We start from the raw sequence: 57,280 nt of genomic DNA, 5'->3' as shown, positions 1-57,280 counted from the left end.
TTGTCTCATTGGCAATCATACCACATCTTCTTTTTTATATAAGCCGCTATAATAACGCATTAGCTTTAGTCAGAAATGCTGTGAACATACCTGTACCATCAAACTAAATTTAATCATCAAGATAGCAGAATACACTGACAAACAGATACCATACAGTACAGCTGCAGCAATGTTACACTCATCTGAACTTCAACTGAACTGGGAAGATTTAGATATAGAACCAATACTTTTGGATTGTAGAGACAAGAACAACGGAAAGATAGACGTTCAGATTGTTAATGTTTCCACAAGGACTACTAGTATTAACATCCAACCAAAGCTGTTTTATGTGCAATAAAATCAGTCAATATTGAACAACAACCAAAAGATACTTCATCATCATCATCAGTACTTGATCAAGTGGAAATTACAGAAAGTGACTTAACCGAAGATCAACTAGAATGAGGGACAAAATTCATCAAACCATTTGAAGATATGTTTGCCAAGAATGATGAAGGTCTTGGAAACACAGAAGTTAGAAACCACATTGATTTGATTGATGACAGGCCATTTATACAACAATAAAGACGAACTCCTCCTGCTATGTACGATAAAGTCAAATCACAGATTCGACAACTATTGTCAAATGGTACCATCAGACCATCACACCGTCCATACGCATCTTACGTGGTACTTGTACGTACGAAGATTGGGAAACTGAGACTGTGTGGATTATCGCTAGTTGAACAACTTGACAATAAAAGATAGCTATGCCTTGCCGATATTAGAAGATCTACTTGATTCACTAGCTAGAAGTATATTTTTTTTTACCTGCGTTGACATTAAAAGTGGATATCATCAGGTGGAGATCCTGGAAGAGCACAAAGAAAGGACTGCATTTTCAGTTAGTCCTCTATGATTCTTTGAATACAACCGGATGCCATTTGGGTTGACCAATTCACCTGCAACGTAATAGAGGATGATGGCAGAATGCTTATCTGATTTACAACTAAAGATCTGCCGTATCTTCATCGATGATGTCATTATATTTGGCAAGACCATTGAAGAACAACTGGAAAATCTTGAACTTCCAGTTGTTCTTCGAAGGTCTTGTCCTAGTTTTTAACAGGATACGTCAGCACAACATGAAGTTAGCACCAGACAAATGTTCCTTCTCCAAGAGGAAAGTCAAGTACGTCGGTCATAATTTTTCAGCAGCTGGTGTTGAGATTGATCCAGCAAAAACAGAGAAAGTAGTCAGTTGGGCTCTACCAACCCGGAAAGATGTTACAAGATTTCTAGGATTTGTTGGCTACTATCGACGATTCATCAAACAGTTTAGCCAAATTAGCAAACCACTTACAGATTTAATATCAAATCCAACTATCAAGAAATCATCAAAGAAACACCAACAGAAACCATGGCAATGGGGAGAAGAACAGGAGTCAGCATTTTATAGGTTAAAGGAATTGCTTATATCAGCACTAATACGCCAACAGTGAATTATTCTATGAACTGCACACAGACGACTCGGTTACAGCACTAGGGGTCGTACTATACCCGTGAATTAAGAGGGTAATCAGCTACGTCAGTAGATGTCTTAAAAATTTTAGTCGGAAAAGAGATATCCACCTCATAAACTGGGGTTTCTAGCACTGATGTGGGCGGTAAACGACAAGTTCAGATTATCTCTATGGAAGCAACTTCACAGTACTTACAGTCTACAGATAACAACCCAATGAACTTTGTGCATACTTACAGCAGCAATTACCAAAGCTTGATGCCACGGGACACAGATGGTGGGCCACTTTAGCCGCATTCATCTTCGACATAGTTTACAGTTCAGGAAAGAAAAGTGGTGATGTAGGTAGACTCAGTCGTATACCACAACCAACTGTTAATGAATCATAAGAGAGAGACTATCTCCACAAAATCTGTAAAGACCATCTGTAATTATATTCATCCAGGAGCATTGACAGTCTTGCTGTTAACCCAGCTGTAATACCATCACAAGAAGAAGATATAATGGATACTGAAACAGTTCATTGGGCAATTACACAAGCCATGAATACTACCATCAAGTCTCTTGTAAAGTACGTTATCGAAGGAAGGAAACCGACAACTGCAAATATTGGACCAACACCACTTCTGCGACAGTTCCAATATCACAAAATGAAAGATGGTGTACTTTACAGAGAAGTATACTTTTCGGTGAGGACAAGAAATCTACAGGTTTTTTTTATGTATATAGATATATTGATTTTATAGTAATTAATTATTACTACTGATTAAATTGTATAAGAATTATATGTGTTTTTATTTCAGGATCATTTTTCACTTAGAATATTTACATCAATTCTAATAGAATTCAAGAACCAAAGACCTATACAACGTGTTTGGGTTTTATTCAAATACAAGGGAAACACGACTACAAATGCAAATTTATTTACAGGAATGTGAATATTATATACACTAAGCACTCTTCGTACGTTGGCCAATATGTATATTTGATATTAAAAGCAATGTCACTCTAGCTAAATAATAAAGTCATCATAGCCAGCATAGATACCAGGACTAAATTTATTATATACGCCAGACGCGCGTTTCGTCTACAGTGACTCATCAGTGACGCTCGAATCCAAAAAAGTTAAAAAGGCCAAATAAAGTACGAAGTTGAAGAGCATTGAGAACCAAAATTCCTAAAAGTTTTGCCAAATACAGCTAAGGTTATCTATGCCTGATGTAGAAAAGCCTTAGTATTTCAAAAAAAACAAAAATTTCTAAACAATTTCTACATATAACCATATCAATGACAATTCATGTCAGCACAAAAAGTGCTGACTACTGGGCTTGTGACACCCTCGGGGAAATAAATCTCCACCAGTAACTAGTGGCATCGACCCAGAGGTTGTAAATAAACTCATCATAGAAACCAGGACTAAATTTCACAGGCACTTGTTTCTGTCAATATGGGGTTTACTATCAATACCAGTATAAAAAAACACGTGGTTTTTTTTATACTGGTATTGATAGTAAACCCCATATTGACAGAAACAAGTGCCTGTGCTAAATTTACTATTATATACGCCTATGAAATGTCGGCACTAATTTAAAGTAGTATCTCCTCCATGACAGTTTTGAACATTAAACTCAATATCAAATAAAAGACCTCGGCTTTCTCAGTGTTTGGTACAGTTTGCAATTGGCTGTCGCTGCTCGACATAGAACTCTATCGGGGGAAAACAGATAACCTTGTAAACTTTATAAAATATCTAGTTTAGCGTAAAAGTTATGAATAGATATCGAATTAACTGAATTAGATATTGTATAAAGTTGAATTAATGGTGAATGAGATATATTTATTATGGCGAATGGTCGGTGCACTGCGTTAGGTTAATGTCCACATTAGTGGGAATGATTACTCTAGTCTAATCCGGAATCATTCATACAGTTTCGGTCATTGTTCGGATATTAACACTACTTGTTGACATTTTTACGATATGAGTAACTTCCGGATTACCTGGCCGATGTAACAGACTGAATATATACTTTCGAGTACATTTACCGTAAAAAACTAGTAACGAAGAGGGATATTTTGCTCATGATTAACAAATAGATGTACAATGATGCAATGTTTTAAAGCAAAATATAAAAATATACCTGGATAACTTCAATCAAATTTAAAATGGCGGTCGTATTGTTTACCTGTATACTCGCAGCGATTTGCTTTCGATTTGGTTCTTCTCAAATTTTTACACCACCGCCACCAGGTGAAAAACCCGTAATTTCTAATGGGATAGTGTATAATCTGAGGCACATCCCTGTCGAATGCCAAGAACCACGTGTTCTAGAAGTTAGACAAATAAACTATGGCATGGTTTTACCTGAAAACAAGAAATGGGCAATAATGAAGATTTATAGTCCATATAAAATCCAAGGAAACATAGAGATACCCCCAAATACATGTTTGTATATAGAACCAGGTGTGACCATGTATTTTGGACCAGGATTTGGAATGATTGTTAATGGAACATTAATAGCCAGGGTAAATTGTTTGTGTTTTTAACAGTTTGAGTTAGAATCTCATATGTTTATTGTTACTTCACTTCCTTAAACATAACTAACCGAACTGATGCAAATGGTCTGCGAAAAGCTCTACAGAGCACATTATTATAAAGTTTCATGTAAACAGAACTAAATGGGCATTGACCGTCAAATTTATGTTCACTGTCTGAAGTGTCTCAAATTCTCATATACACTACAACATACTCAGACATATGTCCAAATTATAAAAAGTCTTAAATAAACAATTTACAAGACACAGGCTCAATAATATGTATCATCCTTTCATGTCTATTTTAGCTTAAAAGCTAAGTCATGCCATCTAAATAACTAAAAAAAAATGATGATCAATATTGTTTTCTGTCTCGCCTTGACATAGTACAATTCATCAATTGTCCCTTGTAAGACAAGGGAAATGAATATTTTATTCCACTGCCTGTGCTTTGTTTACTACCTGAAAATAAAATAATAGTTTGCATACATTTTTTTTCTTTCTATTCTGCTTGTATTCATGGTATTCATAACTAAACACGACATACATGTACACATTAATAAATAGTAAGGTTCAAAAGTTAATCATTAGTCTTACTGTGTTAATGTCTGAAATAAATTTGAACACGAAAATGATGTTTGCTATCACTATTTAAAACAAGTAAAGGTTATGTACATTAACAAGGTGTAACGTCGAACGATGTAGTCCCAACATTTAAGAGGGGAATATGTAGATTTGTTCAATGACATGTGGGATAGTCTCAACCAATCAAATACAGATTAAATTATCAATATTTTTGAACAGTGATATAAGATATAAACAAACGTATATATTTTATAGCGGTTGTCAACATGCATTCTTCTGATTTTCTTTGATTGTAGAAACAGGCCAAGCTCAAAATTGCCCTGAGTTATTGATAAGTTGGAGTAATGCCAAGTTTTCAGAAAGCAAATGCATGAATTTGGCCTAAATTGTAAAGATGATAGAGGAAAAAATACTAATTAAAAGGAAAATGCTGGCCTATAAGCATGAACATTTGTAAAATGCATGCTAATTGTGTGAGTTGTCAGCCTTGAAGTTGTGAGTTTAAGTCTTAAACTTTAAGAAATAGTCTGATGCTATTAATAATCTTATTTTTTTTTAACTTTGCTCAACAATGCCTTGCCCTTCAAATGTTCATTCCCAGAATTGCCTTATATAAGATTATGAAATTTACTAAATTTGTTTATGCAGCTACATGTGTTGACTGTTACATACACCATTGTACAGTTGTGTGATTTTACATTTTTTTAAAATTAATAATGAGTTTTATTTTTTATTCATTTTAAGGGAAGCGAGGAAAATGGTGGAAGAATAACAATGACAAAAATTCCAGAAACTAGTCAAAGTGGTGTTGTTACAAGTAATCCATTTCCAACTGATGCTCGCCTTATGGATGGCAATACAACCAGGGATGGAAAATTAGAATTGTTTTACCAAGGACGTTGGAGAGGAGTTTGTAATAACTATATCAAGTATGATTTCAAATTGTATATGTTCTATTGAAAATTGCTAGCATCTTGAATTTTCTCCAACCAAGCTTATCCAGAAACATTTTGCTACATGAAAATGAGAGCAGTAAATAGTTAATACCACTCAGAATATTTCTTTTTTTTGTACATTGTAATATTTCACTTTAGCTTGAAATTTTAACAAATGAGAGTACACAATATGTCTAAATTGCACATGCAGCTTTCCATAATAGGTGTAATACCACCATTGATTTTCTCCTATAAGTCTTTGTGCAGAATTTATCTTTGTTTCACGTAAAGAAATACTTGTCATGAGTAAATTTTAGCATGATCAAATTTTATCCCGTCCAGTTCTATAGACAAGATTTCACATTACATTTAATTGCATATACAAAAATAATCATTTCTGGAAGTCAAGCAATCTAATTTCACCCTTTTTTTCCCTGTTTACAAGCTTTTGTAATCATGTAACCTAAAATTTCCAAAATATATAGAAACATCAAATAAAAAAATAATGGTGCTTCGAAACACTTAAGATATGTTTATGACCAAGATTTTTCTTACTGCAATGAAATGTAGGATTAATTTCATACAACTGAACATAAAATAATTTTGATTTAGTGATATTACACTTTTATGTTCTGTATATTTCACTTGAATAAATGGCAAACAGAAGCAAATTTAAATATGTATGGTTTCTTTTTCAGTTACACAAAAATTGATGCTAATGTAACCTGTCAACACTTAGGATTTGTTTGGGGAAACTTTACATATCATTCTTTTTCCCGAAATAAGACAGATTATATGTTATTTGAAAGGCCACAATGCACAGGAAGTGAAAAGAGTTTATTTGAATGCCCTGGTGCCAGGAACCAAAAAATTACACTTGGAAAGCACATATGTGGTATGAAAAAAATATTATTTGTTTCATGGATTCCTCTAGATCTTAAAGCATAAAATGTCTTTAAAGTAAATGCAATAAAAAAAATTTAATTTGTTTTATTTCGAATTTCATACTAGATGCTGACATTTAGCTATTTGTTGTGTGTTTGTGCTGTTTTTTTAGCATACAAATCAGTCCTGATTAAACTTATTTCAATAATGAAAGTAACTAACGAATTCAACCGATAATGAAGACATGTTTTTTTTCCAGATGGTCAACAACTTATTGGATTTCAGTGTGCTGGTCTAAGAGATGATTTAGCAACGTCTAATTGGAGAGGTTTAGAATTCTATAATGTGACAGTACAACCACAAAAGTTTGGCAATCTGTACTACAACAAAACTCTAACATGGCTGGAATTCTTAGACATCTCTTATGCTGGAAGGGACGTCTACAGAGGGGATGGATTTAATCATGGCAGGGCATCTATTAGTGCTAGTCCCTATGTACCACTGATGAACAACATAACAGTGACACATGGAGCATATGATGGCATCAACATGACTGAAATCATTGGTCCAATACATATTGCTAACAGCACAGTTTCACATAACAGAGGTATATACTTTTACACATACTACACATTTCTTGTTATGACAAATCACCTAGTCAAGTTGATCTTATTAGAAAAGCAAAACTACAAACTTAAGGCATATCATTTGAAAACCAAATGTTCTTGATAGTTCTTTTCAAGTTGAAACAGAAGTTATAAAACAAATGGTATTTGATGAAATCAGAATAACCTATGGTATATAATTATCTTAATTCAATGCAATGTAAGAAATACCTGATTTCAGTGTGTCAGTTATTAAACAATTAAAAAAGGATTGACAACTTTGATAGGAGTTTTGACAACCTTGATAGAAGTGTATCGGTTAACAGATTAGTTGGTGTCTTCTCTAATACATAATCTGAACTTTCTGTGTAGCAATGTCAAAACAATGAAATCTAGAACTCTATTAGCAGTAGCTTTCCTTATTAACCAATAATCTACAAAAATGACAGTTACAAAAAATGTCAGTGATAGTTTTTTTGTAGATTTAAGTGTTTTTTTATAATTTAAACTTTGAAATTGTTTTATTCTACTGATTGTTATAATAACAGAGACATAAATCTAGAGTTGACATAAATCTAGAGTTAATATGAGATCTGCTTATTTTGCAGAGACGGGTATTAACATGAAATCCTTTTCCTTTGTAGGTTATGGTATATACATAGAGACAGCTATTGGCAGAGTACTGATCAATGAAACAGATGCAAACAATAACTGGGGAGATGGTGTCAAGATGTATATGAAAAATTATACCATTTACGACTGGGAGCTCAAGTATCCCTCATCTGGTTCTTTTTGTAGAGCAGCTGTACCATCAGCACCTAACTACCCATTCTTTGTGTATGAAAACATCATAGATACAAGTGGAAATAAACCATTTGATAGCTATGACTGTACAAGGGTAAGTTTACAAAACTCAAAGGCATATTTATAAAAGACTTCATAATTGTATAATTGTACAAGGGCCGGTTTCAAAAACTCAAAGACATGGTTTTCAAAACTCAAAGACATATTTATAAAAGACATCAAAGTTGTATGATTGTACAAGGGCAGGTCATGGTTGCCAAAACTCAAATACATATTTATAAAAGACATCATAGTTGTATAATTGTACAAGGGCCGGTTTCAAAAACTGGAAGACGTGGTTTTCAAAACTCAAAAGACATCAAAGTTGTATGATTGTACAAGGGCAGGTCAGGTTGCCAAAACTCAAATACATATTTATAAAAGACATCATAGTTGTATAATTGTACAAGGGCAGTTTTCCAAAACTCAAAGACATGGTTTCCCAAACTCAAAGGCATATTTATAAAAACTTCATAGTTGTATGATTGTACAAGGGCATGTTTCCAAAACTCAGACATATTTATTAAAGACTTCATAATTGTATAAGGGTAGGTTTTCAAAACTGAAAGACATTAACAAAAACTGGACAAATTCTTAACAATTCAATTTAAGGAAATTATAAAGGAAATTCTTTTTCCTGGCCAGTTTTGTTTTGCTGTTATAATCAATTTGGATGGTTTGTGAGAGTGCAGAAAAATAAAATGTGCAGTGCATAAGATTTTTAAGATATAAAGTATAAGCAATTGGCAATTATATTTGGTGTATGAAATGATTTTAAAGTGTACATGTTTGTCTGGCAGGGCAAATCTGACATTGACATCATCTATTAGGATTGATAGGGTTAAGTTTATGTGAAACTTGGTGTAAAATGTTTATCTTAAAGACTTTCAACATAAATTCAATCATGATCAGATTAGTAAAGCAGGGGATATATGCTAGTGTTTGCATTTTTATACGACCGCAAATTTTGAAAAAATTTTCGTCGTATATTGCTATCACGTTGGCGTCGTCGTCGTCCGAATACTTTTAGTTTTCGCACTCTAACTTTAGTAAAAGTGAATAGAAATCTATGAAATTTTAACACAAGGTTTATGATCATAAAAGGAAGGCTGGTATTGATTTTGGGAGTTTTGGTCCCAACATTTTAGGAATTAGGGGCCAAAAAGGGCCCAAATAAGCATTTTCTTGGTTTTCGCACTATAACTTTAGTTTAAGTAAATAGAAATCTATGAAATTTTGACACAAGGTTTATAACCACAAAATAAAGGTTGGGATTGATTTTAGGAGTTTTATTTTCAACAGTTTAGGAATTAGGGGCCAAAAAAGGGCCCAAATAAGCATTATTCTTGGTTTTCGCACAATAACTTTAGTTAAAGTAAATAGAAATCAATGAAATTTAAACCCAATGTTTATGACCACAAAAGGAAGGTTGGTATTGATTTTGGGAGTTTCGGTCCCAACAGTTTAGGAATTATGGGCCAAAAAGGGACCCAAATAAGCATTTTTCTTGGTTTTTGCACCATAGCGTTAGTATAAGTAAATAGAAATCTATGAAATTTAAACACAAGGTTTATGACTATAAAAGGAAGGTTGGTATTGATTTTGGAAGTTTTGGTCCCAACAGTTAAGGAAAAAGGGGCCCAAAGGGTCCAAAATTAAACTTTGTTTGATTTCATCAAAATTGAATGATTGGGGTTCTTTAATATGCCGAATCTAACTGTGTATGTAGATTCTTAATTTTTGGTCCCGTTTTCAAATTGGTCTACATTAAGGTCCAAAGGGTCCAAAATTAAACTTAGTTTGATTTTAACAAAAATTGAAACCTTGGGGTTCTGTGATATGCTGAATCTAAAAATGTACTTAGATTCTTGATTATTGGCCCAGTTTTCAAGTTGGCCCAAATCGGGGTCCAAAATTAAACATTGTTTGATTTCATCAAAAATTGAATAATTGGGGTTCTTTGATATGCCAAATCTAACTGTGTATGTAGATTCTTAATTTTTGGTCCAGTTGTAAAATTGGTCTAAATTAAAGTGCAAAGGGTCCAAAATTAAACTAAGTTTGATTTTAACAAAAATTGAATTCTTGGGCCTCTTTGATATGCTGAATCTAAACATGTACTTAGATTTTTGATTATGGGCCCAGTTTTCAAGTTGGTCCAAATCAGGATCTAAAATTATTATATTAAGTATTGTGCAATAGCAAGTCTTTTCAATTGCACAGTATTGTGCAATGGCAAGAAATATCTAATTTCACAATATTGTGAAATAGCAAATTTTTTTTTAATTAAGAGTTATCTTTCTTTGTCCAGTATAGTAAGCAAGAAATATCTGCAAGAATTTTTTTTAATTGGAGTTATCTTTCTTTGTCCAGAATCAACTTAAATCTTTGTTATATACAATATACAATGTATATTCACTTTTTACTACCAACTGATAAATTTAAATAATCTTTACCATTCAGTGATAACAAGCAGTTTTTTTACATCTTAATATTTTATGATGTATTTAAATGAGTAGTAATTGTTGCAAACTCCATTAGAATATTTTAATTGAAATTAGTTTTGGAATAAGGGAAAGGGGGATGTGAATAAAAAATTGGGTTAAATTTTTCTCATTTGAAATTTCATAAATAAAAAGAAAATTTCTTCAAACATTTTTTTGAGAGGATTAATATTCAACAGCATAGTGAATTGCTTTAAGAGAAAACAAAAATTTTAAGTTCATTTGAATACATTCATTCTGTGTCAGAAACCTATGCTGTGTCAACTATTTAATCACAATCCAAATTTAGAGCGGAATCCAGCTTGAATGTTGTGTCCATAGTTGCCCCAACTGTTCAGGGTTCAACCTCTGCGGTCGTATAAAGCTACGCCCTGCGGAGCATCTGGTTCAATTTATATTTTACAGGAATATAATACAGTACCTAATCAAAGAGTAACTGTCCACTTTTTATTGATGGAGCGGGACCCTACAGTTTCAGCCACCATGAAAGTGTATGATAACTATAAATCAGACAAAAATCTTATAGCAACATTTAAAGTGACCAATGGAAGCTTTCCACAATCCATCACATCTAAGTCTAACAGGATTGTGGTAAATATGCAATACCAACTACCACCAAAACCATTGAATAGTAGGGAACAAAGATGTAAAACATTCCCGTATTGTCTCAGATTTCTGCTGCAGTTTTGGTCTGACGAAGGTAAGTTGTTAATGCATATTGAAAGTATGGACCCATAAAGTCAAATTTATCGTTTTCAGCCTTTTTGGGTTGGTTATGGTGACAGGGCAAATGTTATTTCTACACTTTTGAACAAAAAGTTGATGACTAAGTACTGTGTATTCAACATTATTCAATTTTCATACACATTTGTAAAAATCTGTAAAGACTTGTATGCTGACTATGGTAATCCACAAAATCAAATGTCCATGATATGGAAATTTTCTACAATCTACGACAAATGGTACACAAGAAAGTAAAAGAATACTCAGTAATTCATCCTATAAATCATTTACCTGCAAAAGCTTTTTTTGATTGAAAATGAAGCATATTTAGTCCCCCTGAGATGTACAAAATTTGAATTAAGGTGGTACCCAAAACCTTCACTTAATTTTCATAAAAATTTGACAAAGTATTTACTCTGACCCTTTGAAAAAAACATAAAAATTTCAAAAAATTTGAATCAACCAATTAATCAGAAAAATTACATTGTTGATATAGAGTTTGCCAAACACCAATTTTAATCATTGAGAAGCCTAATATTCCCTAAAACAACCCAACGTAATTAAAACGTTTAGGTGATTTTACAGAGTTATCTCCCTGTAATGTTAGGTACCACCTTAACTGTATAAATATTTATCTTTACAATTATTTACAATAATGAGAATTTTTTGATTGTTTATTCAATAGGACTTGATGAAGAATTAAGATTTATAAACTCTAGCGCCAGTAACAACACAGGATATGGATTAAATGTTCAAGATATGAGATGTAAAGTAGCCGTCAACTCCTCAGTCGTGTCTGGTAATCAATATGGGGCTGGTATTAGGATCTACCAAGGAGCTGGAGAAATCGCAATCAATAATACAATGATAGAGAACAATGCTAGGTGTGGTGTAAATATATCTTATGCAGGGGGATACCAGCTGGTTAATAATTCTAAAATATTATCAAATGACGGTTATGGATTAATAACGGAATATATAATGTTGAATAACACAAGATTTGAGCATTTCCTAAAACTTGAAATAGCTAGATCAGAGTTTACAGAAAATGAATGGACTGCTGTTAGAGTGGGAAATTATTGTCGTGGTGGTGAATTTCTTATAAATACTACTTCTTTCTTTTACAATAAAGATGAGGGAGTGGAGTATTTATCCTGTAATGTGACAATTGAAGGAAACAGACCAGAAACTAATTTCACACTAGCCTTCAATAATTTCACTGGAAATGCAAGACATGGGATACTGATGTCACCAGTTATAAATACAGTTGGTCTGATCACAAACAATACCTTCTCTAAGCATTCATTAGGAGCGGTTAGAATTGACAATACTTACGATCTATTGATTAGTAAATGGTATTCTAAATATAGGGTAGACTATAAAATATATGAAAATACTTTTACCGATAATGACGGAAGATATGCTATCAATATGAGACTAACACAGAATAGTCCATATCAAAGGATAGACTTTAAGTTCAACAAAGTGTTTGGCAACTATATTAAAGATACATCTATTTATTTGAACCCAAGAAATAGAGCGAATGCTCCAATAATTGTCTCTTCAAGTAATATTTTTGTTCAAAGAAATTATATTTACAATCCCAATTCCATCCGAGATATAGCCACTCATTTGGTTGATCCATCTATCACCTTAGATGGTAATTACAACTGGTGGGGTCCCCTTACAGATGACAAAGTCCATGAATTTGTACATTCACGTATATTTGATAAAGATGATAGGTACAATTTAGCTAATATAGAATATTTTCCCGTCCTGCGTGAACAATGGTTGTATACACAACAAACCACACATGACATTCCTAAATACCGCTGGGTGTTTAATCGAGGTAATAAGATTGGAGGGGTACTAGATACACCTGGATTTACTGCTCAGCCAAACACACGCTATCATGTGGATAAGGATATATTTATAATACCAGGAGCAACTCTTGAACTTAAGCCAAACACAATACTTGAATTTGAGAATTCCATTGGCATGGTCGTTCATGGTAGATTAAAAGCAGATGGAATCCAAGCTATTACCCCTGTAAAATTCACATTGTGGAAGGATCCAGATGAAGTTGCCATAGAAAACAGGACAGCAACTGTACGATTAGTAGATGGGAAAGATGAATATGAAGGTCGACTTGAAGTGGAAATGTTCAATAATACATGGGGAACTGTGTGCAACAGGGTATGTATTTAATTTCTGTTTTTATCCTCGTTTTAATTCTTCACAGGTAAGTGATAAGATTTACATTACACTGCTGTACAAATGAAATTGAACTCCAGTGATTGTGAGTCATAATTAGTTTGCTTGCTTCAACTTTTGTTAAAAAAAAAAGTCCCTCAGATGCTTATACCATTCAATGTTTTAAGAACTTGTTGAATGTTAAATACTTTTAAATATATTTTGATTTTGAACTTCCATTTAATTACTTACGTATTCACAGGGATGGACAGAGGAGAATTCAGCTGTTGTATGTTTACAACTGGGTTTGACCTATGACCCAGCACATGGTGAAGCTAAACAGAAAGTATCATCTAGTGATACAGTCATGATGAGTAGAGTGCAGTGCAATTTTCTTGATACAGATTTAACCAAGTGTGAATCAGAGAAATATGGAGAATTCAACTACTGTAATGTGGAAGAAATTGTTTACCTGAGATGTCAGCCACCTACTTGGACTGGTATGAATAATATTTCTTGCAGGACAAATTAAGTTTGCTTCACAAAATGGTCACATTGTTGTTGAAAAAAACCCAACACCAAACATAAGAAAATCATTGGAAAATGTTTGTCATTTTATGTCGTTTACACATTAATTAGTTGTTTCTATTAACCATTGTAAACCCTAGGAGAAACAATTTCTTGCTCATTAAATAGAAGGCTGTTAGCTCCTGAGTAATTTTTTGTGACAAATCTATCAATTTTGGAAAGTAAGTAATGGTATTTTTGGAAATAGGGAGATTTCCAAACTGATTTTCAACAGTTTCAAGTGAGAAAAAAACATTTTAAAAAAAGCCAGAAAGTTAAAATAACTTTATTTCTTCCTTCTTTTTTTCATATATCAGTAATTAATAAATAAAAACGGCCTGTTTGAAGTTGTATAGGAAATAAAGTATAGATTTACACATAATTTATTTTAGCTGACCTTTTTTTCCATGTTTTGTAGGTGTCACTTTACCAGCTGTCCCTAAAGGAAGTATGCCAGAACCTACACAAATACGTCATGTAATTATAGAACATGCAGGGTTGTTAGATGCAGATGACATGAAGTACACGCCAGGGCTAACAATTGACTATAATTATCTAAAGATAACTGGACTTATCGTGAGACACTCTGTATCTGATGGTGTCAATGTAAAGTATAGTCATCCCCATACAGAGAACTTGTTTGAACACTGTATGTTTGACAATAATCTAGGCCATGGATTTTTGACAAGATCACCCTTTCTTGATATTAAATATGCTACAATGAACAATAATGAGAAAAGTGGATTTGTTTACGATCCATTTTTTACTGAGTATCAAGCCCTTAGTGTAAGAAACTTCATTGAACCAAGTCTTACAGTAGATTTAGGAGGGACTCCAAATTACAGTTTAGGAGATGATTCTATGGCTTTTATTGTTACTAAACCAGGACTCCAGACTGTTGATTATACATACATGATGCAGATCTATGTTTCTGATCGTTACAGAACAACTCTACAGCTACTAGACTACAATCCAATGACAGCTGTAGAAAAGGTGACAATATATGACTCAAATAAAGCTGGGATAACAACCAACACTAAACGTTGGGAGATAGAAAAAGACCTTGTAGACTTTCCTTTGATCTCCACATCAAATTATCTGACCATTGCTGTCAAGGTGAGAGGAGTATTGTCAGGAAGATTAGCATTTGCAGCACATTCAGGTAAGGATTGTTTGGTTATTATTATTTATTTCACTATTTGATATCATACATTGTACAATTATTTAATATGCTTTGGAAAAACACATTCATGACATTTATGCTTTAAACTCTTATGTTAAAGAAATGAAATTGCATTTTAAAAATTAAATGAAAATTCTAGCACTTTACTATTCAATACACTATATTAAGCATTCTATTATAAAAAAAAAATATAATCTACCTATTTAATCTGAAATCACCATGGTGAAAAATGTTCTAACATGATACACACCATGGTGTTGAACTGCTCTTTATTTGCTCTTTGGATAAAATTGCGTTATACATGTTTACATTGTAAAAAAATAATGTTTTGATTCAAGAAAAACACTTTAATTAAGAGAATAAAAGGATTATCAGTTTCAAGATATATCATGTATATACATAATTAAAAAAAAACAACCATCTGCTTGATAAAATACGAACCTTTCAAGACCATTTACAGCAAATACTCACCAAAAAATATCTGCACAGCTCTGCAAATATTGAACGAATATTTATTCAAGAGCTGAGTAGATGATACATGGATAAATGTTTCGAGTAAATGATGATGACTTTATATTGAAAACATACATGTAACAACATCATATTAAACAAATATATTACTGTCACAAATATGACATCTAAAATGTAATTTACTAAATTTTGACTATCTGTGGATAGCATTGTATTTATATATTTAAATACTGTAAGCATAACTCTTATATTTTTTTCAGTACGGTACCCATTTAATCCACCATACTCACAGATCCATTTGTACAACTGTACAATAAAGGAAAATAAACAAGGAATTCTTACCAAGCATTATAATAATCCATCAAATGAAAAATTAGAAATTTTCCATCGTATTAAGGAAGAAGAGCTACGATTTGAAATGGTCAATGTTTATGACAATGTAGAGGAAGCCATGTATATACCCAGCTTAACTAAATATCATGATCGGCTGATACCTACACCTGAGGAGATGACAACTCCAGAGAGACTAGGTGTTATAAAGTACAAAATGGAGAGGTGTAAATTTCACAGAAATGGAAAAGGAATTATTGCCGATCACAATCATGTTGATTTTGCAAATAATGTCTGGCAGTGGATGTTTGATGACTCTGAGATCAGGTGGAATAGATATGGAGGATTTGACATTGAGTTGCCGAGAGTGAACGATATAGTTGAAAGAAAATATCACTCTGTATTTGTTAAAGATTGCCGCTTTCAAAACAATCAACAATCGGTTTTCACAGTCAATGGATATTATGCTAATGTTACCATTATGAATTCAAGGTTCGAAAATAATGCATGTCTCCGCGGACTGGTTTACATTGGTGGTATGGAAAAAGATCTAACTGTTTACAATAATATTTTCCATCGAAACATAGGAAAATATGTTGTAGAATTAGATATGACTAGTCATTCTGAATATTTCGATTTAGGAGTTGGAAAATTTTATGTGAATAGCATTGCAGATAATCAACCTAGTTCTGACTACACATGTGTGTCGTCCAGTAACCCAGTGACCTATGCTGTAGCCATCAGAGGAGTTCAGAATATCACTTTCAACAGAAATATTTTTACAAATCCTTTACTTCAGTTTGAAATGGTAGCTGGAATTTACTCACTTTTAGTTGAAAACACATTGAATGTAAAAGAGAACTGGTGGGGAACAGGGGTACAGTACAGTATCAGGAATAAGATATTTGACTTTGACGACTGGAATAATTACGTGATTGCAGATTACTTCCCTCATCTTACTGCTGCAGATATTATCAATGACAATGCTATTGCTTCTGGGAGTCAAGAGAATCCAGATTTAGATTATCAAAGGTTAGGTGGCCGAATCAGTAATAGAGATTTATCACTGCCTTCACAATCCACACCAATTAGAGTTGTATCAGATCTCACAATCATGCCTGATTCAAAACTTATTATTCCACCTGGAACTGAGTTACATTTTGAACCAAACGTTGGAATACTAGTATTAGGACAACTGATTGCCAGAGGTTCTGTTTACTCCAGGATTAAGTTTAAGCCTGCCACGAAAACCAGTATCGGTACTGGCAATAATTGTAGAGGCAAGCGATCTACACCACACACAACATCTAGCAGTGACACGAGGTTAATAAGAGATAGTAATGGGACTATTCCAGCCAATCAGGGGTTCTTACAACTTAAAAATACTACAACAGGCTCATGGACACTTATGTGTGATAGTAAATTCAACAAGAAAACAGCTGAAGTGGTTTGTCGTGAACTTGGACTTGAAACTGTAAATGTTGACGTTAGATTTACTCATCTTTATGACTATTTTGTGTATGGTAAACCAATGTATTTCATTAAGGAGTTTTGGACATATTCATATTACTGTCGTGGAGATGAACCTTCACTGAGTCATTGCATGAAAAGAATAAATTATGACATACAGAAGTGTATACAAGCCTCAAATTACACTTTCATAAGATGTGGAGAGAGGACGTTAGACAATACACAGGAGTATTGGGGGAACATAAGGTTTGCACCAAAAAATTACGAAATCACAGAAGTTCAAGTAGTACCAGAAGATCAGAGGTCAAAGTTAGAGTATGTAGACATTGATGGAGCAGGAATGTTACATGGTGAAAAGGTAGGGGCCATTCAGTCTACATATGTCACTCCTGTCCTGGAGAATATCAACATTACCCGCTGTGTGTGGAATGGTATTGACCTTGTCTCACCAAGATATGAACTAGAAGTGACGAACGTTAATGCTTCTGGAAATCTGGGGACTGGAATCAATGTGCTGATGTTAAATGGAGAATCTAGTGATGACGAAACATCTTCATTTACTCCATTGATAATCAATACTGTTCCTTATTACATGAATGGACTGATAGATATCTGTCGTATGGAAAAAGAAATACACCTAGAGAACAGAGTTATAGTCTATTATAAATATTCTCAGTATGAACACAGTTGTGTCAAGGTCATAGAAAGCAGTAAAAGTGTACGCTTAGTATCATTTCGACTTTTACAATTTAATTTGTATCAAGATGACTTTTATCGAAATGTTATTGAGATATTTGATGGTAAAGCAGTGACAACAGATTCATTGATAACAGAATTGACAGCTAATAGTACAGAGGCTGATATATCCAAAAGATATCTGGCCACATCAAACTCAATATCTGTCCATATACATGCATCATCAGCTCATGAACACTATGGCTTTGTAGCAGAGATTGTTACATCACCATTGAAACAGATAAATTATCCAGGTAAGTCTTTGACCATAGTGATAATTTGTTTTAGTCATTATAAGTTACCATATAGAATGTTTCCTAATGGGCTATTTAGACAAAATCAATTTTTTCCTTGCACTTAGACATGTACATTCCAACATTGGTATTATGTTCAGATTTATCAATAGTTTCATCTCTTAGTAAGAAACGTCTTGATAAAAAAAACAAGAAACAATATATACAGACAAAAATTTACTAGAAACCAGTTTGCTGCAGAAATTTTATATTACTGTAATTATAAATTTAACAGTTCAAATTGGAAGCCATATATTATCTTGATCATTAAAAATGGTTTAGATTGACTGAGAAATTTAGAGTACATTTTTTTTCTACCGATTGATACCAAAACTTTTTAGATAGTGATTTTAGAAATAAATGTATAGTCTTTAAGAATTTAACATTTCCCCTTAAAAAATCAAACCCAACATGGAGTACTTTAAAATAATAATAATTGTATTCATTTCAAATTATTTGCCTTAATAAGCATGTGATATATGCTGCTGGTATATTCTGAAACCTTTGGCAATGTTACAAATTGTAAATCTGTGATAGTTATGATAAAAAAAAAAATTCTATTAATTTTATTTCTATAAGGTGTCAATGTACTAAAGATATATATTCAAGAGAAAGGACAATCAATATTCACTTTTTCTCTATTTCAGACAGTACAACATCTCACAGATTTGAGGACATAGTGTTGAAGAATAATGAGGATGGTGCCATTCATTATCAGAATATAGGAGAAGTTAACCCTTCAATTTACTTTGACCGTTGTTGGATTGAAGGAAATGGTCTCGCCATTTTAAATCTGACCTCACCACCTGTTATTGACTTCAATATTCAAAACACAATTACACTGAACTTCCAGCATAGTCTTGTAAATAAAAACAAAGGTGGTATGTATATACATGCCAACGCACACAGTTATGCCAGTCATCTTCAGGCTAATATCACCAACAATGTGTTTTCCTATGGTACGAATGGTGAGGCTCTGAACATAAGTGGACATCATTTCCAGCAGTTCTATATATATGAAAATCATATCTTTAACTATTCAGCTGGTGACTTCCGTGATGTTGTTCACATACAGAATGTTGGAACAAACTTTACTTTTAACATCATTGAAAGTAACGTTGGTCATTATATACTGAGAATATTCAACAAAGCTGACACGGATGCTCTACAGAGGTTTTATGCTAATATGCTATCCAACAACAACGTCACAGCTCTAAAAAGATCAGCAATTAAAGTTGGAAGTGGACATCCAATGATAAACACAAACTACCTTAAAAATCCTCAGTGTGACTTTGAACTGGAGACTAATCCTATTATACAGTAAGTAATCATCCTTATCAAGTAAGATTCTCATGAGTGCCGCAAATACTTTAATTTTTTATGTTTTTTGATAAGATAAAAGTTTTGGTCCATCAGCTCAGAGACATCATTTTATGATGTGACTGTGATGTCTTCAAAGTTTTTTTCATGATTTAATCTTTAAAAATGGAGTAATTAAATTACAGGGGATGATTGCACAAAAACATACACAAGTACTATTGGAACAACACTTAATAAAACTATGTAAATGAATTCTCAAAGTTACTGAATAATCAAGCTCAAGGCTCTTCATCTTCTGATGTAGAAATCTTAAATACAATAGAGAAATGTATTATTTCAAACAGTAAATCAGTTGTCATAAATTTACATGAATTAAAATCTTTTTTGTAACACAACCAGATTAATCATTTGTAATATTAGAAGAAATATTGAAGTGAATGCTGTGTCCTTTATTAAACATATCGTTACAAAAATGTTTCAAACAAAAAACACCTTCTATAAGTTGACTTATGGGCTTTGCTCATTGTTGAAGGCGATACGGTGACCTATAGTTGTTAATGTTTGTGTCATTTTGGTCTTTTGTGGATAGTTGTCTCATTGGCAATCATACCACATCTTTTTTATATATTGTTAAACATTGTGTATTTTTAACTGAAATACAGCAAGGTTTTGTATGTTAAAATACAGAAAATTATATGAATTGTTACAGATTCATCAATGGTATTCCTGTTCAGAGTAAACCAATCGATGCCAGAGAAAACTGGTGGGGATCAGAGAGACCAAACTTTGTGTTGGGTAGAATATGGGATAACCGTGACAATCAGTCTTTGATTACTGTCAACTATCTGCCAATAAAAGTCACTAATGTATCCCTTATTGATGGTAAGATTCATTCTATTTCATTACTTGAAATAAATGTTGTTAAAATTAAAAAAAACTTAAATTTCCATCTTTCTATCATGCATTAACTTTATTGAGTGATGATCGAAGTTATGCATGTATTCCTTTCACAAATAATTACTGTACAAAGAATGGTTTTATTCTTCAAAAAAATAAACAACTTAATTGAAAATAATAGATTAGGCATTTTAATACTTGAAAGGGATAGAAATGAAAGTCTGACGGAAAACGACAGAAAAAGTACAAGTACACAAAAATTTAATAAACCTGTAAATAGTTTGAAACAATTAATAAAAAAACACAAGTTAGTTGATATATGGAGAGAAATTAACCCAAACAAAAGACAGTTCACCTGGAGAAGGAAAATAACTTTAACAAAGCAAGCAGAATAGATTATTTTCTTATTAGCTCCGATATAAGACCACATATTACAGCAGCAGATATTAGACCCGCTGCTATTTCTTACACTGATCATCAGGCAATTTCATTAAAAGCACACAGCAGAGGCCGAGGTTTCTTTAAAATTAATAACAGTACATTGAACGACACAAAATATCAAAATATCATTAATAACTTAATTCAAACTTACAAACAAAAAATACTTACTACGGCTGTAGATCCTCGAGTTAAGTGGGACGTTTTTAAAGCTGAAGTAAGAGACATAACCATTAAATACTGTAGGCAAAAACAAGCTGAAAATAAAAATGAAATAATTGAATTAGAACTGTCATTAAAAAAATTGAACGAAAATGTAGAAAACTTACAGGATAATAATGTTCAATATAGAATAAACAATGCTGAGAAAAAACTAGAGAACCTTTACATAAAGGAAGCTCAGGTAGATCACGTGTAAAATGGACAGAAGAAGGAGAAAAAACACAAAAATTTTTATAGGCCTTGAAAAATCCAGACAAACTCATAAAAATATTTCTGCACTTACGAATGAAAAAGGAGAAATTATAACAGATTCATCTGAAATTTTAAAGTTAGAAAAAAACTTCTATAAAAATTTATATAAAAGTACAAATCCTAATGAAAATGAAAAAAAAAAATATATAACAGAAACAAAAATAGATAAAACTCTTTCTCATGAGGAAACTCAAAATCTAGAAGGGGAGCTTACCATAAAAGAATGTACAGAAGCTATTAAATTTATGAAATTAAATAAATCACCGGGCATCGACGGGATCAGTGTAGAATTTTATAGAAACTTCTGGACAAATTTAAAAGAAATTGTTGTTAAAGTTTTTAACACATGCTATCAAAAGGAAGAAATGAGCACACTACAAAAAATAGGAGTAGTCTCTTTATTATATAAAAAGGGAAACCCATTTCTTTTAGACAACTATAGACCAATTACTTTACTCAATGTTGATACAAAGCTTATGGCATATTCCTTAGCACAACATCTTAAACCAATTCTAACTAAAATCATCAATAGTGACCAAAATGGTTACATAAAAAATAGGTATATAGGTTTCAACATTCATCAAATTCAAGACATAATAGACCATGCAGAATACTTTAATATTGAAGGAGCATTGCTCTTCATAGATTTTTCCAAGGCCTTTGACTCATTGGAATGGCCATTTATGTATGAAGCACTCAAGAAATTCGGCCTTCCAAATCCTTTTATCAAATGGGTTAAAACTCTGTACAAAGACATAACCGGTTGTATGTTAAACAATGGGTGGGTCTCATCACCATATAACATTAAACACGGTATTAGACAAGACTGTCCGTTAAGTTCCCTGATTTTTGTTATTGCTGTAGAAATTTTGTCCTGCAGAATAAGACAAGACAACAACATCAAAGGTTTTCAAATTAAGCTAGATACTAAAACACACAGTTTAAAGATTTCTCAATTAGCTGACGACACAACACTTTTTCTAAAATCAAAAGATGAAGTATGTCACACTCTTAATATTATTGAAATCTTTGGAATGCTATCAGGTTTAAAATTAAATAGATCAAAAACTGAGGGCATTTGGTTAGGAAAATTAAAACATTGTAAAGATAAGTTTGAAAATATAGCATGGAATAAAGGACCAATAAAAAGTCTAGGAGTTTATTTTGGAACAGATCGAGCTGAATGTGACAAGCTGAATACTGAAAAAATAATACAGAAATGTGACAAATTAATAAGTAATTGGAAAAAAAGAAATCTTACAATGATAGGTAAAATAACAGTTGTAAAATCTCTTCTTATACCTAACCTTACATATTTAGCTTCAGTCACAAACCTACCACATGAATTTATTCAACAGTTTAAAACTTTTATCTACAATTTTATATGGGATGGTAAACGAGAAAAGGTCAAACGAACCACCCTTAGCAAAAATACTACTGAGGGAGGGCTTAAGATGACAGATATAGACAATTATATAACTGCACTACAAATAGCATGGATAAAAAGACTTACTGCAGATGATTTTGCTAACTGGAAAGTAATTCCGACATTTTACTTTAATAAATTTGGTGCTAATTTCATGCTACTTTACATGAATCTAGACAACATTTACTCAATAAAAAACCTACATAAAACTTTACCAAAATTCTACTTAGAAATTGTAAAGTCTTGGTTCAAAGTACAAAATTTAAATAATACCAAACTCAATATGAATTTTAAAAACATTAGACAACAAATCTTATGGGGAAACAAACTGATAAAATTTCAAGGAAAGTGTTTAGTTTTTATAAATTGGATAAAAGAAGGTATTATATATGTTAACGATATAATAGACCAAAATGGTAATATCTCTCAAGAAATAATATCTAATAAAATATCCTCAAAATCCAATTTAATGTTTGAAATTTCAAAACTTAAATATGCTATACCAAATGAATGGCTCAAGGTACTTAAATCAGAAAAATCAATAAAATCAAAAGTAAAAAATAAACTTAACCTTTGCATTAATACAAAAGAAAAAAATAAGATAATAATTTTACAAGTAATGGAAACAAAACAGATATACACACACATTAATAGTGGAAATGAAGACACGCCTCCAGGTTTCTTTAAATTGAAACATGTCCTAAATTTAGATTCGTTAATCCCAATTAAATCAATGCTAAACTTTATATTTACTTATTTAAAAGATAACAGATTAAAAATATTTAAATGGAAATTGCTGCATCATATCCTTCCTTGCAAACAACTGCTTTTTCAATGGAAGATAAAAGAAGACAGTAAATGCGACTTGTGTAATGTAACAGAAGATTATAAACATTTTTTCCTAGAATGTCGTTTCTTTAAAACTTTTTGGGAAAAGATCAAAATACTATCAAATAAAGTTAAAATAGGTCATCATATCCTTAACTACAGAAATCTCATTATAGGATATAAAATCTGTGATATCAATTATTATGATATAAATCTGTTGGTGACACTCATTACATTTTCTATCCACAAGTGCACTCACAGTTCAAATTATAAAACTACAAATTTTGATGTGTATGCCCTGTTCAAAAAAGATTTAATATTTCGACACTTTCAGGTGGTAAGCATGGTAAAATTTTGAAAGAAATAAGCTTGTACATATAATTATTATTCTGGCATATATGCTATATGCTAATTTATTCAGCAATACATGTGTCTCTATATTATTTAATCTTAAAAGCACGTGTTGTGGACTTCGTCATGATCATGATCAGTGATAAAGATTAAACCCCTACTATCCTTGACGCATCCTTCATTTAATATATCACATACTCATAAATAAATATACTTATATAATGTACTTCAATTCGCAAACAAGTATGTTCACCTACATAATTAATATATAACAAACTCCATCGTGTAATCCTTGATCAATAGGTCATGACCAGGTCAACTAGCATATATACAGAGTCAAAGCGGTTCACGAATGTATTTTCTTCCGGAAAATAATATCTGTAGTAATCTGTATAATCTGTATACACAATATTGTAACATGTAAATCTAACCATTTATTATTATTATTAATTTACTGAACAATCTCCCTGTTTGTTCAGTAAAACTAACGCTTCAGGGATGCCCTGTCAAATGCTGTAGACATGGTATTAATTATAACAGCAATAAATCAGATTTTAGATAAAAAAAAAAAAAAGAATGGTTTTATTATATCCAAAAGATACAATAATAAACGTAAAATTGAGAATGGAAATGGGGAATGTGTCAAAGAGACAACAACCAAAGACAGCCAAAAGCCACCAATGGGATCTTCAATTCAAGGAGAAAATCCCAAATTTTCCTTTGTCTTCAGAGGTTCTTAATTGGTTAAAAGTCTTTCAGGTATTTCAAATGGTGTTCATTGTACTTCTTTAAGGATTTGTCAGTTCTTATTGTGTATTAAGGAAGACAATATCTGATCACATAAATCGAAATGAACAATCAACATGCTGTTTAGAACAATAAGCATGTTGGGTACTGTAGATTCATTTATTTTCGTGGGTACCAATTTTCGTGGATTAAGTAAAACTTGTATGTTCATGGATATTTAGTTTTGTGGTTTTGACAAAGGTCTGCATAAACGCCTATAGAAAATTTGTTATTCGCTGAACATTTAATTTCGGGGTTAACCTGTACCCACAAAATCCACGAAAATTGGTATCCAACGAATAATAATGAATCCACAGTAATATATTCAAAACTTAACACCAAAATCTTGTGTTTTGTTAACACTGTCAAAAAACTTTAAATGACTAAAACTAATTTTATTTGGTGTAGGAACAGTAAAGATTGTGAATAAGCAAGTTACTCCTTGCAATCACAGATTTTTTTATCAAATGGTAAATCTTTAAGTCAGGAGAAATATTTCTTTAACAGTGGTATTTATTGCTCATCAAATAGACATTCAAATTTAAAAATAATAATTTTATATGTACATGCTAAATCTATATAAGCAGAAATTTTCTTGTAGGATTTAAGTTCGTTTATTTTGTGGAAAGAATATATGTATAAAATCAAAATCCTTACGAAAATTTAACCTACATTTAATATCACTCCATTTAAAAAAAAAACATGAAATAAAATCCCCATGAAATCTTATATAGAGACAGAAACACAAAATTTTAACCCCACGGAAAATAAATGTTTCTACAGTATATCTATAAGTTGTATGATATATTTTTAGGTAAATGTCCACCTGGATGGAGATTAAATGACCAGAGATGTTACAGATACATGGGAGCATCCTTGCCTTACTATGATGCCATTATATTCTGTAAAGTAAGTTACAATGTTCATTTCCCAAAACAATCTCTCCTCTTTATAACAGTACATATTTTTTACACTTAAAATGTGGTGCTAGTTTAGTTAGTTGCCTCTTTTAAGGAAATTAGTCATAATAGTAAGATTGTTTGTAATATATTATACACATTGTCTAGTTCTGTCTGTAGAAAAGTCTAAGCAAGTATTCATAATTTAACAGACACTTTACTGTTTAATTTCATATATACCCATATCAATTATTTTAACACACAATTCACATGATTTTGTAATGCTTCATTTTAAGGCCAAATGACACCTTTAGCACACCTCATTCTCTATTGAAAAAGAAAACTGAGCATTTGAAGCTACATACAAAAATAGTTTTGCCTACAGAAATTGCAAATAAAATATAACACATGAATTCTGTTTAAAGGTTATTTTCTAGCATATTTTAATGTATAGTAAGTCATGTATCTTTGCAATGATATTAACTATTTGCTAGCACTTTAATGTAAATCAAACTTTTTTTACAGGCAGCTGGAGGCTATCTTGCAGATTCAAAAGATAAAGAGAACTTTCTCCAATATTTACTGAGATTGAGTGAGAATGTGTATGTTGATGACCTAACAGTATGGGTATATTCTGAGGTTTCTAAAGGATACTGCAGCTCATTGCAGGACACTTATATCGTTGCACAGCAAGATTGTCACAGGAAGCTACTCCCATTCATTTGTGAAAGAGGTATTATTTATTTACAGTGGTATAACTTAAATATTGTCAAAGGTCAATGAAAGGAAGCGATACTTTAAGTCACATTTTGTACTTCACACTTTATTTGAAAAAAGAAGATGTGGTATGATTGCCAATGAGACAACTATCCACAAAAGACCAAAATGACACAGACATTAACAACTATAGGTCACTGTACGGCCTTCAACAACTAGCAAAGCCCATACCGCATAGTCAGCTATAAAAGGCCCTGATAAGACAATGTAAAACAATTCAAACGAGAAAACTAACGGCCTTATTTATGTAAAAAAATGAAAGAAAAATCAAATATGTAACACATAAACAAACGACAACCACTGAATTACAGGCTCCTGACTTGGGACAGGCACATACATTAATAATGTATTGTCTGGATTTTTAAGGTTCCAAATTAGGCTACTGCAAGTCAGAGAGAAAATTTGTCAATGTGTTCATATAGAATATATACAAGGATCCTAGAAAAATATTGGCACCTTGACCACCATTTTACACAGGAATGGTTTTTCCTTTGTGTATTAAAAGTAAGCTTATAGTTATAGTAATGAGCTTTATACTGTCAATACACAAAGGAAACACACATTTAGTTACTGCAAACAATCTCAAAGCATTTAACCTGATATGAAATCACCTTAGTTTACACTCTATTTGTCAACCAAGCAAGGGCTTTATAGCTAGCCTTATTCTACACTCCTTTTGTCAACCCAGCAAGGGCTTTATAGCTAGCCTTATTCTACACTCCTTTTGTCAACCCAGCAAGGGCTTTATAGCTAGCCTTATTCTACACTCCTTTTGGCAACCCAGCAAGGGCTTTATAGCTAGCCTTATTCTACACTTCTTTTGGCAACCCAGCAAGGGCTTTATAGCTAGCCTTATTCTACACTCCTTTTGGCAACCCAGCAAGGGTTTTATAGCTAATCAAGGTTGATAAAAATACCCTTAAGAGATACTAAATTCTAATATCAGTGTCTTTACTTCACTGTTTTCACTGATTTCATACTTCTTTATATTATTTCACTCATTGCTGCAATTATTTCATTAACAATATACTTTATCTGGCTTTTGACATTGACAAACATAATGGACAGCGTTTTGATATATTTGAGAGTAAATTAAAATAAAACATATCACAACGAGTTAAGGCCTAACCATAACTATTATATTTTATTAATTTATTCTGTTTATACTAACATACATGAGCATATTTGTTTTTCAAATTTCATTAATAAATTTATTTGGTGTCATTCTTGATTTCATTTTGTCTAGAAATATCAACTCTGCACATATGCATTTTATAATTGTGTACATTTTTGAATATTTGCAGATCCCTACATAGTTGCTCCTGGTTCAGATATCCTAGCAATGGCTATTGGAATATCAGCTGGTGTCTTTGGTACTGGTCTCATTATTGTCATCATCCTAATCATCATGTGGTATATCAAGTCTAGACGTAGGAAGGATGAAAGATTTGAACGAGCTGCTTCAATAAGATCATCATACAGTAAATCATCACTTCACAACAGTAGGATGACCTTACGAACAAGGTCAAATATTAGTATGTTGACAGATGGATCTCCAAGGAAACGTGCACAACACTATGATGATAGATCATCATCCGGTAAATACTCTAGTTCTATGGGATCATCAAAGCATAAAATTTACGATTCGGATGAATCTGTTACACTTGGTGGTATTGGTATAGATGAGAGGAAAGATGAAATGCACAGAAATATTCATAGATCTCGTGAATATCTGGAAGATGTTATTGACAACCGTGACAAAATGAGAAATGACCATACATTTACTGGATCAAGAGATAGGCTTGATATCCCTAGTGGTGTTTCAAGATCGAGAGAACGTCTGGATGACAGATATGGTTCTAAAGATAGCCTCGGTCATTCACCAAGACTTGGCGGACCAACAAGGGCTGGACTTGGTAGACGCTTACCTAACAAAATGGAAAACCCTAGGCTAGCAGAGCTGTCAGATAGGAAGAATGCATACTTGAAAAAACCATTGGATTCTCCTGGATCCTCGCTTGACAGGAAGTTGTTAAAACATGGCAATGATCATCTTGACACCATGACTGATGACACATTTGACGGCTACTCCACCAATGAGTTTGATGACGTTACATCAGAAACTGAAGCTGAAACAGTCAAATTTCATCCAACAAAGTTTTCACAGATTAATAATGAAATCAACTGTATGCAAAAATTGCCTTCTATGGATAATGTATATGCAAATGAACACACACCAAGCATTGATAGGTCTAAATCATTGACAAGTTTTCTTCAGCCTGATAATCCTCCTACTCCTCCACCTCCATTAGATGGTCACACATATAAATCTTCTCCAGATGTATCACCAAAGAAACCCAGACCAGTCCCACGCCCAAGATCAACAAGAAACAGTATTGTCAGCGGTGTTAGTGACTATACAGGATCAAAAGATGATAGAAACGTCCCTGCTCCTCTTCATTTAAGCCGTGAAAATCTTAATTTTGCTCACAAGAAACCTGATTGGTTGGCAGATAAGTTACGAGAAACCAGTGCTAGTGAAGATAGTGATGATGATAGTATCAATAATTCTTCATATGAATCTGGTCATAATAATCAAGCATACATTGGAAGTCATGAAGATCTGTCCAAAAAACCTTATCAGAAACAACTTAATATTCAAATACCCATGAATGACTTGTCAAAGCCAACAACTTCTAATCCACCATCTCTAGCCAGTGATAACCTACAGAATATGGATTACATGAAGGATAGTTACTCAAGTATTGACTATGGTAGTCATCATCATAGTAGGGATAACTTGCCTTCCCCTGGATACTATCATGGTGGCAGTCGAGAAGATCTGGCTACTCCAACTAATATCAACAGAAGCAGGGAAAATATACCAGATCAGGGTTATCCATACAGTGGAAGGAGAGAAAATACTGCTGATCCAAGATATCGGTATGGAAGTAGGGAAGATCTTGCAACACCAAGTAAGAGTCTAAATAGGAGTAGAGAAAATATTACAGATAAGGGATATCCATACTCAGGAAGTAGGGAAAACATTTCTGCACCATCATACCAATACACTGGCAGTAGGGAGAATTTAGCCAGTCCAGCAACTCAATTCGGTAGAAGTAGGGAAAATATTGCAGAAACACCAAGAAATAGGGAAGATAGGTATGGAAGTAAAGGAAATCTTCCATATGGAAGCAGGGATAACATAAGTGGTTACCATGGAAGCAGGGAAAATCTTGATCACTACCATGACAACAATGGTCCACCAAGCTATAATGAAAGCCAAGATCTCCCACGTTACCATGGTAGCAGAGAAGACCTGCAGGAATATAGAGGTAGTAGAGATCATTTGCACCATGGTGGCAGAGGTGCACCAAGATATAATGGTAGCCAGGACAACATACATGATGGTGTACTTCATCTTCAGAACCAACCCCAGCAGCAACATCAGTCTGTAGAGACAGAAATTTAAAGGAGGTTGTGTTTCATCTTGTTATAAATGAGTTTTTGAATTGAATTATATTGGAAAAAAATCTAAAATAGACATTTCTATATTGATTGCACAAATAAAATAATAGACATTAAGTTGCCTGTACTTAGATTGACATTTTATTTTTGCTCAAAGTAATTGTTAGTGCTTTTTGTTATTTATTTCGAGACATTAAGATATAGTAACATGACAATTTCTACTTGTAAATTGGATTTTGTGAATGTGTTAGATACCACACTGTGGTGACTCAGCACATTGAATGCTTTGTACAAGGTTAATAACAGTTTAATTAGAAATTAGTTTTAAAGCAAAATGAGACTTTGATGGTGTTTTTATATGATAGGGTTTTCAAGTAGGGCAAGTGTGCAAATACTGTGCTTTCAAATAATATGTGAAGGGAATATTATACTTAACTAACCATTATATTTTTACATATAAATTGATTTAGATGAATTGTTTATATACTTTATTAATTATTTTTTTCATTTGGTGTTATATTAAGAATTACACATTTAATCAGAATTTTCAAATTTTACTGGAGATTTTGAAGTATTTTCCTGCTTCTTCATATTCAGAAGAACGTATTCTCTTTTCTAAAAGTATTTGAACCCAAGATTATTTTTTTTTGTCTGCTTAAATTTGTTCATGACTTATTGATTCTTAGTTAATCAATATATTGTGTGTTTAAAGCTTAGTAGATCTATGCAGACATATTTTTATATTCACTAATGCCATTTTATCTGTTTTTATATTAAGAAATAGTTGACAAAACTTGTTGTATTCCATTTTGATTTAGCATTTTATATATTACATATACGTGTATTTGTAATGAATTATGAATTTGCTTTTTACACTAGGATGAATTATCAGGGAATGCAATGATCATAATATACATTTGAAATTATATAATTAATGGTTGTGAATTCCAGGATCCTCTTGTCTTTTTTTGAATTACACTATAAACAAACAAATTTAAGATAATATTTTGTAAAAAAAAGGAAATAATTTATAATCAGAAGAGTAGGAGGGGGCAACTGACATTTCATTTGAAACTTGACTGTTTTTGTTATTTTTTTGGTTGCTTTATCAACAAGCAAATTTTATATTAAAATTTATTTTTAGGTATAATATCATATCTTCCTTCAAAATAATAATACTAAATTAACTAGCTTAACCATTGCTAAGAAATATTATCTTAGAACTAAAAGAAAGGATGTTTCTGGAGAAAAAAAAGTTGTTTAATTTACATATAAGCTATATTCCTGTATTTACTTTTGTAAATTTTATATTTTGATAGTAATATAAAATCACTGAACATATCAACAATAATAATTGCATAACATATCAATTCCATAAAAAGAACTCCATATCATTTTCTTAGGTACATTCTTAAATGAATCCTATTGACTATTGTACATACAGGTTGTGAAAAAGTAAATATCATAAATATTAAACATTTTACTTATGTATTTTCCATTAGTGCCATAATGTTTTAATTTGATTTTTAATTACTGTTTGAAATTCTGTATAGTTTTTTATACAGATTATAGATTTGTGGATAGAATATGATGATAAATTTTGATAATTACAACAACAAAAAAACGTTGTGTTTCCTATCTTGCCTAGCAAGCACTACGGTAACACATGTTACGGACATACTGTAAGTCTAAAGATTTATTTTTATTGAGGCCAAAACATTTCCCTTTAAAGTCATTGAAAATAAAATTACTTCACCCTTCTACCAAATATATTTCATTCTGCCAGGAGGCATGAAGAGTATATGTTTTTTTCCCTTTCTGTTTGTTTTGATTCAGTAATTATTGAAAGTAGAGTAGTCTATTTTGTGTTGAGACGCCTCATTTCAAGTATTATAGAAGGTTGTCTATAGATTTTCATTTATACTATTTCTTTTTAAAATATAATTTCTTGCATAAATGATCCATTCATTAGTCTAGTTTAAACATATTTATTTAGAGTGGATTGGGAAACAAGTTTTGCATTTATATTAATCCCTTTCCACTTTGCGGGTGCGAGTGCTGCCTTGTAGCGGCATTAGCCTACTCTTTTTCGAAATCTACAAGGGTGTCTTTAACGTGCAAGAGATATGGCTCTCTCTTAACACAGGTCAGCCAATTATCTATTCATTACTTTTTAAATGAGATTACAAAGCTAAAAGATAAATGATTATATGATAATTATATTTTATCACATATATTTGATCAAACTACAAAAGTGCGGACTATACATGACCAAATACCGTATGTATGGATTATTATCTATATACTGGTACTGATTAGTTGCTGTGTTATGGTGCATTATGGAAATATCATGTTTTATTGCAAATGATTACGAAAATCAAAGAATAGCTTTTTGTTTTGTTATTTTTTAAATTAGAATTTTATAATATACATTAAGTTTTACTATGTTGTAATGTACATATCAATCAAATGTGTAATTTATGTCAGATAAAAGACATGTATATATTTCTACTTTATTGCTAACATAATCTATACAGACCTATTCAATTATAAAAAGTAACAATAGTTCTAAACTGGGGTTTTCAGGTAATACAAGTCAATTTCTTACTATCATATCATTCTTTATTAAAAAGTTATACTTGTGTGTAGTAAATTATTGAAAATCGTCATTTTTAAAGGGAGAAACAGTGTTAATTGTAAGTGCTTTCAATTGAAAATAGGTCATTTATGATAGGTCATTTAAGATGCATAAACGTAACTATTTTTACTGCTTCATAGGAAAAATATTTTGAATAATGGTTAGTAGTATAGTTAGTAATCAATTATTGATTCCTGCAAAATTTCATATTCACAACTGAATTAAAATTGCTTAAAATGTAAATATTTTCTAGTACATTCCTATCAAACTTTTTGTAAACCATTGTAAATATTCTATATACTACATTCCTAACTTTTAAAGGCAGTGATTTTTTTACTGTGAATTTATATACATAATCATTCCATTTTACACCCTTATATTATCACATATATATTTTGTGATTCAACTCATCTTGTACTATACTAATGATTTAGAACTTATTTTTATAAAAAATATGACTTTTTAATTTAGTGAAATCATTTTTATATTGAAAAAAATAAAATATCATTTACAATGAATTTTACTAGCGTTATGGGTTTTCATTTTCATCAAAGTTTAATTGTGCCTTTTTATCAACTTGCCTATGAAGAAAGTGGTAGTTGGAAAGTGACAATTTGAATATACATCAATATCTTAAATCAACCTTTCACCTAGAATACCAAATTACACTCCAGACTGTTAATGATAAAATCTTTTCAGCCAGTCATTGTCACCTGACCTATATTTTATTCTTATTCTCTATTTGTCTACCGTTAATTGTTTCCAGGATAAGATCTGATCCTAATCATAGGCGGATCCAGGGGGCCCTGGGGGAGCCTGCCCCCCCCTTTCCTGGGAAAAAAATTGATTGATTATATAGGGAATCACTGAAACATGACTGGAGCAGGCCCACCCTTAGGTCAGTCAGCGGGCCCCCCTTTAGGAAAAGTTCTGGATCCGCCACTGCTAATAACTTTACTATTAGGTCAACATTGTGTAGAATTTTAATAAGTTCTGAGTAGTATCAGAGGCAGAGTTTGGGGAGGCACAGGGCCTGGGCCTCCTTTTTGTGGGATAACGTTGGTTGATTATATAAGGAATTACTGAAGCATGACTGGAGCAGGCCCCCTCTTAAACAGAAAATGTTGCCCCTCTTATGAACAATTTGGATCCTCCACTGTTATGCATCTAGGAAGATGTGGTATGATTGACAATGTGACAACTCTTCACTAGTGACCAACTGATACAGAAATTAACAAGTGTAGGTCACCATAGGGCCTTCAAATATAGAGCGAAGCCCCTACCGCTTAGTCAGCTATTACAGGCCCTGAAAAGGCAAAGGTAAAACAATTCAAACGAGAAAACTAACGACTGAATTTAAGTACAAAATAATGAATGAAAAATATGTAACACATCAACAAAAGACAACCACTGATTTACCAGGTCCTTACATGGGACAGGCACATACAAAGTGACTGGGTTAAACATGTCAGGGCACGCCCAACCCTCCCCTAACCTGGGACTGATTTATTAGTCTCTGTATATTGTTAGACTGACTTGAATTAGGTTTCTGTAGAAACACATATATTGGCTCTGCTTTCTAGGCTGTGTGCTATCTTCTGTTTCCTATTACAAGTATTTGGTAATATAAGTCTCTACGTTTTACCATTTTGAGCAACATGTGGTCTAGATGAGCACGGAAGACGCTTTAGGTAAAACTGGTTTAGACGCACCACATTTGCTGCATGTGTCAGCCTACCTAGGCTATGTGTTGTTCATTGTTGCTTGTCTGTGCATCTATGTTCTTCCAAAGGGGCAGAGGTTTTGGTGGTTGGCGTGAAACATGTATATTGAAAATATGTTAGTGTGTATTAAAATGTACTTTGGATATGTACATCTGGCAAGATCTATTTGCCATTACCATTTTTATTAGCTCACCTGGCCCAAAGGGCCAAGTGAGCTTTTCTCATCACTTGGCGTCCAGCGTCCGTCGTCCGGCCTCCGGCGTCGTCCGGCGTTAGCTTTTACAAAAATCTTCTCCTCTGAAACTACTGGGCCAAATCAAACCAAACTTGGCCACAATCATCATTGAGGTATCTAGTTTAAAAAATGTGTGGCGTGACCCGGTCATCCAACCCAAGATGGCCGCCACGGCTAAAAATAGAACATAGGGGTAAAATGCAGTTTTTGGCTTATAACTCAAAAACCAAAGCATTTAGAGGAAATCTGACATGAGGTAAAAATGTTTATCAGGTCAAGATCTATCTGCCCTGAAATTTTCAGATGAATCGGTTAACCTGTTGTTGGGTTGCTGCCCCTGAATTGGTAATTTTGAGGAAATTTTACTGTTTTTGGTTATTATCTTGAATATTATTATAGATAGAGATAAACTGTAAACAGTAATATGTTCAGCAAAGTTAGATTTACAAATAGGTCAACATGACCGAAATGGTCAGTTGACCCCTTTAGGAGTTATTGCCCTTTATAGTCAATTTTTAACCATTTTTCATAAATCTAAGTAATCTTTTACAAAAATCTTCTCCTCTGAAACTACTGAGCCAAATTAATCCAAACTTGGCCACAATCATCATTGGGGTATCTAGTTTAAAAAATGTGTGGCGTGACCCGGTCAACCAACCAAGATGGCTGCCACTGCTAAAATTGGAACATAGGGGTAAAATGCAGTTTTTGGCTTATAACTCAAAAACCAAAGCATTTTGAGGATTTTTGACAGGGATAAAAATGTTTATCAGGTCAATATCTATCTGCCCTGAAATTTTCAGATGAATTGGACAATCGGTTGTTGGCTTGCTGCCCTCCAATTGGTAATTTTTAAAGAAATTTTGCCGTTTTTGGTTATTATCTTGAATACTATTATAGATAGAGATAAACTGTAAACAGCAATAATGTTCAGCAAAGTAAGATCTACAAATAAGTCAACATGACCTAAATGGTCAATTGACCCCTTAAGGAGTTTTTGCCCTTTATAGTCATTTTTTAACAATTTTCATTAATTCGGTAAATTTATGTAAATGTTTACCAAATATTTTTCTCTGTTACTAATGGGCAAGGTTCATTATAGATATAATTGTAAGAAGCAAGAACGTTAAGTAAAGTAAGAACTTCAAACACATCACCATCACCAAAATACAATTTTGTCATGAATCCATTTGTGTCCTTTGTTTAATATGCACATAGACCAAGGTGAGCGACACAGGCTCTTTAGAGCCTCTAGTTTTATTTCCTTTTAAAATAATTTGAAGATTGTAGACAAAACATGCTATTGTATTATCTCTTGTTAAAATTACACTGTATTATTCATTGTATAGACATTAAATGATAGACCTTCACTCAACTAAGAAACACAGACAAATCACTTAGCTTGCATATACATCTTTTGTAGACACAACTTTTGATATGATAAGGTCTCCAAACAAAAAACCAAGGGATGACTATGGGGTATAGAAATATGGTCATGTGATTGTATTGATGTTCTTTTGACCTTTTAATAGCCAATGCCTTGCCAAAGTGGTGTGTCAGTAAGGTTGTGTGAGATGTTTAAATTCCCAGTTTCATCTAGTCAGGTGACAACCCAGTACCTTAAATATGATGCCCAGTATTAAGAGTTGCATGCCTTCTACTTGTTTCGTTCTGAACTTGTATGAACTATTTAGCATTGAACGAATGCAAACAATCAATCAATCACATTACCAATATCATGTTACAGTTCATTGGCTTTTATTTCGTTTTTAGGCTTCATCATGCATAAAAGGTTCCGTCTAATTCAGTTTTCGTATACCAAATGAGCTAAAATCATATAGTTTGTTGCAAGCATATATAAGTGAGTATTGAAGCTTTAGAAAAGGTTAGGTTGACTCTTTTTTACACTTCACTTTTTCTAATTCCTTCTTTACACTTGACTTTTTAAGTTCAAATTTGAGATACTTGGTGACTTATTCGTATAACTATTGTAAGGTGCATCCAGGGAGTGTGGCAGTATCCCCCAAAAAGATTGCATTACTTACACTACAACTATATAATCGTACATAACCACTAGGGAATACATTATTGGCCTGTTTATTTTCTTTTTACAATATTAAATTTAATATGTTAACAAAATGTTCATAATCATTCAAATACGCAAACTAAATAAATGCCTTGTCACAAGTTGTGCTTATATATTTTGTAGGCATTTATTTCAACACCCAAGAAAAACCACTTTTTTAGTCTCAATTTCCGGCTGCTCTTGCTAAACATTATTCTAGAATAGTTTGATTAGGTCTCTTCTGGGAACAGTATATCTATCAGTAATTAATATGTTCCTGACCTCTTAGAAAAAAAAAAAAAAAGGAATACTAAATCTATTGGAGGTGTACTGATTGAAATTTTAGTATGGGAGAACATGGTTTACTATAGGTATTTTTATTTTTAAATTGGGCTTTAAACTGCATTTAGTAAGTTTACTAACTGTCTACTCTTAGATCGATGTTATTTGTTTTAGTGGTTTTCTTTGGTCGCTGACTTCCATATGTATTTTAGTTCATTATTGTAGTATACACCAGGCAAATGAATTCCTCCTTTGACTCCTTTCTCATTTTGTCATATCGGACGTTCCTGTTTTTGTGTCATTTTATATACATTGATGGTTTGACTTATTGACGAAGTTCGTATACGGTGATCTGCCATTGTTCACATCTCTGTCCTTGTGTCTGTATGGATAGTTGTTTCATTGGCAATCATCCTTATGTTTTATTAGTATTGCAAACCTATCAAATTCTTCTTGTTTACGATGTACTAGTCTTGCAGACGTCAGTACTTTTGATATTCGTCTTGCATAATTGCTTCAACGAAAAAAAATAGGCAAAATGTCATTCGAGCTCTCCTTGTGTTTCGATATATGCAAGACTTACAAGTGTCCAAAACAAAACACTTCATGCCATCTAAAATATGCTGATGCAAGTAATATATGTGTTAGACATTGTTATTTGTTTGTGTCTTATTTTCCCCAATTCTTTATTGTTTTATTTGGTAATGTCCTTTTGAAATATGTGTGAAATATTTGTCACTGGACGTTAAGCAAACATCGCTTGAATTATGTTAATTAATTTTTAAGAGTTTACCCTGACTATACTTCTTATCCTGTAACTTCCATCGTTGTATTATAAATAAGAAATATTGTTTGTCAAATTATCAGGATATCCAGAAGTTTTGTACTTAGAATAGGAAGGTGACGACCTGCTCGACCTGTACTGGATCTGTGAATTGGTGAATCAATGAGTTTCAAGCTGAAGACGTCTATTTACATATTTGATAGAAATGAAATCTATAATTTGTTTTATCAGAAGTTTGATCAAAATTATAGTCTACATTGTAAGTATATTTTTGACTGTAAGACAATGAAAAACGTTTCAAATCATTAACTCATAAAGAAAATGTAACAAATAGTAGGCGAAACTATTGTAAACCGACACTGTCTCTATTTTGAACTAATAGGGTGTGAAATGTGATTTCAAGACAGGAGAAACGAGAATTTGGAAAAAGTAAGTTTTAACATTGTATAATCTTTATCACTAAAAATACTAATATGTAATTTAGAAGCACAAAATGGCATATAGACCAAAAATTAAAGACAATGATATCCAAATTTACTTTCGTACAATAACACACTTACGGGATGTTTAAGTACAGAGCCTCGTCGTATATGTAAGAAAAGAAACATAAAAAATCATATAGACGAAATTGGAAATGAATGGACATATCAGAATTGCAAGGTGCACAAAGACAAAAGACACTATACACCAAATTGTGTTTACAGCTTTCAAAAACAATGTTAATGAAAGTAACCATATCATACCATATAAAATTGTTGCAAAATTCCCCCCTGCCATGAGTTCAATCTGATCAAATCATTTAATGATGGTCTCCAAAATTACTGTCAATTTATTTAGAGCATTTTATATAAGTACATCATACAAATTCCATGTTCATAAGATTTTTCAGGCTTTTGTTTCAAAGAGATCCGACTTTTAAAATACGCTTCTCAAGGCAAAATGGGACACATATCAATACATCTTTAATTTTGAGAACGTATTAACTCCGGGGTCGAGGCAGTCTATAAAATACTATCTCAATACAAATATATTACTCAAGAATTAAAACAATATCTCATTTCTTCTGCTCGGGTTGTTCAAATATAATGTTTATTGGATTAAATAAAAAAGACACGTTGAATCGATTTACCTTTTACACATTGATACGTAATAAAATGTTGGCATTTGGAAGTTTTTATTTCGAATCTCCTAATTTTAGTTTACACATCCCTTCTAGACTATTCCTATATAAAACGTAAACGAAGACACTACCAACAATAAAAAGGATGTACGTCTCGTAAAAAATACATTTAGACACGTGACATCGAAAATCAGTCAAAGCAGAACAAATATAGCAGGTCAATTCAAGAAAACTTTTTTTTTGTTAGATACAAGTGTGGACACAGATGAGTGTGGATAGTATGTTTGGATGTTTGACAGTGTCTTATGACAAAAGGAGTTCTACTATGTTTTTCCTTTAAGCCTTTTTTAACTGATTTTTATAGTTTGTTCTTATGTTGTACTGTTATACCACTGCCCCAGGTTAGGGGGAGGATTGGGATCCCACTAACATGTTTAACCCTGCCACATTATTTTTGTATGTGCCTGTCCCAAGTCAGGAGCCTGTAATTCAGTGGTTGTCGTTTGTTTATGTGTTTACATATTTGTTTTTCGTTCATTTTTTTACATAAATGAGGCCATTAGTTTTCTCGCTTGAATTGTTTTACATTGTCTTATCTGGGCCTTTTATAGTTGACTATATATGCGGTATGGGCTTTGCTCATTGTTGAAGGCCGTACGGTGACCTATAATTGTTAATGTTTGTGTCATTTTGGTCTTTTGTGGATAGTTGTCTCATTTGCAATCATACCACACCATCTTTTTTATATTATTAACTGTGTTGCACGGTGAAAACCAACCTGAGCATTAGTCTAAGAACTGTTATTTATTTAATATTTTTTTTTATGTTCAAGACAGAGCATAGAGGAGACAGTAATAACACTAGTTACCAAATGATTATGATAGAATATGTTCTACATCTTTGATTTTGGATACATTTTGTATCTAGGGGAGCAACACATATTAGATTATTTTTTTCACACGTTTTTTTTCTATATGGGAGATGATATCTAGATTTGAGAACATGATATAAGGAGCCTGTAACTCGATGATTGTCGTTTATTTATGTGTTACATATAAGTTTTTTGTTTATTTTTTTTTAACATAAATAAGGCCATTAGTTTTCTCGTTTGAATTGTTTTATATTGTCATTTCGGTGCCTTTTATAGCTGATTATGCGGTATTGGCTTTGCTTATTGTTTATGTCCTATAGTTGTTAACTTCTGTGTCATTTTGTCTCTTGTGGAGAACTGTCTCATTGGAAAGCATACCACATCTTTTTCATATGTATTTGCTTCCTTATGGTATGGTTCACTAGATTTAGTTAAAACAAACTTAAGTTAAGACTAAATAATTCTTCAATGTTTCCATTTGTAAAAGGGCATAACCCTAGAATGATAATCAAAGTGCTTGTAATCACTGAATGGTTAAACTACTATTCTGGACAGAGAAAGACAACTCTAATTTTCAAAATAGATTTCATAAAGCATTGGTTTTAGGTAATTCAACAACCATTCTGGACAATTTGTGGTCTCGACTCTACAAACATGCTTGTTTTTGGCCCTCAATTCCTCGACTGTTTGCCCCAATAACCCTTAAAATATATCCCTACCTTCTACTTATGGTATTAAACATTATGGTACAATTTCAGAGCAATTGAAATACTTGTACATGTTGTACACAACTTTTTGTACTGACACTAAATTAATGCTTGTTTTGGGCACCTTTGGAACCTAAACCTTATGGACTATAACCCCCAAAATCAATCCCAAGCTTCCTTTTGTGGTTAAAAACATTGTGTTATAATTTTATTTATTTCTTTTGGCTTATAGTTAAGTTATTATATGGAAACCATCTGTCTTCAGACGACGACGACAGGATACCTATTTAGGACCGCAAAAATTTCTGTGGTTGTATAAAAATTTCAAGCATGAACAATGAAACATAGTTTAAGAAATCGATAAGCCTAGATAGAACTTATCATTTTTTTAACATAATTGAACAAACATAATATGTTTGGTTCAAATTAAAATAGAATGCTTTTATCTCCCTAATACTTACATTGTACATAAGAGGTGATACTACTTTGACAAATCCTTGTACATGAGAGTTGTCTGTCAAATCTTTATTTTACAAAGAAAGAATTGCATAACAATGAACTGAGCTCAAAGCAAAGTAATTTAATAATACACTTAGATAAAGAGCTAAATCCAGTGATATACTTTGTACTACAGGTCCTTCGTGATCATCCATCGACCAAAACCATATCTCAAGAACATTCCATACTACATGGTTGGATTCAGAAGTCCTGAAAAAGACATGATTTTTTTATCGTATTTTAAGTATATATATGCACAGGTTAAAACTTTCTTGTGGTATAATCATTCAGTATCTAGCAACTATCAATTTGCTTCATGCACATATTGATATAGGTTTAGTGTCCTTCTGTTGGAAATAAGAACACACACCTCCATCTAGTTTTAGTCAACTGACAAAATATTCATAACTATAAAATGTTATCTACTGTAAGACCATAGGTGGATCCAGGGCCCCCCCCCTTTTTTATGGGAAAAATTTGGTTGATTATATAGGGAATCAATCACTGAAGCATGACTGCCCCCCCCCCCCCCCCCCCTGAAAAGTTCTGGATCCACCATTGAAGACTTGTCAGTGTCTATTTATCATTGCCACTATATCAGTGATATATGTACACAAACATATATGTAATTATATACATGTAATACTAAAGAACATATATAAGACTAAAACTGGCATTCAGCCTTTACTACATCTTCATTCCCAAATATAAAAAAGAAGATGTGGTATGATTGCCAATGAGACAACTATCCACAAAAGACCAAAATGACACAAACATTAACAATTATAGGTCAACCTACGGCCTTCAACAATGAGCAAAACCCATACCACATATATAGTCAGCTATAAAAGGCCCCGATAAGACAATGTAAAACAATTCAAGCTAGAAAACTAACCGCCTTATATATGTAAAAAAAATATGTAACACATAAACAAACGACAACCACTGAATTACAGGCTTCTGACTTGGGACAGGCACATACATAAATAATGTGGCGGGGTTAAACATGTTAGCGGGATCCCAACCGTCCCCCAAAGTCATTTTCAAATTGGACTTCATGATAAAATAAGATTCTATATCTACTTCCAATGAAAATGAAATATCCCTCTAATAGACTAGCATTTAAATCACTGTTTTCTAAACTGGTAGCTACATGTAGGTCACCATGGATCTAAAATATTTCAAATGCATGTACATTTAATAATATAAATTCTCCAAAATTCACTATATTTTCCCTTTTTTGTCTTCTGTTTGATATAACATTTTTTGAGTCTATATATTGTCTATATATATATATTGTCCTTTATATTGAGGTCATTTTTCGCAAAATGAACCCACTTAATCTGAACTTTAAATGCAAAAGACCCCTAAATGGCTAACAGATATTGCTATAAAGAATTATAGTCCATGATTTATATACATGTGATTTAAGAATTCATGAAATTTACACTGATGCACAATACTTTTTTATGAGACCTGTTTTAACTTAAGGACGACACCAAAAGTTCAATGAAGGATAAAAAACTTAATTCACATAGTTTTTTCACTGACCCCCCTACCCCCTTCTAAACTTAATTTGGGAAAAACTGATTGACCCATATGGATATGTATAAAAATCAATGTCAGATAACCAAATTTTGCAGCAGTTCAACCCCCAAACTATTTGAATTAAGTTTTTTATCTTACATTGATCTTTTGATGTCGTCCCTTACCGTAAAAACTTTAAACTTCAATTTTAATTTCGAAAAAAGTGGATCATACTATATTAAGGAGCCTCGAGGGTGCAAAATTTTCAGAAAAAAAATAAACATTTGTTTTTCATTACAAATTTTATTTGTTACCTTTTGTAGTTGTTACTTTATCATATGGTACAAAAATCATTCAAAACAATAAATTTGTGTTGGCCCCAGATGACTTTTAGGCCAAAAAAAATATATGTCTGTTTCCTGCTTTTTTGCACTTCCTGTCAGATTTGTCGGTTATATGTCATGTTTGGTTATCATTTCCATATGTAAGCTTTACTTAAACTAAATTATTGTGAAAATTTGAGCGATTTCTGTAATAAATTTCTTTTTTTATTTCAATGTATTTCGATATTAACTTTATTTCTCCTATTACTTCAACAGAAAAAAAAACACTTTTACATAAATGTATGCTTCTTTGGAAGACTGATTATGAGCGCAAATGAAGGGTGACCCCACTTTTTTTATTTTATTTTTCTATTAACTATAATATAAAGTTCATTTATAGAAAAATATAGAGAAATCCTATAAAAATGATTTAGACCCGCCACCCCCTTAAAGTTTCTTGATGATCGCTTTCTTAAGTTTTTACTCCCTCAGCTCTCTACTAAAAAAACTCTATTTTTAGCCACATGACCCAAACAGGGAGTTGTACATTTGACTGTCTTTCCCAGATTGGATTAAATAGCAATAAGGTGTATTTTTCATATTTTCCGGGATTGTTGAAAACTTGCATATTCATCACTATCTGATTTTGTGGTTTTAACAATCCAGACAGACAAATGGTTCGAGACCACAATTGTCGTCCCTTGATTTTCGTTGTTCACGAATAAAGTCCCTAGTGTTAATAGTGGGTTACTTGCCATTAATTTTAATACCCCTTCCAAATTAATTTATCCATGTTTAATGCCTCAAATTGTAAGTAGGGGGGTGAAATTACACTGTAAAGAAATTTGGGTCCCGAATTTAAAAGGAAAGTAGTGATTTAGTCCAGGTGAAAAAGGTTGAAATATAGGACTTTGGAAGCTGTCAAAAGATTTCAAGACGCCCTAAAGATAAAATTGTTCATATTTTGAGTTAGAGACAATGAAGTTTTCTTTAATTTTGATATAATTTGTCCCAAAAGTAGTACAACACACTGTAAAAGTTTCATTGAGGAAGCGCGGGTGGGATTTTTTTAATTTTCATATATGTTCTAAAAGAAATGCACTACAAATTAATTGTGTTCTCAATTAAACCAAATAGCAATAAGGTGTTTAGGAAAACATGACCTAAAAAGTTAACATCCTTCATATAAGACAAAAAACGTGGGAACTCATATTGAATGGTCAAATATGTTCAATATGAGAATTGCAGTTAAGATGGTAAAATCACAAATAGGCCATTAATGTAAATGGACTAAAAGTATGACTTTTGCGCTAATTTAAAGGGAAATGACGGGGAAGGGGCAAATTAGTGTTCAAGGGGAGCAAATGCTGTTTAAATTAGTTTGCGGTTTTAAATACAGAGGGAAAGTGGAGTTATCTTTTTAGACTTAAGTTAAATATAACTGATGTAGACTTACCTTCTAATTCTATGAAGAAGAAAAAAACAACTCAGAACTATTACTAATTCACTTGGACTATACTGATATGCAGACCTAAAAACAAAAAGAAATATATCATAAAATAGTGATTGAAAGATTCATAACACTTTGAAAGGATAATTCAGACACGTGTTACACGGGGAGCATGTTTGTTTACAAATAATAATGTCACGTGATCGCGCACTGACCTCGCATGTTGCATCGCCCTTACAATTCACTAATACATAACCATTTTCATGCAAACATGCAACGTGAATGTGATTGGTTATCAAGTAATACAAAAATAATGCATGAACCGTTGAAGAAGAAATTATTTCATCAAATAGATGCGATTTTCACTTTCGACACGAATAGGTCGAGTTGACATTTCTGTCATCGGAGATAGTATTGAGATAAATGGGATATAAGATCTTTGATAAATGCAAAAGTCTGGTAATATGTTAATGAAAAAGTGTGTATAAATTTTCGTAAACGAAGTTACCTGTATACTTCACCAAGAATTACATTTGAGCGCTAAGATCTGTATGTGTGATTTGGCTTATGTAACATAGTCAGTCGGAACTACTCGGCTATTCACTTCGTGCAACCAGAAAGGCCGAGTAGTTCCGACTGGTAACAAAGTACAACATGATTAATGGATTTTTTTGCGTTGCTATTAAACCACTGAGGCCACGTGATTGAGGCCATCTATTTTGATTGCGGGTTCCACATATTTAAATCGGAATTATAGAAAAAATGGAATGTTGTGAGCAGAATCAAAACAGAAATGATGAACACTGCAACATTTCCAGCGAAATAAGTATAGTAATCAGATTCGACATTCAAAGCAGACTAGGGCATAAACAACAAAAAATATTATTTCGAAAATTGATTCAACAGGAAGATATAGCGAAATGATTAGGATTTATTTTTTTTCTTATTGCCTTTTTTTTAGCCAAAGTCTGCCTGAAGATATCGCATTACTAAATGTATGAATATTTGCCACTGGACGTTCAGCAATCAGTATCATTAGAACTAACCCGCGACATCGCGGGCAATCAGAGCGTAGTTTTAGTATGTAAAGTGTTGTTTGGAGAATTTTGTAAAATATTGAATGACTGGAGAATTTCAGCAAAAGTATCATAAGTCATAGATTATTGGGTATAGGAAAATTATTTTTCCCCTCCTCCTTCATTTCCAAAATTCCTAATTTTTGGTTTTCTATCAATTTCAATATGAACATTCATTTAGTATGTTATGAACATTAAAGTAAGGGGCCTGTAATTCGGTGGTTGTCGTTTGTTTACGTGTTACATATTGGTTTTCGTTCATTTTTTGTACATAAATAAGGCCGCTAGTTTTCTTTTTTGAATTGATTAACATCGTCATTTCGAGACCTTTTAAAGCTGAGTATGGGCTTTGCTCGTTGTTGAAAGCCGTAAGGTGACCTATAGTTGTTAATTTCTCACGGTGTCATTTTGGTCTTCTGTGGAGAGTTGTCTCAACATTGGTAATCATACCACATCTTTTTTTTTTATCAATGAATTTTGTAAACGATATAAGCATTTATAGTTCGATCGGCTCCTTTCGGTGTAATGGATATCTCTTTTATTTTCAGTTTTAAATCATTTATTTACAGATATGTCGGAACAGTACTTCTGTGCTTGTTGTGACGATAAAGTTGAAGCAGAACATTGGTGTTCAGATTGTACCGAATCATTATGTGATGACTGTGCAACAATCCACTGTAAAACTACTTTAACAAAAAGACACAAAGTAGTCCGATTACAGAAAGTCGAAGGTGTCAGTTCTTCCATATTAAGGATATCCGACACGTGTAAAGTGCACGAACGTCAGAAATTGACGTTTTTCTGTAAAATGCATGACCAGTTGCTATGCGCTGCTTGCTTACCAGAGAGCCATAAAGACTGTGTTGACGTTATAACTATTGACAAAGCGTCAAGTGGGGTCAAACATGGTTCTGCTCTGGGCGACCTGGAGGCAAAGATAAAGGAGCTACGAGAGATCATCACAGAAATTCTCAGAACTAAGGATGCAAATACTATTACCTTAAACGAACAAAAAGAACTGATTTCGAACGAAATCAAACGAATGCGATTAAAAATAAACACACACCTTAACAGAATAGAAGAAGAACTGAAGAGTACTTTAGAAGCAAAACACATGGAAAGTATAACCAAGGTTCAACACGGCCGAGGAGATCTAGCGCATGCCAACAAAACTCTAGAAACATGGGAGAATGACTTAGAGAACTTGAAAGATAGTGCCACAGATGTACATATGTTCACCGTTGTCAAAACTTTAGAACCAAAATATACGAATGAAGAGAACAAGATACGAGATGTCCAGTGGGATAACATCAAACTCGACTTGGAATTCCAACCGACCGATATTGCTGACGACATAAAGGCTATATTGCCCGAACTTGGCAAGTTATTTGTGAGAGAAACCAATGCAACCGGACTATTCAAGCTTAGGAGACTTCGTCAACGCTTGCAGGAGTTACAGCCGCCACTTAATGTTCCAACCCATAAGTTTGATACATCACGATTAGGACCTGGCATAGAAGTCAAAAGGGGATGTTTCCTTCCCGACAACAAGATCATGCTTTGTAGTTACAATGACGAAAACTTACTTATTTGTAATACTGATGGACGCGAGCTACGTAAATTAAAAATGCAGTATATTCCATTGGATGTTGCTGTATTCGACGACAAATGTGCGGTAGTTGCTGCAAACGAGCGTGGTGTACAACCAATTGATCTCGCACTTTATAAAAGAGAACCGTATATTTCAGTACCTAATGAAAAATGTGTTGCGGTTGCCTGTTTTGAAAAGAAGATAGCAGTTGCTCACGACATTAAAGCTATAACCGTCATTGACAAAGAAGGCAAAAAGTTGATGAGAGTTGTATTGAGATTCTTGCCTCGATATTTAACATACAACCATTCAGGTCGATTGTTCTGGACTAACACGAATAATCATGAGATCAATTGCATTGACCCAGAAGGAGCCCAAAGGTTGTACTGCAGTAGTCCATACATAAACGACCCAAGAGGAGTAGCCCTTGATGAAAATGATAACTTGTTCATCGCTGGGTCCAAGAACGTACACAAGATTTCAAAAGATGGCAAGGCACAAGAAATAATTCTGACGGAAGATGACGGTATCAGAGAACCACAGGACTTGTCCATTAGTATCAATCATTACGGACTTTCACATGCCCTGTTAGTTATTAACAACCATTTACGATCTATTGAAACTTTTAGACTCGAGTGAATTTTCATTTACTCATTTATGTGTTCTCTTATTGGCACATGTGTAACTGTTTTATTGTTATATTGTAACATTTATTGTTTACTCGAAATGAGATTATATTAATCAATTTCTCACCAGGGCATTTACCTTTTTATTTTTATTTATGAGTCAAAACAGAAATGTGTAATGCGTCATAGAGACACCAACTAACCAATGCACACGGAAAACAAATAAAAAAGAAGCACAATTGTGCATAAAGAAGTACCCAAATGTATCCCAAACCCTGTAACATCAACAGATCTTTCTGTTGCTATCATTTTTGCTACCATGTCCATTCTTTTCTGAACAATGTCGTATATGCATGGCTATCATGTGACCTGTATGCAGATGTTACTCTAAAAGTCTGCCTCCGTTAAATCTGACCTAAACATCTACAAAACGTATCGATTGGTTCAAACCATTGGGATGTGGAGGTGAAAGTAAAACATAACATGCATAAGTTGCGGAAAACGTCTTACTTCGTAAAGAAGACTGAGCAATGTTTCTCGTAGTATTTATTCTAAAATAGTCCTGGTTAACATATAATTAGCAGGTCTAATGCGTTTTAAATATAAGGACAACATTAGTTTTTTGTGTGTGTGTGTGTGGGTTTTTTTTGCGGCAAATACGATTGAACTTAACATGTGCCTGTGACTTGGTAATTAAGCTTTTTAATCACATGTATAGCCATTCATTCAAAATATGATCCAACTGGTATGGAATTTTAGTCAAACTGCAGTAGAAGAACCACAGTCAAGTCCTTGTAGCGCAAAGTGACTTTAAACAAGAATGTGTCCACAGTACACGGATGCCCCACTCGCTCTATCATTTTCTATGTTAAGTGGACCGTGAAATTGGAATAAATTCTCTAATTTGGCATTAAAATTAGAATGATCTTATCAAAGGGAACATGTATACTAAGTTTCAAGTCGATTGGACTTCAACTTCATCAAAAACTACCTTGACCAAAAACTTTAACCTGAAGCGGGACAGACGGACGAACGAACGAACGGACTTCTACTATCGTAGGTGGGGCATAAAAACAATAGGTATTGGCATTCAAGTTTCGTAGTAACATTGAAGTCGAATTTCAATTTCAAAAGGAGTAAAAGTATGTTTTGTTTCATCACTTTGTATTATATGGACATGCCACTTGATAAAGGAATTTCTGTTTGAATTGTGCTTGATGTTCGGGAGTTATTCTATTTTATTTTTCAACAGTTTGAGATGAGATAACAATTATAATTGTTCAGAATTGCAACAAGTCTGGCATAAAAAACACGATCAAGTCACTCTAATTTTTACCATTCTTTCAGAAATGTAAGGAATGATTTCGTCTCATTCTCATTCTATCCGTCCATGGTATTTTGTATCATTCATTTCATAAATAAGTTGGTTTTACATATTAAAGTTTGAGTTTGACGTAAATTCTGCTGAATATCACAAAATTGATAGTATAGTGGAACTTAAAAAATAGGTCACTCAGCAAACATGACCACTCACCAAAACAGCCCAGCGCACGTAATTTTGACGAAAATTGTCACCTAATACACCAGAAATAAAACTGGAATACCTATCTAGTAAAATCATTGATTTAATCGGAATGGATTAAAGAATTCAAAGTATTCACAACTTATTGGAGAAAAACCGTACTTTCATTACCAGATAAAACTTGTCTAATGGAAATTAGAACAAAATAGGCTTGGTATCTATAAAATATGCCTATTATAATGAATTCATTTGAGAAGATATAGGTTACTATTATCAAGATATGTTATATATCTATTTTTGTTAAGCCTGTCAGTCACATGCAAGCAAGTATGAGTGAACACAATGTAAGTCGGCCATCGGCTTTGTTCTATTATGATTAGTGATGACACCCATTATTGTTATTTATCCTGATTTTTACTGGGTCTAGAATGGAACTACTAACCATTACAAATTATCTAAATATTTCTTTTTCAACAACTCATTGATAATTTATAAAAAATGAATATCAATAACATTGAAAGACATTTTTTGCAACTTTTCAAATTGTGTGGTCTGATCCTTTCAAAATTTAGTATATTTGCCTTCAATTCATTCATTTAAAAATAATTCGGTTAGATTATGGAAGTTCTAAACTTTGATTCTACGGTTCGATCTATTTTCTTTCAAACAAGTTGATATGTCTTTTCGGTAGTGTTTAGATTCAAATTGGCAACGCCAAGAAATCCATCAACAAGAAATCCTGAAACACAACCATTTTTTTTGTTTTTTTGTAAAGCAGTCAAAAAGGTTTTCTTCAACTAACTTGTCCCCAGAATAAAATTGAGAATGGATAAGTTAGGGGCCAGCTGCATCATGCCTTCTGGTGGGAGATTTTCTCTGTGTATTGAAGACCCGTTGGTGCTGTTTTTTCCGCTCTTTGGTGGGGTGGTTGTCGCTTTGACACATGCATTCCCCATTTTCTCTCTCAATTCTATATGGGACACCGCGGAAATGTATGCACATTCACGACCATACATACTATCGATACCTAGAGTATGTCATTACACAATTTTTTTTACCTCTATATATACTTAATTATTATGAGACTTATTCGTAGATCTTGTTTTTCCTGATTTTTTCTGTCTGTTTATTGTTTTCCAGTGCAACTATTTACATACATTTTTGTCGAGCCTTCGACCTTCGTCGAAAAAGCGAGACGAAGTGATTCTACATTCCGTCGGCGTCGGCGTCGTCCACAAATAGATATAGGAAGATGTGGTGTGAGTGCCAATGAGACAACTCTCCATCCAAATAACAATTTAAAAATTAAACCATTATAGGTTAAAGTACGGCCTTCAACACGGAGCCTTGGCTCACACCGAACAACAAGCTATAAAGGGCCCCAAAATTACTAGTGTAAAACCATTCAAAGGGGAAAACCAACGGTCTAATCTATATAAACAAAACGAGAAACGAGAAACACGTATATATTACATAAACAAACGACAACTACTGTACATCAGATTCCTGACTTAGGACAGGTGCAAACATTTGCAGCGGGATTAAACGTTTTAATGGGCCCAAACCTTCTCCCTTTTTCTGAAACAATAGCATAACATCACAACATATAAAAACATACGATAAAATATCAATTAGCAGACTTAACTCAATCAAAAAACGTATGATTACACAAAGAACGAATAAATTTGATCTGCGATATCTGAATACAAATGCACAGTTAATTAAATATTAGAGACAAACAGTCATGACCAAAAGGCTATCAAATAAATTCAAACACACTGAGAAATATTTAACCAATCAATGTTCACTTTAGAAAAAAACCGTTTTTTTATAATCTTGAAGTTTATACAAATGTTGTAAGAATAAGTGAAAAATTGAAGATATTACAAATAATCAAAGCTGGTATACAGCCAAGATCCATATAAATAAAAAATGACAAAAAAGCATTATAAACAGTATCAACAGGTCGAATTAACAAGAAAATACGATTTGAGAGTACTCGCAGTTACTGACAGCTAGTTAAAAGCCAAAACCAATTAATAGTAAAAAATCATGCATCAGAGACTTAAATCGACTAAAACACATCACAGGGATTTAGTATTTTAACGTCATTAATAGTCAAAGAAGACATGACTTGTGCAATGCCAAAAATAAATATTCACTCTGGTTAAAGTTTTTGAAATTTTAATAACTTTCTTAAACTATACTGGATTTCAACCAAACTTGGACAGCAGCTTGTTTATGGTCATAAAATAGTATCCAGAAGTAAATTTTGTAAAAATAAAATTCATTTTTTCCGTATTTAACTTATAAATGGACTTAGTTTTTCTGCAGGGAAACATTACATTCACTCTGTGGTTAAAGTTTTTAAAATTTGAATAACTTTTTTTTCACATATCCTGGGTTTGTACCAAACTTGAACAGAAGCTTGTTTATGATCATAAGATAGTATCAAGAAGTAAATTTTGTAAAAAAATGTATACATGTTTTCTGTATTTTACTTTTAAATGGACTTAGTTTTTCTTCCAGTTATCATAACATACAGTCTGCAGTTAGTTTTTAAAACATTTATTAGATTCATAAACTATCCTGGATTTTTACCAAACTTGGACAGAAGCTTCTTACAATTAAAAGTTAGTATCAAGGGGAATGTTTTATTAATTTTTTCCTCATTTTTGTTGAGGCTGCGATTTACAGAAACAGTAGGCGAGACACTGGGTTCCGCGGAACCCTTACAAATTTTCTGTCAAAACAACGCGTAAAAATTATGCAAGAACAATAACTCATATAAGGAGCCTAAAGAGCAACGAAAGATACCAAACGGACATTCACACTCTAAATTGAAATCAAACTAACAACGGTATGGCAAAAAAAAACACCCAAAAAAAATAAGACCTTAAGACAAATAACAAAACACAACATGGAAAACTGAAGACTGAGCAACACACATATACGAGTCACCAAGAACAGTGGGTGATATCAGGTTCTCCGTAAAGGAAAGCAGATCATGCTTCACATGTGGGAACCGTCGTGTCAACTGATGGTTGCGACCATTTGAATTATTTATAAATATTGCCCATCTAATCTTTTCGCTGTTTGAAGTTTCTTTTATCTATTAAAGTTTTCAAGATATAAGCCAAAGAATGAAAAATAGGTAAAAATCGTCATTAAAGAAATCATCTGAATTTTTATATCACAATACATATAACTCTGGTGAACAGTTGTCTCATTGGTAAGTATACCAAATATCCTTATTCCAAACAACTAGTCTATGAATGGTTGTGTCTATATTTATTTCAATAAGTCAAGTAGTTCCAAAGAAGAAGATTTCTGTAAAAAGTCAACGAACGAAGAATGATGATGGACGCACAGTGATGCATGATAACAGGTCAGACTGGACCGTTGGGATAGTTATTTTCTCTAAACCATATAACAATTAGAATATAATTATAAATGACTAAATTAACGACATTGGCATCGTCGTTTTTTTTTTACTGTTAACAATTTATCACTGTCATTTAAAGTTTAAGCCAAAAATGAAAAAAAAGGTGTAAGACACCATTCAATGTAAATACATGTATCTCATATGAGGAGTTGACTGACGACTTTGGCTTTATCTATACATATTTGTATATCTTGTCTTACTGATCATTTTTGTTATCTAAAGATTTTTTTTTGCTCATAAAAGTTTTTTCGTCGAACAGTTTTTATGTAAATTGACAGTTGGTTTAAACATTTTGAACATATCTAAAGAAAGACCGATAGCGGTTTTCAAGATTCGAGACAAAACTTGCATTTTACATTCATGTTATATTTTTTAGCTATGTTCGTCATGTTATGTTGGTTGACAGGCGGAATTATACGACTAATCGATATTGATTGCGACAAAGGTTGTTTCTATTTGCTTAGTACTGTAGTGTAAGAGAAGTTACTTGTAAAATTTGACGGACAACGACTAGTAGTCTACAGATTGATACAAACGACGGACGCAAAGTGATGAGAAAAGCACACTTGACAATCAAGTCAGGTGAGCACAAAGAGTTGTTGCATAAACGTCAATAAGACTGCCAACCGATTACAACAAATCGAGAGTATGATATGCAAATATAAAGTTAAAAAAAACCACCTTTTTTAAAAATATTTTTATATAAAAGTAAAGATTTAAAAACAATATTGCACGTTGAATTAGCACCATCTCTTAAAATTGAGAAATACATGACTAAATTTAAACTTCGGTCTGAAGCAAATTATTGGGGTCTTCCACATAACCCGAATCGTTAGAGGTCAAAGATGTCTGTGTTCGCACTTTCCACAAATCTGTCAAACTTATTTGTTTTTTGTCTTCTTTGCAGCTAGGCATATCACGAGTTTTTTCTACATTGGCATTACTTGATTTATTCGGATGTGTTGGTACATATCCAGTTAACTTAGAAGAAGTGGGTTCGTCATTCGGTGAGATTGACATTTCTGAAACTGACCAATCGCTGCCACTAACAAAGCCGCGGGAACTCACAGAACCTTTACTTGACGACGACAAACGACCTTGTTTGATTTCGTTAATTGTCTCATTTAATGTTAATAATTGTTTCATCAAGGATACGTCCTGGTCCATTAACGATGCCTGAAATGAAATATAGAAAATATAAATAATGCGAAAAATGTCAAACTTTATTTGGTTATTTTATTAATTTAGTTACTTGAGTCTAGCAAGTCAGTCAGTTAGTAACTTTAGTTTACTTTTCCCACAAATACTGTGCCAGCAATTATAAACATCTGAACTAACTCACCAGTTTATTTGGTCAAGACAGAGTAAATGACTAAACAGTTCATCTTTGGCTTTTGATACATTTATATTTTGCCGTTTGTTCTTTCCGCTATATTATTATACTATTGTAGCAAACTCGAATAAACTGATTTATTTTCAGTGTTTGACCAGACATAGACTAATTGTCTTCGGTAAAACAAAAGAAATATATTTTGTTTCACGTTTTTGTTTATGATTATTGATATTTCGTACGATTTTCTGGTTTTAAATTTCAAAACTCTTTTCAAATGTGCATATCACTAAAGTGTTCGGTTCATGCTTTATCTCTCTCTTTTTAAAGTTTCGGTGTATTTATTCATATTTTGATGACAGTTATGACAAGACACAAACGTGCTGACGAATCTTTGTTTTTAGATAGAATGTACTGGGTTTTGTTTTAAATACATTGTATAAACAATAAAGTTATGTCCTTTGTGATAAAGAAGGTAAACTAAAGGGTTAACAAGATTGTCATAATGTTTTTAGAAATATACTGTTAATTCCTTTATCAAGCAAGTTCATTTTATTATTGTTTTTTTCTTCATATTTTTTCGTAACGTAAATATTTTGTTTCATATACTTTTTTGTTACTTTGAATGGCTTTGTTAATGTGTATATACTTAACCGAATACACTAGTAACTGAATTTCGTATCTATTTGAACTCTTTTCAAATGATGAATCATATTTTGCGGGATACATATATTTTTTCTTGGAGTTTAATCGGTTGAAGCATAAGCATCAATCTTTTGATCACCCACTGAGTATACCCAAAGAGTGTCTAGAACCCTTATATTAACACTTTTTATAAAGAGTGTCTTGAACCCTTATATTAACACTTTTTATAAATAGTGTCTAAAACCCTCATATTTACACTTTTTATAAAGAGGTCTAAAACCCTCATATTTACAATTTTTATAAAGAGGTCTAAAACCCTCATATTTACACTTTTTATAAAGAGTGTCTAAAACCCTCATATTTACACTTTAAACGAAAATACTTTAATTTTGTCTTGCATACAAAAAGTTAACAATAAGCATTTTGAAATATTTGATTATTTTATGTAATTCTATTTCAAACAAAAAAATATTTAATTGGACATACCGCTTATTCTAGTTTTTACTTTTCGATTGTTCGAAAATTTCGTAAAAAAATATTATATTTTTTACGGTTTTGAAGAGACTGGTCGGGTGTTTACTTTAGGGGCCGACTTTAGTCGTTTTATTTTAATACATAAATGTGCTAGACGTTACTATTACACTTGTCACTAAAATATAAAATTTATTCACTTACTATATATAATAATAATACATTAGAACGTCTGCTTACACATGGAATGTGATGACCATAAGACGTTTACTTTATTTTTCGTTATTTAATTGTTGAAAAGTGATGTTTTTGAGAAATAGATATCTTAACGAGCTCGTGTCATCGTTAATAGATCAATTATGACGCAGGTGGTGTGAAATATAATTTCTGTAAAAATCAAAACATCTGTAGAATTTCGTTCTCACTTAACACATCCAGGTGGAATAATTTTTTTTCACACACAAAGTCAATTAATACATGCGGGGTGGACTAAGTTAATACGATTTTAGTGTTTATATGGTAATAACTTCTAATTGTTTATTAACCTAAACAATCGGATTAGGATAATGTCTGGGATAATGTGCGTAAAATGACGAAACTTTCGGATCATTATTTCAATCTTATCCTTGGATTACGTTAAATTACTGGTCTTTTCACGGTAACGTGTGACAATCTGATCTGTCAAATACTTGAAACGGATTTAAATCACAGAAGTCTGTGCGAAAAATATAGAAATGAACTAAAGTATATAGCATGTGTTTAATAATACTTCCCTTTCCGATACATTATAATGCCGGAGCAATGAATATTATATGTTTGATAAAGCAACAGAAATTCGCTCAATTTTGATATTTGTTAGCAATGTAACTGAGTATAAGCACCATAATAAAGGAGCAATTGTCAATACAGTTGATCCCATAATCTGATTTAATTGTTTTATTCTGTATTTGTGACAGCAATTGAATTGACAGTGATTGTCAACATATAATCGGCTTTTAAAACTTCACCACTTGATTCTGGGAACTGTTCACCAGAATATCAAACGTCAATAAATATGTACATACTTGTATCATCCATTTCGCAATCTGAATAATTTGTGACTTTCATTTTGAAAAGTGAACATCATAATTCGACAAGTGAAGCCTTTATAACATAAGTAATCTTTGGCCAATCGTGCTAGTCGAAAAATAATTTTGAGGAATAATTTAACATCAAAATCTTACCATTTCTGATCTCAATGTTTCCATTTTATCATCTATCGTCGACCTTCGCCGTTGTTTCGGTGAAATAGATTTTTTAACCGTGTCTTCTTTCTTTAGGTCCTTTTTAAAACTTTCAGTTGCTTCAAGTCGCGATAAATAATAATGTCTACATGCATTAGAAAATTCTATGTCTGCTTCATATTTATCATCTTCACTGCTCTCAGAGTCCGAATCAGTTGCAATGTTAATCTCTGATTGTGACTTTTCCATTTTCATGTCCAGCAACATTGGTTTGTATTATTTTTAATTTGTCCACAAGAACAAAACAAATTTCACCCAAAATATTTTTCCTGTACAGTTCCCACTAAATATAGAAAGCATAAACAAAATCCGTAATTTAAAGTTCTTTTAAATACCCTCAAGTAATAAAAAGTTTACGGCGGTCACGTGATTAAAAAAGTTAACCAATTCATTGGCTGCTATTGTTATAGATAATTGGGTTATATTTGTGTACAAACAAATAAACTCAAAAGATAAGATATCGTATCGAACTGATTCATAACGTAGTATCTATATACTGTGTGACGTCATGTAATTCCCAAGACACCCAAGACCCTGTTCTTATAGAATAAAACAACCATATGATACCAATATCTTCGTAGTCAATAGCAAAATCAAGTTTCCTTCTCGAATATATGATCATATAAAGAAACTTGATTCCTAATAAGTAAGCCAACTGCATATCAATTTATAAATTTTGAACACATGCAGACATTATTCTAGTTCCTTCGACATTCTGGAAAAAATAAGCTTCTATTAGCTCTAAACAAACATAAGTTAGCAGTTCATTCTTGAAGATCTATTCTTATAAGTCATTGTTTTTTTTCTTTCTTCATATATATACAGATATTACATTTTGATATATATGTACATCTTTTCCATAATGTTCCTATCCCGTCTTTTCGATATTAGGTGTCATTGGGTCCTCCAAAATGTAAAATATTTGTGACAAAAATTGATTAAAAAAGAGATGTATTTTAAAACAAACACACATATTACAAGCAACCCAAACATAGACCAAACCAACTCAAACGAATCAAAATCGCAGATATATGATGAATCAGTTCAG

The 57,280-nt window shown here is 32.5% G+C and overlaps 3 protein-coding genes and 1 long non-coding RNA gene across 4 annotated transcripts; 2 read left to right on the top strand and 2 right to left on the bottom strand.

The window, feature by feature from the left end:
- Positions 1–3,447: 3,447 nt before the first annotated feature.
- On the top strand, positions 3,448–31,571 carry LOC134687670 (protein bark beetle-like). Its single transcript, XM_063548131.1, has 15 exons — positions 3,448–4,024; positions 5,363–5,547; positions 6,252–6,448; positions 6,698–7,045; positions 7,688–7,941; positions 10,796–11,090; positions 11,799–13,309; positions 13,569–13,806; positions 14,292–15,035; positions 15,788–18,316; positions 19,003–19,675; positions 20,385–20,557; positions 25,690–25,784; positions 26,300–26,507; positions 27,856–31,571. The coding sequence occupies exons 1-15, from the start codon at positions 3,665–3,667 to the stop codon at positions 30,021–30,023; spliced, it is 9,978 nt and encodes a 3,325-aa protein (XP_063404201.1). The 5' UTR covers positions 3,448–3,664; the 3' UTR covers positions 30,024–31,571.
- A 6,567-nt stretch (positions 31,572–38,138) lies between these two features.
- Positions 38,139–47,593, top strand: LOC134710663 (uncharacterized). Its single transcript, XM_063571053.1, has 2 exons — positions 38,139–38,176; positions 45,889–47,593. The coding sequence occupies exon 2, from the start codon at positions 45,891–45,893 to the stop codon at positions 47,547–47,549; it is 1,659 nt and encodes a 552-aa protein (XP_063427123.1). The 5' UTR covers positions 38,139–38,176; positions 45,889–45,890; the 3' UTR covers positions 47,550–47,593.
- Positions 40,901–44,877, bottom strand: LOC134710655 (uncharacterized). Its single transcript, XR_010106125.1, has 3 exons — positions 44,752–44,877; positions 44,250–44,324; positions 40,901–41,153 (listed from the first exon to the last, which is right to left on the bottom strand). It is a non-coding gene; the product is annotated as an uncharacterized LOC134710655 (long non-coding RNA).
- A 5,594-nt stretch (positions 47,594–53,187) lies between the features above and the next one.
- On the bottom strand, positions 53,188–56,578 carry LOC134687659 (uncharacterized). The gene is made up of 2 exons (XM_063548121.1): positions 56,173–56,578; positions 53,188–53,679 (listed from the first exon to the last, which is right to left on the bottom strand). The coding sequence occupies exons 1-2, from the start codon at positions 56,437–56,439 to the stop codon at positions 53,284–53,286; spliced, it is 663 nt and encodes a 220-aa protein (XP_063404191.1). The 5' UTR covers positions 56,440–56,578; the 3' UTR covers positions 53,188–53,283.
- Positions 56,579–57,280: the final 702 nt, after the last annotated feature.

This window comes from Mytilus trossulus, chromosome 1 (assembly GCF_036588685.1).
Source record: "Mytilus trossulus isolate FHL-02 chromosome 1, PNRI_Mtr1.1.1.hap1, whole genome shotgun sequence".
NCBI lineage: Eukaryota > Metazoa > Mollusca > Bivalvia > Mytilida > Mytilidae > Mytilus > Mytilus trossulus.
Note: the sequence above shows the minus strand (reverse complement) of the source record. Positions and strands in the feature narration are given on the sequence as shown.

Excerpts from the sequence above, each read along its gene's own strand:
- LOC134687670 (XM_063548131.1), top strand. The coding sequence starts at position 3,665 with ATGGCGGTCGTATTGTTTACCTGTATACTCGCAGCGATTTGCTTTCGA. Across the intron at positions 19,676-20,384 it reads GAGACTAATCCTATTATACA|ATTCATCAATGGTATTCCTG; the intron begins GTAAGTAATCAT and ends GAATTGTTACAG. Across the intron at positions 20,558-25,689 it reads TAATGTATCCCTTATTGATG|GTAAATGTCCACCTGGATGG; the intron begins GTAAGATTCATT and ends ATATATTTTTAG.
- LOC134710663 (XM_063571053.1), top strand. The coding sequence starts at position 45,891 with ATGTCGGAACAGTACTTCTGTGCTTGTTGTGACGATAAAGTTGAAGCA.
- LOC134687659 (XM_063548121.1), bottom strand. The coding sequence starts at position 56,439 with ATGTTGCTGGACATGAAAATGGAAAAGTCACAATCAGAGATTAACATT. Across the intron at positions 53,680-56,172 it reads AAACATTGAGATCAGAAATG|GCATCGTTAATGGACCAGGA; the intron begins GTAAGATTTTGA and ends ATTTCATTTCAG.